Source organism: Urtica dioica, chromosome 4, assembly GCF_054948205.1.
Source record: "Urtica dioica subsp. dioica isolate 48M chromosome 4, U.dioica_male_clone48M_v1_H2, whole genome shotgun sequence".
Taxonomy (NCBI): Eukaryota; Viridiplantae; Streptophyta; class Magnoliopsida; order Rosales; family Urticaceae; genus Urtica; species Urtica dioica.
The window spans coordinates 10,693,491-10,762,970 of NC_142759.1; the positions used below are offsets into that span (position 1 = coordinate 10,693,491).

Below are 69,480 nucleotides of genomic sequence, written 5' to 3' on the forward strand. Positions count from 1 at the left end.
CTTTTTTGTTTAAATTTGTTTTTTTTTTTTTTTAAATAAAAACTGGAAAAATACTTCTCGGGTGTGTTCTTGCTATCCGACGGGCGGCCGAGAGGTAGTCGAATCTTGCGAGAAAGCGGCGATCAGCTTCTCCTTAGTCAGCTGCTCCGACCCGTGATGAGACTTGACCACGAACGTGTGAAACACAGTGTCGTTCATGGCGGCCAGTTTCGACTCGACCACGGTGACCTGCGAGTCTTTGAAGGCTTGGATCGCCCTCGACGCCGGGTGCGACTCGAGCGGGCAGTTCACCCTGACCACCACTTCGTTCTGCGCCGCCTGAACGTCGATCTCGGGCTTAGGCCCGGCCTCCGATTCCGTGGCATTGTTGTTGTTTCCGTCGGAAGAAGGCCCGGCGGCGGGTTGGTCGGGAAGCTTGTCTCTCTCGGACTCCATAGTCTTGAGCTTGGCTTGGAGCTCGTTGATGTAGGCGATGGCGTCGCCGAGGAGAGAGGCCTTGTCCATCTTGGAGATGTTTGGGACGACGGCTCGGAGAGCGTAGAAGCGCTGGTTGAGCTTCTCTCGCCGCTGCCTCTCGGCCTCGACGTGGTTCAGCGGCTCTTCTCGCCCGTTCGCCGGCTTTCGACCCCTCTTCCTCGGCCTCCTATCCGCCGCCGGCCGATCGTCCTTGCAAGAAGCCTCCGCGTCCGAATGCTGCTCCGACGACTCCTTCCGGGGCTGCTGAGCAGGCCGAGAAGTCGCCCCCGAGAAGTCGATCTGCATTTGGACCTGCTGCTTCTGAGGGTAATTGTTGAGCCGGAAATCGTCTCTCGCGCCACCATTGTTGGCGGCCACGGGGCTCGGCCACGCGGGCCCGTTCACGTTCACGTTCACATTCGCGTTCCTGGGGCTCGAGAAAGCGATACGGTTCCCATTGGCGTACAAGTCCCACGGCCTCTGGCTCTGGTGGTCGTCGAGCTTGCGGATCGCTAGCTTCTCCCGGTACTGAGGCCGGAGAACGGCGTTCCCGGCGTGCAAGTCCTGCCCGAAAATCTTCGGCTGCTGACCGACGGTGGCAACGGGCAGGCCCGCGAGCGGATTCGCGGCGGAGAAGAGGGACCGCACGGCCTGCAAAACCTCGAAGCTCTCTCCGACTCGCCGGACGGAGCCGAGCTCGATTACGCCGGCTTCGGTGGGGACGAGGACGATGGTGTGGATCCCGGCGGTCTTGGCGAGGTAGGAGCGGACGCAGTACTCGGCGGAGGAGCTCATGGCGTCGGGGAGCCAGAGGTGCTTTCCCGAGGCGAGGCATTTTCCGGGGCCGCCGTGGCCGCGGGGGAAAGAAAAGTACATGGACGCCAAGAAGAACATCTCGGTGTCGGTAACTCGGTCCAATCCGAGGGCGTAGTTGTCCTCGTCGGAGCCGCCGAACATGTTGTGAAGCTTCTGGAGGACGATCTTCCTCAGCCTCTGCTGAGTCTGATCCTCCAGCCGGAGGTTGAACGCCCTCGCCGCCTCCGACTCCTCGCCCTCCCTTGGCTCGCGGCACGAGCCGTCGCCCCAGCCCAGGACCCACTCGCCGGACTTGGACCGCGAAATCTGCCAGAAGATCGCGTAGTTCCAGCTGAAATTGGCGGCGTTTGGACGGTCCACCAGATCCGAGAGCTTCGTCTGGAGGCTCTCGTCGCTCCCGACCGCCATCAGCAGATTCTCGTTCGCCACCGAGCTCGAGGTCAGGTAATCGAGCGCTCGGCTTCCCAGCACCGCCGTCACCATAGCCCGGTCCTCGTCGTTCCACGGCGTCGGTCCGACGCCTGTCTCCACCTTCATCGCTCGCGAATCCGACGAAATCTCGACGCAGTTCCGGATCGAATCTCGGTCTCGAAAACCTAGGTTGAATCGGACTTTTCTTATTCCGTTCCCATTCCACAGAATGGACCGAGTCGAAACGGAGCTGCGACTTCAGATCTCGGGAGATTCATACACCAACTTACAGAAGAAGAGCCTGAAATCGATAGATACGCACCGGTGAATTGGAAATGGATAAGGTCGAGAATAGAGAGAGAGCTAATTGGTATTTTAGCTCCGAGGTCGAGTGAACATTTCCCGGGAAAGCGACAAACTGACAATTCGGTTCTGAGCCGGAAAATCTTCCTTCCTTTTTTCTTTTTTTCTCTCGTTTTTCTTTCTCAAATTATCCCGGAAAACAAACGAATTTGAGGGTTTCTTTCTACTAAAAACGAAATTTTCGAAACTTAATAATATAAAACTTGGGGAATAAACAATAAAACGAAAAAACCTCTTTGAAGGTTAAAGGTGTGGATGTATTTGTCTCTTTGTTTACTTGTCTTTTTTTTTTTTTTGAGTCTTTGCTCTTTGAAATTCCAACTAAATAAACTAACTGTGGTTAGGTTAACTAAACTTAATCGTGGTTAAAATTATAAAGATGGATTTGTGGAAACAAGTCGGCAAAGATTTGTGTGGGTTTGTTTGTACCCAAAAAACACACCACCTGAGTAGATATTACTTCCACGTAATTACTTCATGGGACTAAAATAATAATTAACACAGTAAAAGTACTGTTTTGTTAAATTATAAAAAAAAATGGGAAATTGGATAAGAGTCATAAGACACACCTTTTTTAATGAAGCGATATTAATTTTGTGAAAATAAAGGTGTGGAAAGAGAAACACGCGTTTATTGTGATTCTCGTGTGAAATAACTCACGCCACACTCAGTTTATCGTCACACGTAGAGCTTGTGACCTTTTCTCAATATTCGTATTTTGAGTATTTAGTTTCTTTGTACTATTTTAATTTGTGTTTGAGAGTTTGTGCATCATGTGATTAGATTTTGTTTTGTTCTGATAATTAAAGCAAAACAGATGCTCCGTCGGATTAAATGGCTGGAAAACGACTGCAATTATGTGCTTAGGAATATTTTACAATATATTAATTATGTATATATAATTATATATATCCAAATATCTTTCTTAATTAGCGTCCACAATTTAATTTATCGGATACATATAGATTTGACGGAATACGTGTTTGCACATTTAATCTATCTATTTATAATTCTATTTTATTTTCTTTTCTTTTTTAAAATAAGCCGGGTCTCTGAATAATCCTCTCCGTCCTCGATATCGGTGCGACGGAAAAATATAGAGACCTCTCATACTTCAATCATTACTCGGCATAAGCCGAAAAACGGTCCCGCACAAGGAGCGAGAGTTCTCTTACGTTGTAAAATCCGAAAAGAAAAAAATTAACATGATTTAAGCTGAAAATTCGGTAAAAAAAATTGTATTTAAATTTTAATCGAAATTAATCAGTTAAAATTAACCGTACGGTTAATTTTATCCGAATAAAAAACAATTAACCGAGGTTAATTGAAAATAATAATAGGTATTTATTAATATCCAATGCGTGTACATTGAAATCGCATGCAAAAAAGTTGCAGAGACTTTTCATTGGTGCATTGAATACCTGATTACTTTTCTACTTCGGGAATCAAAATTTGTGGATATTTGCAATTAATTTTTCTTTTAAATATGGTACAAATAATAGTATTAAATAAGATACGGTCAATTCGGTTAATTGCAATTAATTGGCCTGAATTTATGTTCGGTTAACAATTAATTTTACCCGAAAATTTCGGTTACCAATTAATCACGGTTAATTGGATTTTCAGCTTTACCCATTAACAAACTTCGTGAGCCAAACCATTCTGAACTTTAGGACACCAAATAAAATTACAAATTGGAACCTAACACTTGCCTCCCAAATTCTTTCAACCATTGAAGTCAACCTCCAAATATGGCACAAGGACTTACGCTCAAGACACTCCATGACCTTGAGATTGTCACCTTCAAAACAGACCTTCTAATCGTTACGGAAGATAGCCTCCAGAACAGGCATATGGACTCCGAGAATCTCCGCCTCCATTGCCGACTTCGATTGGATCTTCGTTACCCGAATCCACAACACCTCTCCACTGTGAGCTCTCGCCACAATCATGATCGAAGCGCCTCCTTGATGAAAAAAAGGCATCAATGTTCATTTTGATCGTTCCAAACTCTGACGGTTTCAAGTTAGCCGACACCATGGTGTTCTGAGAAGGATCATCCGATTGAAAAATCTATGAGCCTGCACATAACTCCACCACTCTCTTCCGAACGAACCTCAAAGTCGTTACTTCCTCCTCTTCAGCTTTTTCGTTGAAGATCATCGAATTCCTACTCTTCCAGATCGATTCCATAATAGCCCAAACCCGAATCATGAATTCATTCAGGTTGGAGTTTCAGGAATTTAACTCCGAATTAATCTCAATGATGGTCTTCATAATAACTTTCCCGTCTTTATCACCGGACCACCCCCAATTTCGACCCCATCCTTCCAACAGCCAGAGATGTCTTGCCGCCGCACACTCGCAGAAAAGGTGGACCATCGATGGTCCTTATTATCTAGGAATCGATGGTCCTTATTATCGCCGCACACTCGCAGAAAAGGTGGACCATCGATGGTCCTTATTATCTAGGAATCGATGGTCCACAATATTAAGAGGAGTGGTAAAAACCTTAACTCCTTATTATCTATTTTTAAATATATTTTCATCATTGAATGTAACTTTTAATCACTCTTATTTTTATTTACTTATAGTTTTATAGAAATTTATGTCAATAATTTTTTTAAATTGATAGAATTTATTAATGATTCTATTGTTTATAATTAAATAGTATTAGTAAGCTTTTTTTTTTTAAATTATAATTTAGGATTCAGATTTTGTTATATCTATCTATCATTTTTATATCAATACAGAGTGAATAATATTTTTTTATCGTTTGCCATATCAAAAAAAATTAATATTTGTTTAAATTTTAAATTATTGATTGTGTTTTTATTTTATATAAATGTTATTAATTACACATTAAAATATTTGATTATTTTTCTAAACAATTAATAAAGTCTTTATATCACTCGTGCTTCGCTTGATAGAAACTAGTTTATTGAGAAGAGAAATTTCATTTTATGGATATAAAAGTTAACAAAATATCGAGATTAGACCTCATATTTTAAAAAAATAAAAAAATGGTATTTGTGTTCGAAATTGGGACAAAAATCGACGATCGATTCCGATATAATCTCGATATTTTGTTAAAAAGATCTAAAATATCTCACTTTCACTCTTTATCTTCTCAATCCCTCCTTCGGTCTTTAACGTTCGATTCCGACGAGATATAACTAAATCCGATGAGATACGAGTGAATCCGACGAGCTATGGTTACCTATAATGACAAAGTTTAACGTGAATTTGACTTTTTTCGCTTAAAATGCCCAAAAATATGAATTTATCGTACATTATCGTACACCATGGTATATTATCGTACATTATAATGCAATTTCATTTGTATGCATTTTATCGTACATTATAATTATAATGTATCGTATCTTATCGTACGGTATTGTATATTGTCGTACGGTATAATTATAATGTATCGTATCTCATCTTATTATATCGTACACTATCGTACGGCATCGTATATTATCGTACGTTATAATTATAATTTTGTATTATACCGTACACTATCGTACGACATCGTATATTATCGTAGATTATTTTACTTATGATTATATTCGTTTCTCATTCAAAAATGTCACGACATATCTGTTCGGTATATGGTTGGTTATTCTATAAATTATATTATGAATTCAAGTAGATTATTTCAGCACCAAATCCTGATATGAGTCGGATATGCTGCCTAACACTTTAGCCAAAAAAAAAAAAAAAAAAAAAAAAAAAAAAAAAAAAAAGTGTTCTAATGCTTTATTTTTGTAGTTTTGCCCTGGTTTTGCCTAAGCAAACATGATTTAATTTAAAAGAGCTTGATGTGACGTGCTTGATGTGGCAGGATTAGTTGACTTATATTCGAATACTTTAATTTTGTTTTCTCATTATTACGTCGTTATATTTAGATGGTGAATTTCGGCTCAGCAAATTTCTCTCTTTTCAAATTCGATAGTTATGGAACGCAACCTCACGTTGAAATATTGTGTTGACTTTTTCTTCTCTTAATTTCAAACGTAGCTTGACTTCCTTTGAGGCTAAAAACGGATATGCTAATCGTAACTAGGTTTAAATATTTTAATAAACTTTTACAAAAAATAATTACGTTAAAACCAATCTAATTGGTATTAAAGAAGGGTGAATTAGCCTACTAACCCAATCAACACATCTTTGTTAAGAGAATAGCCCAAATTTGAATTAATTAAGAGAATAGTCCGAATGAAATTTAATTTCAAAATTACCCTCATAACCCAAAACACTCAGAGAAATCGGAACCGAACTAGGGTTGAATTTTTGGGAATAGCTCTCGGGGTTGATTCCTTCTTCGCTGGGTCTCAGTCCTTTTCTTCAGACTCTGGATTTGGGTAGCAATTCTCTCACTGGCTCTATCCCTAACGCTCTGGCTGAGGAAACAAATTGGCGCCGAGGGAGGAGAGGACGAGCAAGGAGGAGAAGCGAATGTAGTTGGTGAGGCAGCCGGTGAAGTTGTAGTAGTAGAGGACGAGGATCAGGAACATCACGGCGGCGTTGAGCAGCGAGCCTTCGAACTTATCGGCGACGGTGTTGGAGGGGTTCTCGGAGTAGATGAGGTTCGCGGTGGTGCGGATCGGGGTCTCCGGCGATGGATTGGTGGCGGAGTAGACGAGGACGACGGTGCTGTGGAATAAGCGTGCGTTCGAGGGATTTGTGGTGTTGGACACATTCGCGCTCTTCTTATCACTCTTTGCAGTTTCGATCAACTTATACATACATCTGCTCGTTCGTGTTTTTGATTTGTTCTACAATTTCTTTTTGTTTGTTGATTCGGTTGATTTTTCCTTTGTTTGTTGATTCAGTGCTAATTCGCGAATTAGTTAATTAATTAATTGACTGAATGAAGTTATGTTAATTAATTAACTGATTGACTGAATTAAGAATTAGCTTAGGTTTTGATTTTTTTGCGAGTAAAGTTAATTTACTAACTGACTGAATTATGAATTAGATTAATTAATTGAATGCTTTGAATATGAATACTTAAGTTATTATTTTTGTAATTTTTTTTGTGAATTTTCAATCCAAATATTCAGTTAATTAATTAAGCTAACTCAATTCAGTCTGTTAATTAATTAACTGATTCGCGAAGGATATAATTGTCTGCTAAGAAAAAATAGGCTATTTCTTTAATTAAATAAAAGTTGGGCTATTCCCATAATAAAAAGTGTAAAATGAGTCAGTGACAACAAATTATATATTAAAAAAATTAAAAAAAGCCAATTCTTTAACCGTAATAGAATGGGTTTTATAGCAAAAATAGGTTTTTAATGGTGATAGCGATATATTTTATATTTCTAAACATGATTTTATTTATATAAAAAAAATAAAATTGAAGTCTTGTTTAACTTTGAGTATATGGGTAGATTCTACAGTCAAGAAATTGAATAAGAGTTTAAAACTTCGTAGGATTTAGGCATGAAGCTATAAGATAAATCAATTAATTAAACTAGGGGCGAGGCAAGTGATTTATTGACGACATTATCATATGGTTACGCATATCCCGTTGATTAAAAAATTTGACAAATACGCTTGCTACGAAGGATGCTTTGCACTATGCTTAAAAGAAAAAAAAAATAGGTCCATGTATATATATATATATATATCAACACACTTTCTTTCTGTTTAGTCTACAAACAATCTCTTATAAATTTTGTGTGGTTAATTAAAACAATCTCTTAGAAAATTTTGTGTGGTTAATTATATTAAAAAGTATTTAATAATAATATAATGATTAATTTGTGATAACTATTCGAGTGGGGTCAACTCATCAAAATTGAAATATTTTGATAGATTCTTATTTCTCGTGTGTGATATAAGATCGGTGATTTATTTTCCAAAATCGAAGCTAAGATAAATGAAAACTTGATACTTAAAGTGTGTTGAAAATCATCAAAATTCTTAAGTAAACTGTATGTGTTATGTTTGATTGTGCGTTTATAAGAGTCCCACACAAAATGAAAATGGACTAGTGTGTGAGTTTATAAAGCTAATTTCTTCAAAAGTGTTTGGGTTCCCAAGAGTGACCCATTTTTTTTTAGGACCAAGGGCTTAGGCAAACCCAAGTCCACCACACGCGAGCGCCGCCGCCTCATTCGGTCGGGCGGGCTGAGCCGAGATGGCTGGTTGGCTTTGCTAAAGTCTAAATTTTTTTGGGTTGTTTTCGTTCATTGATTTTTTATGTTACAAATGGTTATTTTAAGTGCAATAATAGGCTAATTATACCATGCAATTAGGCTGAACGTTTTTAACATTTGTAGCAGCAAAATTAACACACTTTTATGGCCTTGATGTACCTTAAGCCGTCTTCATCTCTTCATCGTGCAACGGTTTTGTGCTGAAATTTTTCCAGAGCCTATATAACCGGACCTTTTTCCTCATTCAGAGGGAGTAATAAGCCAAACCAAGGTCTGAAAGGTAGAAGCAACACTCACAAAATTCTTCTAGCTTTCCTCCCAATTCTCTTAGTCTGATGGTAGTGTTTTGACACAAGTTCAAGTTCGCCGGAGTTGAACAAGTTGGCGCTTTGTCCATCTTGTACGTCGTTGTATCATGTGAGACGGTTGCTCAAGTTATTTCAGCACCCGGTGGAAGAATAATAACGCTTCAAGGAAATCCTCAAACGAATCTCGACGTGTTTTTTCCATTTCCGCTTCTTTACCGGTTTTGCTTATCTGGTTTAATTTTTTTTATTATTATTTTGTATCTCATGTCTACATGTTTATTTTCTTAGTTTTGTATATTATATATTTATTTAATATTATGCAATTTATCTATTATTTTCTCCGTCTATTATTACAATATGGCTAATGCATTAATTTAATTTTTCATTTTTTTTTCCAAATTTGAAGAGAAATCAGTCAAATGAGTTTACATTGAAATCCGTATCCTTATTCGTTTCTTAAGGAATCATGATATGCACCAAAATGGAATCATGATATGCACCGATGTATATTAGTTTTAACTTCTAAAGTTAAAACTAACAAGAATCAAATGAAAAGACAATCCTAAGAAAAAAAAAATGGTATTTGATAAGTCTGAGGTTTTAAAGCATAATGACGACCTAAAACTTTAATCAATTACACGCTCCGAACCTAAATTGAGTAGAATCAAAGGTAATTAAAGCTTAAAGTGATTCAAACTTGTAAAAGATGTATCTAACTCTCTTTTTTTGTCGCAAATAATTTTTTGTGATTCATATGTTTGCTAGCTAATTAATATAGCCTTTAGAATTAAAATGTCTAAAAAATTGTTTGAGTTGGGACATTTGAAACAAAAGGAAGTACACATGCATTCTCCACTTATAGATTACTATAAGTGCGTAAGAAAGTGAAAATAAATTTCATTTAACGCCAAAATAAAGCGTTCAGTTTGAGTTTTTAATAATGAATTAGAACGTATCCATAACGAGAAATAAAACAATGAAAATGAAGGCCTAATATAGCAAACCTAATAACACATGATAAATTCAAATGTGTGGATGCCCAAAAAGCATGTGGTATATTCATGAGTATGCATTGTAGTTAACGCGTGTGTTGAACGCACCACGTAACAACGAGGGAATGCCATGACTGGTTATTCACGCGCTCACGCGCGTGGAAGTCATGCGCGGGCATCTATTTCTTCACGCGTTTTGGGCAGCAAAAATCCAAAACTAACACGTTCAGTCCACCATGCGTGCCACGTGCCAGTTGCATGACAGTTTATCGGTACGTGTCACCATCCTATCACTCCTTTAGTTTTATTTTTATTTTTCTAAAGCTGCACGACATTCCATTAGAAATAGGCAAAATACCGAAATATTAATTAGGATAACATATTAATACAAAGATATACACATGTTTAGATCGGGAGAAAATCTAATACTTAAGTGATCGCTGATTATATGTATATTGTATAGTTCTAACAAGATAAAAAAAAAATATTTGAAATTGAGAACACATAAAACTCTTTCAAAAAACTAACACTAGTTGATGAATAGATCAATCATGATCTAATGACTATGAAAAAATTGATTATTCAACTACCATAGACAAAATCTAATAAAAATTTCACACTCGAGTAATAGAAGGCCGATAAACTGCACTAAAAAAATCATAGCTATTTATTTCTTTCACCGCACCGAGATTATTCAAATTCCAACTCACTATGCTCTTTCTTTCTTTTGGCAGCACACGCAGAATTATAATTCTTTTTTAGAATGATATTTGCTTTATGACTATTTCACGTTTCCACTTCAAAAGAAAGTAACGGGTTTGGCATATTATATTTCTTGTAATTCTTGTGAACAAGGGCCCAATACAACCCTATCCATCGTTGAGCAAGTCCCACAAACTTATTATGAATTTCAAAATATAAAGGGCCCAAATATTAATATCTTAAAATTGAGGGCCCACAAACTTATAATTTTATCCACTTTATGTATCGTAATTTAACATATGTATATTCGACATATATCTTATATATATATATATTCATAATATTATATTTTTATTCATTTTACATGAATTTAAAATTATTTGTAGACTCCATAATAAATATTTACGTATAATATCTTATTTTTGGATAAGCATACGTTATATATGATACATTTGAACAGTGGGAGTACATATTATTTGATACATTTGAACATTGGGAGAGTGATACTAGCCCAATAACCCCACCAATATTAAGAGCATAGCCCAAGTTTGAATAAATTAAGTGAATAGCCCAATTAATATTTCACTACCTAAATTACCCTCATATATAAGAGCAAAACTCAATTTTCCCAAAACCTAAACCTAAACTCGTTCTCATCTTCATCCATTTTACGCCATCGATCCACTATACGCCGCCGATCGCCGCCAATCCATTTCACGCCGCCGCGTCGTCGCCAATCGTCGTCCATCCTCGTTGCTGATCCCTAACGTCGCCGGCGAGATCCGCCATAGACGCCGTCAAGATCCGCCATAGACCACTAGTACAAAAAACAGCATTGGGTGCGACTTTTTTCGCACCTGGAAGTCAATTTTCGCACCCAATGATACCTTTAGGTGCGACTTTTTCGCACCCGAAAGTTCGCACCTAAAGGTCATGGGTGCGAACAGTCGCACCCGATGGTCATGACTTTTAGGTGCGGTTTTTCGCACCCATATTCGCACCCATAAGTCAGAAAAAATGAGCGAAAAAGTCCGCGGGAAGGCCATTGGGTGCGACTTTTCGCACCCAAAGGTCTACCCGCCAAATTATTGGGTGCGACCAGTCGCACCCGTTGGCCTACCCGCCAAATTTTTGGGTGCGACTAGTCGCACCCGTTGGCCTACCCGCCAAATTTTTGGGTGCGACTAGTCGCACCCGTTGGTTTTTTTAAATTTTATTTATTTATTTATTATGCTTATGAATTCTATAATTGTAATCAAATAATATGTACTAATAGTTTATTAATTAGAAAATTCATTAATTAATATTCATAATAATAATAAAAACTAACCATTTGTTGTTCGATTACAATAATTATTATAGTGTACGACAAATAATTAAAAAAAATGTTTATTCTTTTCCCTTTCCTTTTCCTCGGTTTGTAAACCACTCCTTGAACATTTTACTCCCTCTTCCGGCTAATCTTCCTCCAGAACTGCTGCTACCTCCTCGTCCACTGCCGCTCGTACACTCACTGCCGCTCGTACGCTCTCGCTGGTAATCTGCTGAAGCTGGCGGCGTCGTCTGAGCATCTGCCATTGAAACTGATGGTGGCGTTGTCTGATGCATAGTGTGCATCTGAGGCGACGGGTGCATTTGAGGCGACGACGTCGTCTGAGGCATCTGTGGCATCGTGCCAGGCGACATCTGAGGCATCTGTGGCGACATCTGAGGCATCTGTGGCATCGTGCCGGACGACATCTGAGGCAAGGGCAAAAACTGCTGCGTGAACGCGAACAGTTGTCGCTGCACCTCCTCCATCTACTCTTGGTTGGCTCGCCTCATCTCATCCATAGCGAGTTGTTGTGCCGCCACCTGAGCTTGGAGCTCGCCAACCACTGGATCTGGAACGCGGCGCCGCGACGAGCCTGAGCCTGACGACGAGCTTTCGTTCTGAGCCTGAGCAATAGCCCAAGATGATCTCGGGACCGCTGGACCTATTCCAACGTACCAATCTTGACGGTTCCCGAGAATTTCTAGCATCGCGTGCTCCTCTGCGTCGTCCTGGTTAAAGACTACGCATTGCTCTTCTGCTTGTCGCTGAAGATCCGCCAGTAGAGTAACTATCCGCGCCTTTACACATAAAAAAATTATTAAAAATTAATTATTATGTAAGTAACGTAATCTTAATTATCACATATGACTTACATGTGCTCGTCTCGTCCAATCTGTCGTCCATTCACCTTTTCTATTATGGTGTTTTTGCTCCCACGTCGTTAACGCGGAGCCCAAGTCCCATCATCCTTACTCTGCAATTGTTATGAAAATATAAGTATTGAATTTATTTCAAATTAAGTATTTCAAAATTAGAATAACTTACGTTCAAATGAAGATGAGCCAAGAAAGAAAGAGATCCTTGAGTCGACCTCGTCTTCTTCTTCTATGAATTCTCCTTGTTGCGATTAGACTTTTTCTGCAAATAATTATTTTTGTCATTATTCAATCTGATAAAAATATTGTGATTTATTCAATCTGTAAATCGTTGTCTCTGCTCAAGGGTCAAAACGTACGACGCTCGCGGTTTGTAATACCCACCCCCATTCGGTTCCAAGTGCAAAGCGGTCTTGATGCCCAAGTCCATCAAGTCAAGCCTCGCCTTCTTGGTGTCATAGTTCTTCTTTTCCAAGCTGAGCATCGTCCCGAGAAGATTCTCACACACGTTCTTCTCTACGTGCATCACGTCCATGTTGTGTTTCAACTGCGACTCAGACCAGTACGACAACTCGTAAAAGATGCTTTTCTTGGTCCAATTCAGTTCGCACTCAGCTCGCTTTCGTTTTTTGCCTACAGAGGCAGCGTGTTTGCTAGTAGTCGTGCAAGAAACACCAGCCAACTGAGCGAGTATGTCTTGCGAAGTCAACTTCTCGGGTTTATTTCGTTTCTCGTGCTTATCTTTGTAGTGATCGTTGCTTTTCCTCAATCGGTGACGCCTTTTTAAGAACCGACGATGGTCGTAGTAGACGATCCTGTTTCTGACTTTTAGGGACGGCGTGTCAAAGTTGCACGTAGGGCAAGCGAGATACCCCTGGCCGCTCCATCCCGATAAATACGATCTAGCCGGAAAATCGTTTATCGTCCAAAGTAACGCGGCACGCAACCGAAACACTTCATCTCTGGCTCCATCACGAACGCGGACTCCATTCTCCCACAGTTCTTTCAGCTCTTCAACCACAGGCTGCAAAAAAACGTCCATATCTTTTCCTGGTGAATGGGGCCCCGGGATCAGAAGCGTGAGCATCAGGTACTCTTTCTTCATGCACAACCAAGGCGGCAAGTTGTACGCCGTAAATACTACAGGCCACATGCTGTATGATAGGTTCATATCCCCAAACGGGTTGAATCCATCCGCAGCTAGCCCAAGCCGCACGTTCCGAGGCTCTGCAGCAAAACCTGGGTATCTCTCGTCCAAATTCTTCCACGTTGTACCATCAGCAGGATGTCGTAGAACGCCAGCTTCCCTGACGCGATCTCTTTCGTGCCACTGCATATGAAGCGCCGTGTGTCGAGATGCGTATAGTCGCTTCAATTGATCTTTCAAGGGAAAATATCGCAATATCTTCTGCGATATCTTCTTACCAGTTGGCTTCCATCTACTCTCGTTACATATCGGGCACACGTCGACGTTCGCGAGATGTTTTCGGAATAGGACACAATCATTAATGCACGCGTCGATCATCTCGTATCCCATGCCAAATCGCTTCAGCTTTGCTTTTGTCTCGTAGTGCTTCTCCGGTATTCGATTACCGGCTGGATGAAACTTCCTCAAAAGCTGCAGCAGTTCTGTGAACGACTTGTTCGTCCAATGGTTCGTGACTTTAAGGTGCATCAACTGAACCAAGAATGAGAACGAAGAAAACTCCTTGCATCCAGGGTACAATTTCGCTTCCAACTCAGCGAACAAGTATTCCACTTGCTCCTCCGCACGCACATCGCTCGGAGCCGGCTCTGTAACACCATCGAAATCCTCGTGATCTCTTATATCCTCCACATCAGCATGTATTCCTCCTACTCCTCTCTGGGCTGTTTCTCCGATGGGGACTTCTTCAAGATGACCGACGGAACGCACGACCTCGCCATGATGATACCATTCTGTGTAGCTCGGGGTAAACCATTTGTTTAGCAGATGATGCCTTACAACTCCAATGTCGTGCCATCTCACGTTGTTGCAAGGCTTGCATGGACATCGATATTCGTAATTATCGTTCGGAAATCTTCTTGCAGCGCGGATAAATTCATTAACTCCGATTTTATACTGCAAGGACAACCAATTTTTCTCGGTGATCCAATCTCTACTTGGATTGGACATTGATTTCGCTAAACGAAAGAGAAAAAGAACAATTATTAAGAGTTGTTGCTAAATGACGAAGATGAGTGAAGTCGATTACTTATGTTGGCGCTGATGCCGAATAGTGCGGCTTAAGAGTTATTGCTAAGGGACGAAGAACTATAAAGGTGAAATTATGAATTTTATGTTATTTGAAGTCGAATTGAAAAAATTAGGGTTTTGACAATAATTGGTTGGAAACTCTACCGAAATTTCGGCAGAATTTCCCCTATAATTCTAACAAACCAAAAACCTGCAAACTCATTTAAAAATCATATACAAATCATCCAAAACTATCTTAATAATCAACTAAACCCTAAATCGAACCTCCGTGGCTCGATTACAACAAAAATTCAATAATATCAACTCATTTATCAAAAATATGTAAACTAAAACTAAATTATACAATAACTCAACTAAATTCAATTTCATGATTAACAATTGAACAAATAACTTAAATTATATGATATTAACTTAAAAAATTACTAACTAAATTAATTTCAATTACATAAAACATTTTACCAATTTTACTAATTATATCAAATTAATTTCAATTACATGATTAACAATGTTAATAATTATATCAAATTAATTTCAATTACATTAACAATTTTACCAATTTTACTAATTATATCAAATTAATTTCAATTACATAATTAACAATTTTATCAAACTAACTACATTATTAATACATATATACATATAAAAAACTATTTAATTACCTAACTAATTAACAATTAGACTAATTATACTAATTACAATTAATCTAAAGTAATTAAAAACACAATTAAAAGGACTACGAGAGGCTAACCTATAGGCGGGACTTGAGCACGGCGAGGCTGCGAGAGGCACGACGGTGCTGCGACGGGGAGTTGAAGCGCGCGGGTCTCGAGCAGCTTGGCGGGACAGCGGCTGTATGAAGCGCTCACTCAGGTGCTGGGACAGCAGCTTGACGGGGAATTAAAAAAAAAATAAAAAATACACACACTCAGACTTAAACACACATACACACACTGTTGAAGCGCGCGGGTCTAGACGAAGCAAATAAGAACGAAAATCTGAGACTAACCGGCTCTCAATTCGAGGGAAGCGGAGTCACGTAGACACACAGGGACAGCGGCTCGTGGTCGGGGTCGATCGGACAGCGGCTCGTGGTCGGGGTCGATCGGACAGCAGCTCGATCAGGACAGCGACACTGAAAAAAAAAACACTAAATTATACACCAAATACAGTCACAAACACACACACACTCAGTCACATAACAAACTTACAAAATTTGGGTTTAAAGCAAAGGTCGCTCGGGACAGTGGCTCGGGACTGGCTTGGGACTGAAAAACGACAAAAAATTACAAACTAATACACGCACATGGTCAGGCATACACATAAACACACATACACAGGAACACACATAAACACACACCACACACATACACGGAGCCGCCTGAGAGACTGAGACTTCTTGGCTGCAGCTAGAGAGACTCACGGACACACACACCAAGACTCACAGACTTCTTGGTGCAGAGGCTTCGAGGGGTCGCGCGAGGAAGAGCGAGGCCCGTTCAGATCGAGTCTGGCGCGAGGATGGAGCCTGGCTGGTCGTCGGAGGACTGGTCCGAGGCTGAGAGAGAGAGGGTAATGGTGGCGGTTGGAGGCTGAGAGAGAGAGCGTAGTGGTGGCGGTCGGAGGCTGAGAGAGAGTGGTAGTGGTGGCGGTCGGAGTGGTGGCGGCGACGGGGGTGGGAGAAACTGCAGGAGAGAAATCGGAGAGAGAGTTCTTTTTTTTGGGTGTTTGGCTCGGATACAATGAAAACCCGAGCTGCTGCTTAATTTATACAGACTTTTGAATTTGGGTGCGACTTTGTCGCACCCAATGACACCTTTGGGTGCGACAAAGTCGCACCCAATGACCTGTGTCAGTGATTTCAGGTGCGAGAAAGTCGCACCCAATGACATTTGTAAAAAAAAAAGGGGGAAGTTTGGCCGCGGAAAAATTTAAGTAATTTAGGTGCGACTTAGTCGCACCCAAAAGTATTAACACACTTTTGGGTGCGACAAGTCGCACCCAAATTCAAAAAAATTCGCGAAAATTTTCCAGCGCTTAATTGATTTTTGGGTCCGACTATTCGCACCTGAAAGTCTTTTTGGTGCGACTTTTAGGTGCGAAAAATCGCACCCAAAAGTCATCCGCACCGGAAAACTGTATTTGTAGTAGTGGACGGCGTCGATTCCGTCGAGCTCCGGCGGCGGCGATGCTCGGAGAATCGACAGCTCAGATTGACTCGAAAATCGGTGGGGGGAGAGGAATCGGTGGCGGAGATGAAATCGGCGGCGATGGAGGGGATTGAGGAGAGACACTTTGTAAATTCGCGAATCGGTTAATTTAATTAACCTACTGGAGTGAGTTAGGTTAATTAATTAACTCATTCGTGAAGGATTTGAAATTCACAAAAAATTTACAAAAATCATAACTTAAGTCAATTGATATTCAAAGCATTCAATTAATTAACCTAATTCCGAATTCAATCATTTAGTAAATTAACTTTACTCACAAAAAAATAAGAACCTAAGCTAATATTCAACCAATAAGTTAATTAATTAACCTAACTCACTCCAGTAGGTTAATTAAATTAACCTATTCGCGAATTTACCAAGGGCGTTATGGTCTAAGCCGAAAATATGGGCTATTTGCTTAATAAAATGAAACTTGGGCTATTCCCTCAATAAGAATGACAAACTTGGCTAGTTACAACAAATTTCACTTTGAACATTAAGGTATGAAATACTAATTAATATACATTATATATCCCAAAAGAAAATACGAATTACATAAATAAACTAGTTAACAAAGATAAAAAGAGTAATTTTTATACAACAAATTATAATTAAAATTATATAAAATAATTTTAAGCGTATAAGATATATTTTCTTATAAAATAATCTAATTATAGACCAAATGTATAAATTAAAGTAATTTTGAAAATACTTTATCTACAAAAACTGAAATCTTATAATCTATTATAGAACTAGTGAAACTTTTTTCTATTTGAAGTTTCACTATTCACTTGATAATAAATTGAGAAATAGATTTTAATTTGAGACAGCTTTCACAGGAAACTTTATTATAGAATTAGGTTGGAGTACCCCATAAGTTAATTAGAATTTACCTGATCAATGAATCCAAAAGCCACGACCTTCAAAGTTCAATTGCCCGATATTTTTTTTAACGACATCCGAGTCTATTAAAAAAAAGATAATGAACACAATCACAATAATATAATAAAATTAATGGTTCATCAGTTTTTTCAGGCAGCACGTACCGTCATTGGTTGCCGATTGTATTCTAGGAGAATTTGAGGGATTGAGATCCACGTCCAACGAAACAAATCATATCTTCGATCTAAGGTTCAAATAAAATGAATGAAATTTAAATCCACACTGATCTAAGATCTAGTGGTACAAAAATCAGATTCATATATAAATTATTGAAATAATCATCTTCCATGGCAATATTCATTACAATGTGGTGGAGCAATTATTCGAGATTCTTCAAATAGTCTCATGGAAGTCTTGGTTTTTAACTGGTTACAATATACAACAGAGGTGGAGATCTTAGCCATTGAGTGTGATGTGTCTTTGGCAAGTGAAAGAGACTGAAAGAAGGTTATCCTCAATGAAATGTGTTATGTCGTCTTTTTTTGCGAGGTAAAAACGACACCTCAAAAATAAAAAACGACACGTCAAGTCAATTCGTGGGCCCAAGCCCACGAACAGAGCTCTTGAAGTCAAATCTCAAATCAAACTCTCGAAAGAAGTTCAAGCTCATCTATTGATAAAATATTCATGTCAAAGTCACTTAAGATGAGCTCACAAACAAGGGCCCAAAAAACTCCGAATAAGTCACAAAATCTCAATTAAACCATTTTCCTTGTCACCAACCCCCATGTGGCCGCCAACCCTTCTAGCTGCCAAGTCTTTAACACCAACTCCCCCCTGACGCCAACCTAAAGTGCCTCCAAGTCGGGTTGTCGCTACCCTTACCTTGACGCCAACTTGGGTTGTCATCAACCTTCACCTTGACGCCAACCCACAGTGCCTCCAACTTGAGTTGTCACCAACCTCCCCCTTAAAGTCAACCTAAAGTGCCTCCAAGTCGGGTTGTCGCCAACCCTTACCTTGACGCCAACTCGGGTTGTCGTCAACCTTCACCTTGACGCCAATCCACAGTGCCTCCAACTCGGGTTATCACCAACCTCCCCCTTGACATCAACCTAAAGAGCCTCCAAGTCGGGTTGTCGCCAACCTCCCCCTTGACGCCAACTCGGGTTGTCGCCAACTTCCACATGACCCACAAGCCTCCAAGGCTCAAACCAAGTCCCTTATGTACCTCAAAAGCACTATAAATACCCATGTCACTCTCATTCCAAGGGAAGTTTCTCTCAACTTGGAAAAACTCTACAAAAATTACACCACGACTTTCTCTCTCTAGAAAACATAAAGACGAGTATAAATCGTTCACCAAGAACACAATACAACACGACTAATGTTGAGCGTCGGAGTGCGCGCCGAGGGAAAACCCTCCGCGTCCATCTAGATTCATGTTTTCTTATGCTTAGGTGAAGGTACGAGGATTCAAGACCCAGTAAGGAATTCGAAGGATTTGAAGATCCAAGAACAATGAGCAACGTGAAGAACACAATGACGTGAAGACTCGAAGAAAGAGATCAAAGGGTTGAAGGCAAGGTCAAGAGAGATTACGGGTTGAAAGCAAGGCTTTAGAGAGAGATTCAAAGGGTTGAAGACTCAAAGAAACAAAGATTCAAGAGCCCGACGAACACGAGAAGCAAGAAGCAAATTCATTGACGAGACATAAACGACAAGAAGAGAAGAACTTCACCAAACTTAACCTACGTACAATCATTGAATCCGATCCTAGATCGAAACACGGACGGTTCTTAGTGCTAATCCAAAAACGCGATGAACAAAATGTAAAACTTTGGATCCTCAAAAAATTTCACTTTCACTAGAATTATTTTAAAGTTTACCATTTCTGGTGTTTTGAGTTTTGAACAAGTTTTTTTTATTGAAAAATGATGTTCATCACGCGTTGATACACTGATGGTATTAATATGAGTGAGACCCACTTGTATTAGTCTCATACTCCATCACACACTGATACACATCGGCGCTCTTTTTTTTTTTTGTTAGATTCTTTGTCTGTGTAAACTTGTAGTGGATCATTTGAGCTATGGTATTAATATGAGTGGGACCCACTTGTATTAGGAAGCTCAGTGAGTTTTTTTTTGTCATGCAAAAGAATTAGAAAGAATTATCCAGTCTGTAGTTAAAAATTTTAATTAATTTTTACCGTCGATTAAAATTAATCGTTATAAAAGGGTTAAAAACATATGGACAGTTCGTGGAAGCCGTCGAGGTTAGTAATTTGGAATTGTTTCTTGTCTTGGTTTGAGAGATTTGGAATCATAAGAACAACGTCTCGATGGAAAAAGACAAGTGGACCCCGGAGGATCTCGTGGAGTGGACCGGGGGCTTCCTCGACTCGTACCGTATAGCCAACCCATCAAGGTCGCAGCCCTCCGCATCCCACTCGCCACCGGTCTCGGTTTGGCAGCCCCCGCCGCCCGGGGTGGTGAGTGTGTGAGTGGACGCGGCCCTCGATAGTCGTGAAGGGAAGTTTGGAACCGGGTGTGTGCTTCGGGACCATCGGGGGTGGGTTATTGCTTCTGAAATCTTGGTGAAGAACGTCGGATTCACGTCGGTTCTTGCGGAAGCTTTTGTCATTCTTGGGGTTTACGGTTGGCGGCGGAGCTCGGGTGTAATCGGGTTGTGGTTCTTTCGGATTGTCTTGAAGTTGTCCAAGCCGTGAAGAGGGAGTCTATACCAGCTACGGAATTCGGCACTCTCCTTGAGGATATTAAGGTTAGTATGTCTCTTTTTTCTCATTTAGAGTTCTCCTTTCTTTCCCGTTCTTGTAACATCGCAGCCCATAATTTGGTTCGTTTCGCGCTCAAGTTCTCCTCGGCGTCGCGGTGGTTGGGGCTTGTCCCACCATGCGCGATGAGTGAGGTTATTAAAGATATGTCCCGTTGTAACCACGGTATTTTTCCGTCATAAGTGAGACTTTTTAATGAAATCTCGTCGGTGGTGCTGGTCGCGGTCACGTTTAAAAAAAAAAAAAAAAAAAAAAACATATGGACGGTTAAAATGCCCCTAATCCGTTGTCATCATCCATAGACGGAAGACTGCAAAAGAAGCGCGTGTATTGCACCTGCAACTATGCTCTAAAATTAAATTTCAAAACTGTTGCTAACACTATAAAAACGACATCAATGTGCACAGATTTGATTTTGAACTGAAGACAGAAAGAAAAACATTTCCAATTTTTAAACTACAAGACAAAACTGAGTTCTGAGTCTGACTAAAGGTTCCTTTTTTTATATCGCTCAAGTAACGTTCTTCACAGCCATGTCTCACCCAAATCACCAGGTTTCATTTGTCTCTCTACCATATGCAACGCTTAATACGTTTTTATTGTTTCTGTAATTCGTTACTGTTATTGTCATTATAACTATTTTCCCGAGTCATTGAAGGTTTGTTGCTCGTAGAAGTTGAGAAATTCCAATTATTGTGATGAAATAACGTCACATTGATTATTGATTGTCCCCTCTTTTTGGGTGTGAATTGGGAACGATTTGTAAGACCATGCCATTAATAGTAGAAATAGAAGAGGAACAAGTTTTTCTCTTACACATGCAGTGGAAATTCATTTAAAATGCCGAAGATTTAATTATTCATTTGTTATTTATACAAATCTCTGAGTAGAGTATAGAAAATGGACCTCAGTTCTAACTTAGTAATAGCGTGTGCCCACAATTTTATTGACCTTCGTTTATAGTTGTTTTAATAGTGGAAATTGAAGAGTATGAACCTAGATGTGTAAACATTGGCTATAACCCTCGCCTGCCTAAACTTTGCGATTCATCGATCGGTTTGTGTTTCAGCTAAATATGCAGACGAATCCACATGTCTCGGAGGAGACAATAAAAAAACACGAAGATAACCTCAAGTTTCTCATCACTCAGAAGAATCAGTTAGATGAGGCGGTACTTGATCTGCAAGGTGTGCCTCTTTTAGCTTTGTGTTTCGAAATCGATAACATCAAGTGAATAATACCTCTGACAGAGCCGGATCGTATCTATTTGTGTCTCTAGTGAGTCTGGGAAGATACGACTCGACGAGTGTGGGCGGAGCGGCGAGTGGGAACGGGTCGTCTTGCACCGAGGACGAGACGATGAGACAGATAATGAAGCAAGAGAGCACTGCCTCGGGCGTGCTTTGCTGGTTGAATTCTCGCCGAGAGACTGAATTGGGACTCACCGACGATGTATTGGGCTTCGTCGCTGCCCTTGGCAGAGTCGAAGACGAGAATCTCAGCAGGTTTCTATTTCTTATCGGTATTAGTTTTAAAGATTGGTTCTTGAAATAACGGGCTGTGGGAAATTTTGAACACAGGCTTTTGTCGGAGTACTTGGGAATGCAGGCCATGCTGGGCATAGTTTGCAGAAGCTACGAAGGTGCTAAGGCTCTCGAGAAGTACGACGAGCAAGGGAATATAAAAAACGACGCTTCTTCTCTGCACAGTGTCGGACTGGCTTCCGGGAAGAAAATAAGTGGACGCTTTCTCGTCATGTGCCTTGAAGATTTGAGGCAATTAAACAGTCCTCGTTTTTTTTTTCTTTTCCAAATTGTGTTTTCATTTTATTTTATTTTCTTTTTCTGTTGGGCTTCAGACGATATGCGGGTGAGCTTGTGGCCGGCGATCCACAGAGAAAGCTTGCTCTTCCGAAGCCGAAACTTCCGAACGGAGAGTGTCCCGTTGGCTTCGTTGACTACGCGGTGAACTTGATCAATCTGGAAAGCAAGAACTTGTCTTGTGTCACATCCGGTGGAGAAGGTCTCAGAGAGACGCTGTTTTACAGCCTCTTCTCTCGCTTGCAAATCTACAAGACAAGAATGGAAATGCTTCAGGCTCTCCCGTGCATAACCGATGGAGCCTTGTCTTTGGACGGTGGCATTATTAGAAAGTCTGGTATACTATCACTCGGAACTAGGTTAGTACCCAAAAAAAAAAAATGTTTGCTGATTTACAGTCCTTAGCTGAGTGTTTGTTGTAGTCTTGATCTATATACATTCGTGTATCAGGAGAGACATAGAGGTGACATTTCCAGTGGTCTCCGGTGGATCTGAAGTTCCCGCGGATTATTTTAAATCCGAAGAAACGATCAAGATGATGAAATGGGAACGAGCTAATATCGATGGAGACATGCAAAGAGAGCAAGAATTGTTGGGGGAATATGCTAAAGCCAAACTCAAAGGTCAGACATGATTTTTGCAACTTTCTAACAGATGTTGTCTTACTTTGTAGCGTAGCCACGGAACTCTTTTGTTTCAGTTTAACATGAACACATTTTTTCTTCTTGTTATCTTTTTGGCTATTGGGTCGATAATTAGTATGGTGCATGGGTCGATAATTGGTATCTGTTGTACTCTACAAACTGATGATGTATGGTTTCACACTTTTGACATGAAAAATGGAAGTTTTGGCTTGTGCATTTTTTATTCTCTAAAGCCAGTTCACATGTTTTTGGAATAAATCAAGTACATAAAGAATATTCAACATTGCCATTAATTTTTCCAGAACAGAATCGCAGTGCTCTCGATTTTTAAATTGCGTGCTGGTTGGGGTCTTAATAATAATTTCCAATGACCTCCGGCGAATATCAAATTCCTGCAATACTGCTCTCCAAGGCGGCTTTGAATTTCGACCTAGAAATCTGTTCCCGAGCTAGATCTGAGGTCTTCTCCTCTACAGAGCCGCAAATCCTTCCCAGGCTCACTTTTGAAGTGGTTATCAGGTCTCATTTTGCCCTTAGGACACATAAATACGAGTGCCTTCCTAGGATTCACATCATTATCGCAGTGATTGCCCTCAAGATCAAGATCCCAAGTATCAGCTCCTAAAATATATGCAAAGTAGAACAGTCAGTAACTGTTGAAACATATGCGAATGTGAACAAATTGTTACATTATAAAGTATTGGTAACCTGAAATGTTCAAACTCAGAGAGAGATCTTTGTAACAAAAATTCAAGTGAAGCAATGGCCAAAAACTCTCTAATTGATTAAAAGAGCCAATTCTTTGTCCCGACATTATCAAAGTTATACCAGCTATCTGTAGCTCCAGAGACTACGGAGGTGTCCCACGCGAAGATCCGTTACTCCCGTTCCTCTTCTCTGAGAAGTCCTTGTCACGCCTCCAAGTTTTACTGCGGCAATGTGAGGCGACGTGCCCTTTTTTACCGCAAGTGTGGCACACGACTTTATTGTCCATCGGAAAATCTCGCCTCTTCGGGTGAAAAAATCGTGGCTTTTGGTGTCCCGTCTGCGATACATCACCATTGGGGGGTTGATGGTCTTGCGGGTTTGGGTGTCTCCGTTTTCCTTCTTCGACGCCCAACCGATTCATCAACATCCAGAAAGGAAGATAGTCCTCACACATCAACTGTACAGATACGTCCTTCCACGATGGAGGAAGCTTGGCAATTATGGCACTGACATGAAACTTCTCCTCCAAAACCATGCCTCCAGCAACGATCGAGTCGGCGATCTCGGTGAGCTCTTGAACCTGCTCCGGGATCGATCTCTCCTCGGCCATCTGAAACTCAATGTACTTTTTGACTTGGGATCTCTGAGTCCCGAATTCCTCGAAGAGATAGACCAATCTCATCTCTTCCCATAGTTCTTTGGCTGTCATGATCTTCTTTGCATACAAACTGAAGAGATGATCAGATAGAGAGTGTAGGATGTTGCGGCAGCAAATGGAATCGTCGTTCTTCCACTTCTGTTCTGCGTTCTTCAACTCGGTGGTTTCTTGAGTAGTTCCTTCCAGGCCTGGCGTACCGCTTGGGCACGGCTCGTGAAGGACATATGCAACCTTTAACTGCTTCAACAAAATTTCCATCTGCGATTCCCAACGCTTGTAGTTCTTCCCATTGAAGCGATCAACCTCAATCCGAAGTTCATGTGGATGGATATCATCCATCGAACTGGGCACATTCTTGGTTTCTTTGCCATCATTTTCGGGTCTGTAAAACAAAACAAATCAACACAAGATATTCAAGAGAAAGCGTAAAAAAGTAACCAAGTTATGAAACCAAAAATCAACCACACTGACTTTCACCTTAAATTTGACCCCATCTTCTTAATAGCTTCTTCAATGGTGGGGACATTTTCAGTTTCTTTACCATTGTGTTCAGGTCTGTACCACAAAACAAATCCAGGCGGTACAACTATAATCAACTTGAGGCATTCAAGGGATTGCATAAAAGAGTGACCAAGTTTTGAAGCCAAATATCAATCACACTATGACTTCTACCTTAATTTTGACTTCTTCTTCTTAATAGCTTCTTCGATGGCAGGAACATTTCCAGTTTCGTTGCCATCATGTTCGGGGCTGTAGCACAAACAAATTCAGACAGTAAATTATAATAAACTTGAGAACATTCAAGGGGTAGCATAACAAAGTAGCCAAGTATTGAGATTAAATATCAACCACACTATGACTTTCACCTTAATTTTGACTTGATCTTCTTTATAGCTTCTTCGATAACAGGGACATTTTCGGTTTCTTTTACATTGTGTTCGGGTCTGTAGCACAAAACAAATCCAGACAGTACGACAATATTCAACTCAAGGCATCCAAGAAATCCATAAAAGATAACCAAGTTACGAGACCAAATATCAACCACACTATGACTTTCACCTCAATCTTGACTGCATCTTCTTAATAGCTTCTTCAATGGCAGGGACATTTTCCTTGAAGGACGACCATTGCTTGACAGGCATGGTGATTCCTAAAAAAACAAAGCAGAAATTTCATAAACAAACAGACGCATAATCTTCATGAAACAATAAAACAGGTTACAAGCGCATATATAAACCTATGCAAAAAACATAAGCATAAAGACTTGTATCACTAAATATAAATCAAATGAACAGAAAAATATTGACTACTCGCTCACCTTTAGTAGTAGGATGTTGCTTTCCGTCTTTCCAAAAGAAATCCCTAATCGATACCATAGTCTTCCCTCTGTAATCATGAACCAGCGCGTTTGTCTTCTTCGAGAGCTGAAAAACCAATCGAACACAACTCCGTCAGAACAAAATAAAACCTAGGTTTTTTTTCTTCACGGTAATCAAGAAACGGAGCTAGGGTTTATTATGGCGTCTTTTAGATCACCTTGCAAACGTATCGTTCGTTCTTCGAGGTGGTGTCCGTCTTCGCTTCTTGAGCGTTGTTGGACTCCGGCGTCGAGAGCAGAAAGTTCTCCACGGCGATCCTGACGAGATTCCTCGCCTCCGGCCCGGAGAGGTCGATTCCGAGCCGCTCGGAGGCGGCGAGTCGGAGCTTGTACTCAGTAGTCTCTTCCAAGTTCGCGTTGCTCAGAATTTCCGCCACGGTTTCTTCAATCTTCCGGCGAGTTTCGGACTCCATTGAGGTTTCGTTTTTCCCGCGGAAATTGGAAAGCGAATGAAAAATAAAATGAATTTAATCAAGGCAAGTATGGAACTAATGCACTTTGAGAGAAAGAGAGACCCAACTTATTCTATTCTAAATAAATTCTAATTGTGTGTAATGTACTAATTAGACAAAGTTGGGATTTCAATTTTTTTTAATTTAATTATAATGGCATTGTATAAAATGTATCTTTTATTGTAAAATATATTCAAGAGATTTTAACACAGGTATAACCAAATTTTTATCATTTATCAAAATCAATCAATATTTAAAAGTTGACAATTTTATTATTAATATCACAAGAGCCTTTTTTTTCTTTTTTAATTAACGGTATCATTTTGTGACCGTTTTCTTATTTTCTGACCGATCTCTTACGGAAATTTTAAATTTTTCATGAATACAGAATATTATGGCCGATTTGTCACGTAATTATGAAGGGTATTACAATCTTTGCACAACTCGTTTATTAATAAAAATATCAAATTTTGAGTACTAGTTGATTTTGATAAAATGGCACGAGTTTAATAAGATTTGTGTCAAAATTTCTAGATTCAATCTCCTTGAGTCCTAACTTTTGGCAGAAATCGTATCATAAGTTCTTATTTAATTTTTTCTTTTTCAAATGATTCGGATGATACAGCTGATGGTTCGTCATCTCAACTAATTAGAGAGCAAAAAGAAAAACTTAAGAGAAAAATACAAGAGAATGCTTCCGCCAGCGAAAAATTACAAAGAGAATGCGATGAAGAATTAAAAAATATATTGAAGTAGGGCAACCATCAAAGGCAAGCACAAGCACGAATAAATGCTCAACAACAACAAATGGAAATGATATGATTGGAAAACAATTTAGAAAAATATGGAGCTCAAATCATGTTATAAGACCCAAATACTATTACTAATTCAAATCAACATGCTTACATTATTTAGGAACAAGCCCGTATTATACATAAAAAGAAGATATGAGGAGCAACTTTTGCAATACGATTCTTCTAATTCTATGAATGCAATCAAGATAATATTTGATAATATTCGAGAATCTTGAAGTGATCGTATATTGTTTGTGACTTCTATGAACTGTTAATTATATAACTTTCAAATGTCTTGCAATTTTTCTTTTATTATTGTCTTATGATATTGGACTTTTATTGTACTAGTTTTAGTTATATTTTATTTTTCCACATATGAATTATATTTAAATTAATGTTTTTTTTTAGAATACGTTAATTTAAAAATAAATAATGTGTATAAATTGTAACACAAACTAAAAACCATAAAAGATTATAAGAATATACATAGGTTATAAAATTATAACTATAAATTAAATTTGGAGTCAATTTCATGATTTTTTTTACAAATTTTAGATTTTAAAAAAGATATATGCATTAATGAATAATACATCTCCAATAAATTTGGAGAACCGCTATTAATTTGTGACGCAAATAACTCCAAGGGGTTGGTCTAGTGGTAAAGGCGATTCTTGGGATCTTGCACTTCCCCGGGTTGACTCCCCCTGGACCCAACAATTGGGGTCATTGGGGTAGTCTCCCGGTCGATAATGCCAAGGTTTCGTGGATATTAGTCGGGTCTCACCCGGACACCATGGTTATCAAAAAAAAAAAAAAAATTGTGACGCAAATATAGAGAATACATTGGATATAGTCTTTCACATAGTCCGAAGTTCTTGTAATCCAAATTTTTCTGAGAATAAAAATAAATTTAGTATATAGTACATACACACATTTCATCGAGTGATCGATGTACGGATTATATGGCCATGGAATGCAAATTCTATTTCTATAAAGTAGCAGACCTAATCGGACCATTGTAAAATTACATGTCCCAACAACCAAATACCTTACCTGAAAATGTCACACCAAGGAATCACCAACAAAACACATGTCAAGAGTATGTTAAGAACTATGACCTCATTCTCAACATCTGACAAAACTTCATATATTTAATCAGATAAACAAGCCAAAAATGTTATATTCAACTGGGTAAAAAAAAAAAAAAAAATGATGGTACCCAACTCAGCATAATACACAATTCTTTTTAGAGTTCAAATGGACTTGGCGATCTTTTCCGTTTCCTTTTTGTTTGCGGTGTTTTTAGCCCGTTACGCATTCCATGCGCTAAATGGCGCCAACAAGTCTAGGAGGCTCCCCCCGGGCCCACCGAGGTGGCCAGTCGTCGGAAACCTCCTCCAGTTGGGCCAGCTCCCCCACCGGGACCTGGCCTCACTGTGCGACAAGTACGGCCCCCTCGTGTACCTCCGGCTGGGCCGGGTCGACGCGATCACGACAAACGACCCGGACACGATCCGCGAGATCCTCCTTCGACAGGACGAGGTGTTCGCGTCCCGGCCCAGGACGCTCGCGGCGGTGCACTTGGCCTACGGGTGCAACGACGTGGCGTTGGCCCCTCTGGGCCCCCAGTGGAAGCGGATGCGGAGGATATGCATGGAACACTTGCTCACGACGAAGAGGCTCGACTCGTTCTCGGCCCAACGGGCCGACGAGGCCCAACATCTGGTGAGGGACCTGTGGGCCCGGGCGCGGGCCCGGAGCGGGACGGCCGTGGACATGAGGGAGGTGTTGGGGGGGTTCTCGATGAACAACGTGACGAGGATGTTGCTGGGGAAGCAGTTCTTCGGGACGGGGTCGGCGGGCCCGCAAGAGGCCAAGGAGTTCATGCACATTACCCACCAGCTGTTTTGGCTGTTGGGGTTGATCTACTTGGGCGACTACTTGCCCTTTTGGAGGTGGGTCGACCCGTACGGGTGCGAGAAGAAGATGAGGGACGTGGAGAAGCGAGTGGACGATTTCCACGCCAAGATCATCGAAGAGCACCGGAGGAGGAGGAAGGAGAGGCAAGTGGATGGAGATGGAAGAGAGTCTCAACCGGAGGAAATGGACTTTGTGGATGTTTTGCTGTCTTTGCCCGGTGAAGATGGGAAACAACATATGGACGATGTTGAAATTAAGGCACTCATTCAGGTGACACTTTTTTTTTTAATCTACTGCCTTGTTTGCTCTCTTAATTCAAATTGTACATATTTTACAATATTATTAGTGTTTTAAACGGAAAGCATTGGATATAAACTTGAAAATGAATGTCTAGATATGATAATTTTACAAGTCATATGTTTGTGCCAAAGCGTAGGTTTTAAATCTAGAATTTTGAACTTGCATATGCATTTTATTCAAATAGCGTCGCACCAAATTTTATAGTTTTCTATCAAAGCTAAGCCATCCATAAACATGGTTGGTATATTTTTTTTTTTTTTTTTTACAAAAAATTAGGCAAATAAACCACTGAAAGTGTAAGAATAACTAGATAACCAACTTTTTGTAATTTTTTTTTTTGTAAATATCCAACTCAATTTATTTACGGCACTAAAAAAATACAAAAATACCCAAAAACATTCTCGCATATTTTGGATTTTTTTTCTTTTTGAGTGTCGTAAATAAGTTGAGATGACTATTTACAGAAAATTTACAAAATCAAACAAAACATTATAAGTCAAATGACTACATAGCTGAAAAACTTTTTTTTTTCTTTTTTTTTTTAATAATTTGAACTTAAATCCAGGACATGATAGCGGCAGCGACGGACACGTCAGCGGTGACGAACGAGTGGGCGATGGCTGAAGTGATAAGTCACCCGCGCGTGCTTCGGAAGATCCAAGACGAGCTGGACACGGTGGTGGGGCGAGAGCGGATGGTCTCGGAGGCCGACCTGGCCCACCTCAACTACCTCCGTTGCGTGGTCCGCGAGACTTTCCGAATGCACCCGGCGGGGCCCTTCCTCATCCCCCACGAGTCCCTCCGCGACACCACAATCAACGGCTACCACATCCCCGCCAAGACCCGCGTCTTCATCAACACCCACGGCCTCGGCCGCAACGCCAGCGTCTGGGCCCGCGTTGACGAATTCTCCCCCGAGAGGCACTGGCCCGGGGACGGGGCCCGCGTCGAGATCAGCCACGGGGCCGACTTCAAGATTTTGCCCTTCAGTGCCGGCAAGAGGAAGTGCCCCGGAGCGCCACTTGGCGTCACGCTTGTCCTCACGGCCTTGGCTCGGCTTTTCCACTGCTTCGATTGGGCCCCGCCGGAGGGAACCAGGCCCGAAGACGTCGACACCGCCGAAGTCTATGGGATGACCATGCCCAAGGCTAAGCCTTTGATGGCCGTTCCTACGCCGCGTTTGGCTGATCATTTGTACCAATAGAAATAGTTTCATTTTTCGAAATTTCCCGAGTATTAAATAAACCAAGCTTGCATTGAGTTATCTCGTAGACTTGTAGTTATAATTTTTTTTTCCCACCTTACCTTCAGTAGCAATTCGATCGGCATATGCCTTTTTCATGTTTAATTCTAATTTGCAACTCTCAAAGCCTTAATTAAAAATACAAATAAACTTGAGGTAATAGTTATCACTGTATACAAATTTATTGGCTGGTCCTAATGATAAATGTTGGTTCGATGTGGGAGACAAGCGCCGAGCGTCACGCGGTCTTCGGAGAGTATAATTTATTGACACTAGGTTTTAGTTTTCTAGAAAATATAATTTTTAGTTTTAGGCCTTTTTTGGGTTTAGGCGAAAATTTACTAATAGTTAATGAGCTATCTGTTAATCAACATTGCTAAAATCTATGTTAGCATTTTTGTTAATAGAAATCATCTGACATTTACTATTAGGACTATTATTCTCAAATGCATTGCTCTTCCAATTTTACATCTCATCGATGTTAAAACTAGGAATTGAAAAATTCCATAAGGTGAAAAACAGTTCTTAACATAAACAACCCCTTAGAATATTATCACAATGCTGACTTTTTTTTTTTTTTATATAAAATTAGATCCGAACTCTCTAGTTGTTTACTTGTTTTCAAAGATTGCCTACTTAATAAAGAATGACATCATAATTTTGAGCAACTCATAATTTTAACAATTTTAGCTTCTTTTTTTCTCGACAATTAACTTATTTAGTTGGAGAAAATCTCTTCATCAATAGAGTCTGTATTTTTCATTTACATTTGATATAATATAGATTCTATTTCTAAAACAAAAAAAACAAGGAATGGCATCAAACATGATTCGTCTAAGGTACAAGGAGAGAGCTTTTCCGGCTAGCACATGCAATAAGGAATTATAAATTCGGTGAATAAATAAACAAACGAGACAACCAGAGAATTACACAGAGCTTGAATGTCATCGATGATCGTACCTAAGTCATTTGCGTATGCAGGTCATTTTAAGATGTCGATTACAATCTACGCATGACATTAGAGAGGAATAGACCTTTTCTAATGACCATCTCTGCTTATTATACGTATCTGAGCAATTATATTACTTTGATAAATACACATATTCTTATGGAATCTGCACTGCACAGATTCTATTTAATCCAAGTCCATTTTAGAAAAAAGCATTACTATACGAAAAAAAAGGCAATTAAAAAGCTATAAGTTAGGTGAGAAACAAAATAGGAGAAGAAGAGAATCGGCGTGCGATAAGCCGATAACTACCCCGCATAGGCCAGTGAGTAGAAAGATAAGTTTGGGTTTCACCGCTCAGACGTCATTCGATTGCAATCTTTCTTTCCATCGTAATTTCTCATTAAAAAAAAAAAAAAACCTCTCCCATTTAAACATATATTATGTCTATCTTTCTTTCAATTGACTTGATATATCACGATGGTTCTTTTTAAGTCTCGTAGCACATGAAAAATACTTTTTGATTCTCTACTCTATCTTATGTGACTCGTCGATGATCTTGCTTGATCCCGAGCAGTTTTTTCCGCTCTGCATTGGTTCCATTGTCGCCCAAGCGAATTGATTCTTTTTCTAATTCTAGATTGAACGACGCCTTCGAAATTCCGAAAAGTCTCACGGGGAAATCGGAAGGAAACGTAACGATCGAGTCATGGAATCGGCGCGGTGCAAGAGGAACGACGGCGCGAACTGGCGGTGCGGTGAAAAGGCGGCGCGCGGGAAGTCGTACTGCGAGAAGCACATTTTGCAGATGGAGAATCGAAAGAGGAAGTTGGCTGCGGCGTCGGCGGCGAAGGCCACTGCGAAGCTGAGGAAGGTGACGAAAATGGCGGCGAGAGAAGGACCAGACAGCGACGCGAGCGACTCCGGCTCGGAGAAGAAGAAGGATAAGAAGGCCAAGACAGCGAGTGTTGCTTCGGTTCTTGGTAAATCAGAAGCCAATTCTCCAAAATCTGTGAGTGAGAAAGTTGCTCCCCGTAGGCTAATGAGGAAACGCGCTAATGTGGTGGAAGAGAAATCTTCGGAGAAGGTATGTTTCTTTATTCTGAATTGGATTGAGAAAAATAGATTGAAGTTGAGAAAATATCTGTATGATTTTTAGTTCTTTTTAGGTTGTTGGGTCTCAGGAACAACCTATAGGAGACAAAGGTAGTGTGGGCTTGATGTGTCATCAGTGTCAAAGGAGCGATAAGAGCGGAGTTGTACACTGCGAGAAATGCAAAAGGAAGCGGTTTTGTTTTGAGTGCATTGACAGATGGTATGTTCAAAATGAAATTTTCAGTGAAATATTTTTTTTCTTCTCTTTTTCCTGCATAAGATCTTGATGCGTTAGTTATGAATGAGGGTTTAAGAAAGTGATAGGCTAAGCTGTTAAGATATGGACTCAGGTACCCAGGAAAGACCAGAGAAGAAATCGGCGCTGCTTGTCCATTTTGCTGCAAGAACTGCAATTGCAAAGCTTGTTTGCGTGATGTTCGGATGGTGCAGGTGAATGAAGTCTCTACGACGTGTGTGTTTACGTTCAGTTTGTAGTCTTAATATGAGATATCGTTCATCTCTTCACAGGATTGTCCCGAGGAGATAGAACCGAGTGAGAAGTTACAGCGGTTGCAATATTTACTATATAAAGCTTTGCCCATACTAAGGCAAGTCTATAGCGAACAGAGCTCTGAACTAGACATTGAAGCCAAAATTAAAGGTGCGTGGTTGTATGGAGAAAATATAACTTTGCTTTTTTATTCGGGTTTGATCTTGGTATAATTGTAATTGTTCTTTGTATATCAGGTTCTGGGGTTTCATTAGAGGAAGCCGATGTAGTAAGAGTTGAGCTGCACAAAAGTGAGCGTTTGTACTGGTAAGCTCAAGTTCTTCAACAGTTAGATCAAATAGTTAATCTTTTTGATCTGTACATTCTGTGGAATGTCATTTTTTATTAATATTTTTTTTAATGTTTAAACTTGTTATGATCGTGTAAGTTATATACTGTTACAGTGATAATTGTTCCACGTCCATTGTTGGCTTCTTCAGAAGCTGCACCAATCCCAACTGTTCATATGATCTATGCCTCACATGCTGCCGAGAGCTGAGGGAAAATCGTCAACCAGGAAGCAAACAAGACAGGACACCAATAATTGTTAGCAAAGACAAAGATGCTACCAAAAGGAAATTACATGCCTGGGAGAGGCAAATGGAGAACCCCCCTAAAGTTGACACTGATAATGGCTCTGGTGAATTCTCTGACTGGATAGCAAATGCTGATGGCACCATTCCATGCCCTCCGAAAGGCCGTGGAGGTTGTGGGACCTCAAAACTGGAATTGAGACGTCTCTATAAAGCGAACTGGGTTAAGAAATTGTTAGATAGTGCAGAGGAACTTATTAATAACTTCAAGTTACTAGAGGGTGATTCCTTGGAAGGTTGCACTTATTGCAAACTGCATGACTCTGATGGGAATGAAATTAAAGCATCTCATGTGCGACAAACTTCTTTTAGGGAAAATGGTCAGGATAACTTTCTATACTCCCCAAGTGCCATGGACATTGGCAAGAATGAAGTTGAACATTTTCAGAAGCATTGGACAAGGGGCGAACCTGTGATTGTCAGGGATGTTCTTCAAAAAACATCTGGTTTGAGCTGGGAACCTATGGTAATGTGGAGAGCTTTCAGAGAAACAGGTGCAAATGTCAAGTTTAAAGAGGAGACACGAAGTGTAAAGGCCATTGATTGTTTGGACTGGTGTGAGGTTAGCATACTAATCTTATAATTTCCGTTAAGAGATGGAAACTATAAAGTCTGCTTTTATAGTATAGCCATTTATGTACTTGTTTCTAATAATTATTATTCATACTCGGTTTTGTAGGTTGAGATCAATATTCACCAGTTTTTTGTGGGCTATTCAGAGGGTCGTATGCATAAAAACAAATGGCCAGAGATGTTGAAATTGAAGGATTGGCCTTCCTCAACTTTATTCGAGGAACGTTTACCAAGGCATGGTGCAGAATTTATGGCAGCACTTCCCTACAGAGATTACACTCATCCAAAATTTGGTCTCCTCAATCTTGCTACCAGGCTTCCAGATGATTCCTTGAAACCTGATTTAGGTCCTAAGACATATATTGCTTATGGATTTTCTGAGGAGCTAGGTAGAGGGGATTCGGTCACAAAGCTTCACTGTGATATATCTGATGCGGTAATAATATCTTGCCTTTTTAGACTTGGTCCTTGTATGTTGAACTTCCCTATTTTGTGTGACTTGTTACTTCTATTGCTTGTTATAATTGATGTGGGATACAATTGATGTTTGGATAGTATTATTGGTATGCTCATTACATAAAGTCTCTGTTTCTATTAAGAGACCCTATAAAGATTGCGTGGTGGTTTATAATGAGCGATTATTTGTGGGGGGTATTTTTTTTGTGGGTTCATCATGTTTCTTTCTTTGTAAGCATCTTTTACAATCAATAAAATCCTTGTTGTCTCTAATAAAATGTTACTTTATGTAATAACTGTTTAACAATACAAGCCATTTGTCGCCAATTTTTAAGCTATTTCCATTGAATTCATTTTAGTTCTTTTATAAGCAAGGTTGATTTCTGGTTCAGGTAAATGTTCTGACACACACAAATACAGTGAAGATTGCTCCCTGGCAGAGGAAAGTTATCAAGAATTTGCAGAAAAAATATGCAGTTGAAGATCAGCGTGAACTATATGATGAATTTAAGACTGAAGTTGGAGTAGAAAATGGACTTGCTCAGAGTTCCAGTGATGTGTCTGTGGCGCTTGAGTGGAATGATACTTCGGAGATATCTTGCTCAGAAAATGCTGGTCATAATCTGGTAGACTCTGAAACAGGTTTGATTTCAACAGATAACACAGACGTTCAAGGCGGTGCTGTATGGGATATCTTTCGCAGAAAAGATGTTCCGAAGCTAGTTGAATACTTGGAAAAGCATAAACATGAATTTCGCCATGTAGACAACCTTCCTGTTACCTCGGTGAGTAAAATGCTGGTTTTTCGCTGTCTAAAGTGAGTTATGAATGCTAACTTTGCATGTTTTAGGTCATTCATCCCATTCATGATCAGACTCTTTTGTTGAATGAGAGGCATAAGAAACAACTGAAGGAGGAATATAGTAAGAACCTTTTCTTTATCTACTTGGCCTTAAATTTGCAATTTTGTTTGACCTAATTTTGTTAATTTGCAATTGCAATTTTGTTTGATCCAATTTGGTAAATTTGCACATTTGCTTTCAGATGTGGAACCTTGGACATTTGAGCAGCACCTTGGTGATGCTGTTTTTATTCCAGCAGGATGTCCTCACCAAGTTAGAAATACACAGGTAAACACTCACTCGATTAACACAAATCTATCCGTTGTCAAAATTCATTATAGCACTCATTTACTTATGCCTGCTAAATGTATTTTGCCTACTATAGCTATCATGTGGGTCTCAGAAAATACCTCCATTCACTTTACCACTTTTCTAATATACCTTGATGCTGAGCCACTTATGCATTTATAATTATTATTATCGATTTTTTTTTCGTCTTCTTTAAGTTTACCATTAAGAGATAAGCTTATCTAGGTATTTATGTTCAACTCCCTATATTGAGTTGTGATATTCAGCAGCGAATCAGCGGGGTGAAATAAACACGAAAAATTGCTGAGTCCTACCATACACATATCATTCCCTACAAATTTGCCAGATCAGCGACTATGTCCGCTGATCTGCTGTTGATCACCATTTTCCATATTAAGGGAGTAGCCTACTCTATTTATCTAAGGTTTTGTACCAATTGTTATTCGATGAGAATACACAAAAAAATTCACCCTAAGAAAGCTACATGTTACAAAAGCCACCCTGAACCTCGGTCGTCGCTTACACACGAGCGAGTGACTTGTGGGATTGTGGAGTAATTGACTTGCTGACGATGTAGGAATGGCAGGTCTTGTCAGAGTTAAGTAGAGTCAAGTATTGTAGTGCTCTTAAAGTACTCTTGTACAAAGCAATATAATCCATTTCCTATGCCTCCTTGAACATTGTTAATGCAGTTTTATGAATCAACGATGAAGAGGACACATGAAAAAAAAGGACAAACACGAGTTGCCATGCGCACTATTAATTGCTCCCCGTCAATGACGCTCAAGAATACCCGTGGAGATAAAAAAAATAGTCGAGCACCATTAATTATCATCTTTTGATTGATTGACAGCCTCAAGAGCGCATAGTGGCAAAGGAGGGTCTCCGAGATGCCACGAGCATTGTTGAGGGATGAGTTCTCCAAGCTTGTCAATCTCACCGGACAACGGGTGTCCGGTCTTTCGACTCATTCACGACCAACCCAATCTTGTCAGGCGTTGCCTTCTCTTTGTCTGCCTTGACTTTCTCAAGGCCCACGATCCCCATTCAACAGCTCATCGACATTAATTACCTTTTTAATTGTCGGAAGAAGCTATTCATCTCACATCTTCAGCTGCTCGGCCAATGTCGATTGTGAATGAATTTTAACAGTGGCGATCTATAAAGTGTAATTATGCCACGACTGAATTCATGACATGATTGCTGATGTCAGCGATAATTTTCTTGCACTTTTTATTGTGCAGAGTGTTGAGGTGTGGAGCTTAATCGATCAGCATGATGACTGAAGACTTTATGGCGAAAATTATATTGTAAGAGTTATTAGTCGAGGGTATTTTTGGAAATTTCAAGCCTGTCTGTTAACCCTAGCGTTTGCCTATAAATACTATATGCGCCCTTGTAGAGCGCAAGAGAGATTGTAAATACATTTTCTCCCGATTTTGGGTATTAGTATGAATCTGCAGTGGCAAGAGTGGATGTAACTTTCATATTGAAAGTGAACCACCATAAATCTGTGTGTTATTATTCTTCGTATTTTGTGTGATTCGTTTTCTGATTTTAAGTTGGATTCGGGGCCCAAATCCTAACACATGGAACTTGGGAAGCTGTTACTAGATATGTTGTGGATGATCTCTTCTAGGATTTCCGATGTTGGTGATAGTTTTCTTCAATTTCTACTGTGCATCCTTCGCCTAGATGATGAATCTATATCTTATCACTTTCGCCTCTCGTTATTAGGGCTGGATTTATTTTCCGCATAGGATTGGAAGGATTTAGTTGATACGTGTCTCTTCCAACTCATGCATGAAAGGAGCGGACCCCTTACATGTCTCACTCCTACTTTTGATGAGGTTTGTATCGCATACCAAGTGTGAAGCCTCTGTCTTCTCTTAACATAATTTTTGATGAGATGTGTCACGAACAACATAACGATACCGATAAGAATACTTTGATTTGATTGAGATACTGGTTATCAGTAGATACCAACAAGTTAATGTTATTTAAAATAGGGTCCAACGGCTATATAGCCCAATAGAACTTAAGCTTTTGTAAAATAGCCATAGTTTGCCAATTATAAGCAAACTAGTCCAAGTAAGATTGATCTAGGCTGGATTAAATTTAATACCAACGAATTATAAAGACAGAATGTAAGCTTTATGAAGGCTGGATTAAAATTAATCAAGGCATGATTAAAAGTCATAGTACTCTCAATTGGCTATTTTGCTATACCTAATGAAACTATGACTATTTTGCAAAAGTCATAGTTTGAATTGGCTATTTCATACAATTTTTCCTTTAAAATATTGCTACCAACTTACAAAACATAATTTACTGAGATATCGATTACAGACGGAGATACCAATGGATATTCTAAAAAATACACTTTAAACAATCCAAAGGGGTTGGGTCTAGTTGTAAGAGCGATTCTTGGGACTTTATCAATCCCCGATTTGATTCCCAGTTTGATTCCCTATGGACGCAATAACTGGGGCCACTGGGGTTGGCTCCTGGTCGCTAGTGCCAGAGCCTTGTGAATTTCAGTCGGGTCCCTGGTCACCAGTTTATAAAATGGAACACTATAAACTCAAAAGTCTGAATCATATTCAGTATAGTACTCAACATACCACAAAGTTGACACTTAATTTGAACAATGGTACCAACAAAAAGCGTTGTGCGATGAAAAAAAAAGATATTGTCATTGATGATTTATTTTCACCGAGACGTGAATTTTAGCTAGATATCGACTATATTTTAGACCTTGGTTATGAAGAACACTGCAAAGTTGTGATGCTTGATATATAACAGCAAACTGAGAACTTTGTGAAGTCACACCCAAAATAAATGAAAAAGATTAGAGAAACCTAACTAATAAATCAAAACGACGATATCACTTAGTCCCGTTGCACCTTTTGGTTAAGGTGACAGTTGAGGCACGAGAAGGGCAATAAATCGATGATTTTTTGGATACTCCAATGGGTGTAAAAACGAGAAGCTGGAATGAAGTATTAAATCGGGTAACATTGGTCGCTATTGTGTAGGTCGCTGGATTACTGTTGTACATTAACAAACATGTCACCTACCGAGCGACTATGATCAAGCTAGGGCTGTGATACGTCTGAGTAAATATCACCTCTTCAGTTACTTACTTTGGAAATCATGCTTTTATCTCATAAATCAATTTGAGGTACTTTGAGGGGAATTATCAAGACTTATATGGAGGCTCTCTTTGGAATTCTCGGGTATTTGAAAGGAAATCTCGGTAGAGGTCCACCAAAGATGTAGAGCTCCTTGCCGTATGCACATCGGCTGGTGATGGGACATTAGGAAAGGAAAGTATCATTAAGGGTTGCTAGTCTACAAATAAAAGTTGGATTTAATTAGTTAGGGAGAATTCTTTTAGCATTGTTTGGAGAGTTCCGGCTCTCTCGACTATCTGAGTTTATCGTGTAATTTATATCGTTTGTAATTTAAATTCGAAGGTTCTTATCATCAGGGCAGAGGATCCTCGGGCGCATTTAGCCGATTCCAACCTTTGATGGCCGTGATCCAATCATGTGGATTACAACAATGGAATGATCTTCTCATACGTAAAGTACTCTCTGATAGCATGGAGATCGGATAAGTAGACATGAGAGGATTGACATTGCCCATTCGGATCCTACGTGAAATAACGGACAAATAGAACACTTTCTGCAGAGCAACAAGATGTCTTATATTGCCGCTCCGATATACTGTACGAAAGAGAGAGAATAAACGAGTCGCTTATAACTTTTCGGTGAAGAGGATGCTAGCAGCAGCGACAATCGAAGAATCGTCTATCAGCTTCGAAGTCGACAATGATAGACGTTGTTTCTCAATTCAGTAGGATGTTGGATCTGACTCGAGGCCGGTCTTGAGCACCTCAGATCTAGATCTGGCAATTCAGAGCGGATTGGAGCCGAGGAAGTTGACTTTTAAGTCAAAGAAGCGTTGACCAAGATCAAGGGAAGAAAACCCCGAACGAAAGAATCAGAGGATTCTGTAGGATGAGAAGCCGTATCTCAGTTCATCATTTTCAAGGCCTTAACATTGGTATAAGACGAACCATATGTCGACCAAGACAGATGTGAAATGCTAGAAAGAAAAAGATGAAATAGAAGAAGGAAATGAGAATAAAGACGGGGATGCGTACAAAATGGCCTGTAAATTGAGTGTAATATATCAGAGTTCCAATACACTCCTCAGGGTAGTATTCACTGCATTATACCCTTTTAAAAAAATCTTTCACTTTATGTTCTGTATAATCTGTAATTTTGTTATCTTTGTAGTACTACCAGTTCATAAACGTTTTTAGTGTAAGATATTTATAACAAAATATTTGGCTCTGAGTGTGATAAACCTTTGGCTTTCCAGTCTTGTATTAAGGTGGCGCTTGATTTTGTATCTCCTGAGAATTTAGAAGAATGCCTACGATTAACAGACGACATCCGTTGGCTACCAAAGAACCACAGAGCTAAGGAAGACAAATTAGAGGTATGTTATAGCAGAAAAAAAAAGGAAAATCTTGTGGATTCTCATTGAAAATAAAATCATGTATTAAATAATATTCCACATTTGGATATCAGTTAGTTGCTTAAATATCTTTAATGGAGATCTGTATAATAAATTTTTTAGAAAAATATTTAATACCAATTCTATCCTAAAAGAGTTAATTCAACCTTTGTCTGCTTAGACCACGGGAGATGAAAAATTACAACATACTTGCAGGTTAAAAAGATTGTACTATACGCTGTGAGTTCAGCTGTGAGAGAAGCCAAGCAATTGATGACAGAGCTCAAGTAGGATTATATATATTATGCTGTTTCTTATTGTGGGTATTATATGTATAGCAACTGTCATTATAATTCATACTAGAGCGTATTTAGAGAAAATTCCATGTATTTGAGAATGCCATGATAAATTAGGGATATGCAAATAAAACATGGAATGATGGACATATTGAACTATGATGCAAATAACCTTTGTAGTCAAAATAAAATAACCTTTGTAGACATATTCAAGTTCCTGTATTTTTTTTATAATTCTTTTACCATGTTGTTTAGAATCTTATTATGTAAACGTGTATACACAAATTCAAGTTACCCAATGAACATCTATACCTTTCAAGAGCATTGCCAAATGGCGCAAAAATAGCTCTCCTGTTCTTATTTTTGTGCTATGGAATAATTTTAAAGAAGATCTTCTTTTATCCTCATTTTCTACTTTAATTCGTCTTATAATTTTCTTAGTGTTCCACAAATGCTTAAAAGTTCATTTGGACGGGAGCTATTTTTAGAATTCTTTGCCAGAAGATCTAAAAGTATATTAATTGATTGATTCATGTGTTAAGATTTCACAGTAAACCTAAGGCGGAAATAAAATGCCAAGTAGTTATTGTGCTCATATATCCACTATATTTTTTCTATACTAATAGCTATTCTTATGGTAAAGTTGACAGCAACGTTACAAGAATTTACAACCGAATCAAACGGGTCCAAAATGCTGATGATATCGCTGCATTTTCGGAGCCTTGATTGTCCGAAGTATTTTTCAACAATGCAGTCTCCAACAAATGTCATATATTGATTGTTATTCGTGAAGCCTAATTGGTTGCTTAGGTAACGAAGACCTTACAAAGAGACTTTATGTGTAATCCATCAATTACCCTATTTCTTTTTTAGCAAACAAAAAAATATATATATCTCCCTAATTCTTTGCCATTGCTTCTCGGCTTTTAACGGCAGAGTTAGTGTGAAGATTTGTAACTTGATTTATATTGTCCCAAATTTGATGGCATGTCATAGGTAGAAAAAGATGCAACTGGAGTGAATCACTATATATATATATATATATATATATATATATATATGACTTCTAGTTATTTTGGCATGCATAAGGGTGATAGGCCGGATTAGAGCGTCTGATTTGTACCACCGTTTATAATGCGGTGTATTGCAAATACTATGCCACGAGTAGCTAGAAAACGCTATTTGCATTATTCAAAATATTCGTGGTGGGTCACGGTGGATATCAAATATGAGGATAAAATGATGAATTTATGCCCACTTTTAGGCTTTATTCGGTAGGAACGAGGGGAAAATTGATATATGGATTTAAAACAGTGAAAGTGAAAGAGGAATAGAAGTGATGAATCATAAATCGTTAAAAAGTTGATTGGTGTAATGTGATAAAAAAAATATATAATCCACTATTTCGCCTTTGTTTACAATAAATAAAAGATAGAGATGAATGATTGATGTTATTGTACTAAAATTATTATATTACCAATATATTTACATAATTATTATATTAGAAAAGGGTATATTGGTTATTTAATAAACTTTTCTTGTTTCAATCATTGCAAATCCATTTAAATTGTGGAATTTGCTGTTGAAGTCACAACAACAACACATTATTTTATTTGTAGCACAAATGAGTCTAAATTGCATCTGTGTCTTTTTTTTTTTTTTTTTTTTTTTTTTTTTTTTTTTTGCATATTTGTCACCTATACAATGTCTTAATTACCCTTCTATTTTATATCCAACAAGAATCTATATTCACACCCAAACCCTGATCTCTCATCAAATCCCTTCCAAACCCTAATCTTTCTAGCTCAAGCTCCGACCACCGCGCCGATCGCCGCTCCGACGAGGCCACCGCCGCCGCAACCCTCGTCGGAGTTGAGGCGCTTCAGATTATCGATTTCTTCTTCTAGTCTACTTTTGTTTTATAAATATTTTAACTGTGGTTCTACTTTCTTCTTCTAGTCTACTTTTGTTTTGTAAATACTTAACTCTGGTTCTATTTTAATGGTATTTTGGTTTAATAATAAATAAAAGTGACTTACTTGCAACACGTTTTTTTGGTGGTGACATAGATGCAATTTTGTTCATAAGAAGTGACTTTGGTGCAAATCTCTCATTCAAATTAAAATGGATAGATTTTGGTGGGCTTCATGAAGAATCAATCCCTCCAAATTCTTTCATCTTACTTTTCATCCTCTTCACCAAACATCACAATAGTTTAATTTCCTAGTTTAATCACTCCATCTTAATCCATCTATCCTAAAACTGATTCGTGGTCCATTTGCTCGAGTGGAGTTGCCAAAAAGGCTAAGCACGCCCCAATTTTCTAGATACTTAAATTGGGATTGAAAGCTTTGGTGTTTGGAGACTTGCCAATTTCATAGGTGACTTTTATATAAACTTGCAACAATCTTGTACATATTTTTACCGTACGAATGGCGCTACAAAGTACAGATATGGAAAATACAAATATTAAAATTTCAGGGAGTGCATAGCCATCAATAATAATAGTATTTTGCTAAAAGTTTATTTCGTTTCAAAAATATCTTAATTAAATCAGTAATTTTCTTTGGTAGTCTTTCGTAGTTATAAATTTTATATTCTGAATTTTTTTAATACATATATTAAACTATAAAATTTTCCTTAGTAAAATTAAAGGTCAAACTTTATTATAAGAATAAAAATCTACAAGTAATGCTGAAAAACTAAAAAAAAAAAAAGTCACACAATATGGCCAATGACTATATATTGACAAAAAGTAAGGGGATTATTACCCGTATCTTGAATTGAGAACCTTTGCTATGTGCTTTCCATTTACATTATGGATTGTTAGGACTTAAGGCACATTACATCGTGTTGATAACACATTCGCACATTAATCACACCTCCATTGTTGTCGTTTTTGTCAAATTTTACGAGGTAATCTTTCTTACGTTGTTGATTTGTCGTTGTTTCCTTTCCTCCGATATAACTTCAGAATAATTTAAAGATCTTCACCAATTATAGACATCGTTAAAAGCTCTGTTTTCTCCGCTAAGCTATAGTGCCCCCGATATGCTCGTCAAAATGCCTCAACGAGAATCCCATACATATCTTAAAATCTTCAGACATCACACATGCAGGTTTGAGAAAAAATGAGTAGTTTAAACTTTTGGACAAGCCTCGACACGGAGTAAACAAAGCCAATCGATATACAACACAAATTTTGAACTGATAACAGGAAAAACATTTTTTTTTCTTCTCCAAATTTTCTTTGCAGTTAAAAAGAAGATGAAACCGGCAATGTTTCTCCGGCGGCTTTCAGCTTCCTTTCCTCAGCCGAGAAGATTATTTAGTAGCAGCCCCACCAACGATTTCACCTCAGGAATAATGGAGCTCAATAAGGTTGATACACACATATATATATACACATAAGAACAAACTTTACATAAAAACAAACTAAGACCAGAGGGACTAGCTTAGTTGGTAAAAGCACTCTCACCCTTCCAATGAGGAGATGAGTTTGAGTAAAAACAATATATTTGACTTATTTTTTCTCTCTTTCAACCCGGGCTGTATAGGAAATGGAATCGATCTTCGGCGAGCCTTTATCTTCAAGCCACCCAACCGATCCCCCAACTCAAAAAGAGCACGAGGAAGCCCCGAGGCTGACCCACGTGGGCGCTTCGGGGACGGCCCAAATGGTGGACGTGTCGGAGAAAGGGGTGACGAAGAGGAAAGCGGTGGCGAGGTGCAAAGTGGTGCTCGGCGAGAGCGTGTACGGGCTGGTCTCGGCCAACCAGATGGGCAAGGGAGACGTGCTCGGCGTGGCCCGCCTCGCTGGCATCAGCGGGGCCAAGCGCACGAGCGAGCTCGTCCCTCTGTGCCACAACATCCCGCTGGCCCACGTGAGGGTCGACCTCGAGCTCAGCCGCGACGACTGGAGCGTCGACGTCGAGTCCGAGGCCACGTCGGCCGGCCAGACCGGGGTCGAGATGGAGGCTCTCACCGCCGCCGCCGTGGCCGGCCTCACCGTCTACGACATGTGCAAAGCCGCCTCTAAGGGGATTCGCATCACCGAGCTTCGGTTGGAGAGCAAGTCCGGTGGGAAGAGCGGTGATTGGTCTAGAGATGACTAGCCGAGAGAGCTCCGGTGGTGGTTTGGTTGTGTTTGTTTGTGGTAATGAGGGTAATGAACTTCGAAAATTCGAGAAAGAAAAAAAAAAAAAAAAGTTCGAAAATTTGGAGATATTTCGTAAAGGGTAATTTTGTCTTTTTTTTTTTCTTGTGATTTACAAACTTGGACTTTTAAGAACTAGTGGGGTTTCTCAAGTTTAGCTTTTTATATTTTGCTTGTTGGAATAAGCTTCAAACTAGACTAGTCTGAGTTGGAAATTATTGCATAAAACAATTGTTGGAACATTTATTGGCGAATTAATGTTGACAAAATAATATAGAATCGTGGAATATATTATCGGATAGCGTTGGGCCTTGTTACAATGTTTGGTCACAAGTGTCGCAGTTTGTGTTGTAACAGTCCCGTGTAACAGTTTCGGCCCATTGACTTTTGGGCTTTGCCACTCCGACTTGAAGAAGGATTCCAGCGTGGCTTAATGAGATAATGGGCTGGGACTCTCAATCCGACTTCAAGATTTATGTTGACCTAGTTTTCTCATATAAATAGGTCATCGCCTCACCTTCTACACTCACGCCTTTTGAGAGATTTATTTGAGTGTTTTAGCTGAGCTTAGAACGGCCTGTGTTCAAGCTCTTAAGGTGTTTTGTTACCTCTGCTTGGCTGCCTATATACGGGTGGTTGTATTAGGAGCAAGAGGTTAGGTTTTCCGTTTGTTCTTTGTTGGGAAACACTTTAGGAAGTCTCGGGAGAGATTTTCAGTGGGAATCGAGGGGATCTCGTACTTAGGGGGAGCCTAAGTTGCCGTTGAAGAAGATAGACGTAGGTTGGGTAGCTAGCGAGGGAGTCGTGAAGTGTAAATCTTTATTGTACCACGTCGTTATAGTCAACTGCTTTCCACCGGGCCAAGGCCCCCCAGACGTAGGCACGACTTGCCGAACTGGGTTACCAACTCTGGTGTCTCTTTATTATTCCACACTCATATCATTTATCTCGTGTGTCTCTAAATTTCAGTAACTGTTGCATTATCTGTTACAACCCTTTTTGCAACAGTTGCGTAGGTTCAGTAATTTCAACAATGATATAATATTTCACTTTGTGGTCTGAGATTTTTTTTTTCCATTGCACTCAACTTGATGACCGTGTTGACTAACGCAAGACTGAGAGAGATTTGTGATGAAATGAGCGTACTTGAGCTAGAGATCCAACGAAACGAAAGAATATTCTCTTCTGAACAGTTGTTTCACACTTTCTCATTGAATCATTAGTACAAGGATTGATTGTATACATCAGTGTTCGAATTAGTAATTGAAGTCTTGACGAAATCCTTAACTGTCAGAATTGATCCTTGACCGGCCAACAGACTCTGAATCTTGATTAGTTAATATCCACATATAGAAATCGTTGGATAAACTTTCTGAAAAGCCAATCTTTTTATATTTTGAAGACTTCATTTACTGGTTATACAAAATATATGACTAATGAGCATATATATACCAAGATTTTTAGTAAAACTTGAGCCATGTGTTACCAGTGTTGGTTTTTCTTTAATTAATAATGTGGGAAAAAGAGTGGTGTAAGTCAAAGTCTTTGCTAGCACTAAACGACCAGGGAATTGTTCTAGGGTGAAACGGTGTTACTTGTATAGGAAGGAACAAAGAGATCTCCTTATTCTAGAGTCTGGACCCTAACCAAATTAGTGACCTTTGCTTTGTTCCTTTTTCTTTTGAAATTCCGAAAGTGCTGGTTTTAGTGCACATGCCAGTTGGGCCATAAAATCCCGTGTTTTTTCCAACACCATTCGTCTCCTTTTTGCATGACACAGAATCTCCACCGCAATCAAAGATCTATAAATCTATACTAATAAGTAATAATAATAATAATAACAACAATGAAAAATTTCCGAGATTAGACGGGACCGGTTTTGTTATGGCGATTACCTATTAGGCGTATCTCAATTAAAAAAAAAAAAAAAAAAAAAAAACAGAGACTATTTTTCTATATCTCAGTTTATGGTGGAGACAGTGTAAAAATAACAATCTAAGGTTTGTGAAAATATTTTTCTTTTTCAAACGACGGAGTCATTCGATAATTGTTCCAATGTCATTCCCGATTTATCACTACTAGTGTAAGATTAACAATCCAAGCGAAAAAAATTATTTTTTAAAGGGCTGATCATTCAATTATTGTTCCAACGTCATTCCTGATTTTCGAATAGAGTAAGATCAACGAAGAAAATAAATTTTTAATGGAAAGGTAATTAATGTCAAATGACTAAATGAGTGCTCAAATAACACGCACGCATGTGAAGTCATTAGTTCGAGTCACATTTGTGACAAACAATGTTTCACTTGATTTTTTTACGCCAATTACCAACAGTACAGGGTACATGCATGCTTGCATTTTGTTTTATTCTGTCCCAAATTAAATGCCATTTGTTGGTAAAAAAAAAAAATAACTAATACTGTTTTACCTTTGTAACATATTGGTGTTGGAAAAAAAAAAGCTTACATTCATTGCCGCGCAGCTCAACCTCCTCTATAAATATACGCTTGTATATGTCAAATTAATAACAGGCGGTGCATGAAGTTGAAACTACTTTACCCACTTATAATTAAATAAATAAATAAATAAAAACTAGCATTGCTATAGATTTAGAGGAGCATAGGAAAGGTTGATGATATTGCTTCATTATTTTCGTCTCCCTCAAATTAATGTGCTACCAACTAACCCATACACAGTTTGTAAATACAGTTGAGATTAAAAAAAAATATTGCTTTCAATATTTTATTTTTGGTATTACTGTTTTTTTTACTTTTGTCATGTCACACGGTACAAGAGTGCGTTGTGTTTTAATGTATAAACTAGATGTTTGCACCTGTATACTCTATTCTTTATTAAATTTAACTAATCATCTTCTTCATATTATAATGTATTTGTAAATGTGGCTCGAATTTTACAATTTAAGGACAGATTGACCCATGTTTTTTTTTCATTAGTTGTCCTTGATCTCTATGAATTAGCATTTTTTTTTGCTTAATGTCCTTCAATTTTATAAAAAGAATCTCAATTGTGTTTACTAAGCTAACTAAGATATAAGATGATCATTTCATTTAAAATTAGCACTAATTCAACTGTATTCGTGATAAAAACAAAATTTATGAGTGATCAACACTTGAAATTTTCATTTAAACTTTCATTCTTCCGCTTTATTCTCTTTCGCTGTAGTAATTTTTTTAAAAATATACTCGTACAATTAAACTTTCATCAATTGGCCGCCAAAATGGTTATTTAGTAGTTTTCACAATGTTGTTTTTAAGGTTCTCTAAGAAAATAATTATGGTTGTTGGTGATGATTTAGTAGTTCATTAATCTGCTGATTAATTTGATGGCTTAAAAACAAAAAACAAAAATGCTGATCTTTTACTTAGAAGGACCTACAAGCATGTGATTTCTTTGAAAATTAAATTTGCACTTGATTAGTTATACATAGATGTATATGTATCATGACATCTGATGTATCACTTTGTAGGGAAGTTCGTGGTTGTTTGCCTTGTTATGCTACAAACAAATCAAGAAAGTCACGTATATATATAGTTTTTTCCCCTTTTTTATACATTATTATTTCGAACGTACATGTGAATGTGAGCACATTGCCAATAATTTATGTACTTTTCGTTCACATAAGAATACAGATAAGTTATCTTCATTAGATTTTATTTAATCCTTTTTCTTTTGGCTTTGTTTAATATCAGGATAACAGATGTAAAACATTCATGAATGATCCACCATGTTATAAGTTATTGTTTAGCATGAAAAATTAAGAAAAGTAATTCATCAACACATTCTTGTTCTTGGTTAGGTATAACTTCAGGGTTATATATCATTTGAGTACGTACAGGACAGATTAGATGAATCTGTATCATTTTACAACATTGGTGAAAACGGTGACAATATAGTACAAGGAACGATGATGATGACGACGGGTAATAAGTAATATAATTAATTGGATAAAAAAGAGACAAAGTGTCACGAGGGAACACCAATGTTATTTGTAAATTGCCAAGAAAGAATCAAGCTCTTCACAGTTCACACGTATGAAATGCATGGATTTTTTTTTCTTCCCTTCTTTCTTTCTTTCTTTCTTGGAAAGTGAGCCTAGGAAAGTAATCAATAAGAAAATGGGAATTTCATGAACACCAAAGCAAAAGTCAAAACTATGGGATGAGTTAGGTGTAAATTGTAGAATAAAGAAACAAAGTAATTGTTGGGTATATGCATTATTAGATGAGTCATTTGGGTCATCGTAGCAAAGCATCGCCGAGATTGTTGGAATTTGCCCAAACGAAATGAAGCTGGAAAGCACAAAGCTTGAGTGTGGATTTTGTTTAGCCTTTAATTTAATCCGAAGCAAGAGCAATGTTTTGTTTTGTCTCGGGCATTTATGAAATTGAATCAAAGGAAAGCATAATTTTGACTATTAGTAACAAAAAAATAAAAGGAAAAAGAAAATTTTAGTTCAATAACTTTTTTATGCAAGCAAGAATAGTTTATTTTTATTTTTATTTTTTTTATAGCAAGAATGCACGTTTTAACTTCTAATTAACGAATGCTTTATATACTTGGAAAACAAATTATGAAAATGTGTGAGGTACTATATATCGAAGAAAATGAAGGGAAAAAAAACTCACATTCATTTTGTGGGGTAAACACGAAAATATAATTAAATTTTAACATGTGGAATTTTCAAGTTTTTAGGGCTATTGATAAAATATAAGATTTAACATTGAGGATATTCTTATACATAAAACAAAAGAAAAAAAAAAGAGAGATACAAGTTTTGATAATTTAACAAGAACTCAATCTTTTTTTTTTTTCATTTTACTAATTTTTTAACCACTAAAGTGTATTATTTATGTCACGATTGGTTAAAAAAATATCGCGCATGAAAGTAGGTTTTCACTGTTCATTGGTGTCAAAATAATCATTTTTTCGAGAGCTTCATGTAATTCTTAGAATATCTCACACTTTTAACAAAGATTTTTCTTTAGATAAAATCGTTCCAACAAAACAAAATATTCAGTCATGCCCATAAATAACACGTATGGTTAAATAAACTAATAAATATTTTATCTTACTATTGATAAAATAAAATAAAAATAGTCATTGGTTAAATTATAATTACCAAAAATATCACATGTACAAATGTTAGAAAGAAATGCCGCAATAATTTTTTAATTGATTTTATTTGATAATACAGGTTAAACACAAAACATAAGGCGTCTATTTCAGATATTTCACAGCTTGAACCTCACCGAGAGTTTAGATATAAATAAACAAAAGACACGCGAGTTGGAATTAATACAATGAAAAACAGAAATGTGATATGTGATTGTAACACATGTGATATTTTCTGCTTTTAAGATAAGAACACAAATGCTCGAAAGAGAAAGAAAAATAATATGAGAGAGAGAATTATAACACAAACAAACAAAGAAATAAACTTCATGTGCAACTAGAGCTTGTCTCTCATAATTAACGCCTACAAGTAGATTAGAGAGATATAGCAAGTACTTAAATTTTTTTTTTTTTAAACGTGGGATATTTCCTTAATTTTTTTTGTTAAACACTTAAAATAGATATGCAACTTTCTGTGCTGATGTTGCCGTGACAAAACCCATCTATTTTGGAAAAGGAAAACTAGAAAACAAAACTTATGCATTCCACTCCATGTGCATTCTAAGTATGACAGCACAGCGTGTCTTATTTTTAGCACAAACATCATATCAAATATCCTCGTCAATCTTTGTAAATTTACGACAAAACAAAATTGCTCCGCCTGAAATAGAGGACGCCAAAGTTGAGCTGGCGAGATTAGCTTCCGTAAACGAAGTCCAACTACCAGCAAGCATTGATTTACCGCAATGAATACAAACCCAACTTTCACCAGCAAAAAGCAGGTTAAATTCTTGATATTTTTCCACCCACTTGACTTAAAGAAATATATACTTGACTTAAAGAAATATATATATATATATATATATATATATATATATATATATATATATATCTGACTAATAAAACGGTTTCATTTGGTTTTATTTAAGAGAAGCTAAAACCATTTCATTTGGTTTTATTTGTTTTCTTAAATGATCTGGTCTTAGAGATCGATTTTATGGCTGAATCGGCCTATCAAGTGATCCATTCTCTTTTATAATGGAATTCGTAACAAATACCAATCCGATATAAGATAGGAAGTGGTGATGAGTTTGATGAAATTAATTAGAAATACAAAGATCAATATTTCATATTTAAAAATAAATAAAGTTATTGATATTAAATTTGGATTATTAATACTAAAATTTTAGTTGCGTTTGGTGTCTATAGTCATTAGAATCCAATTAACTTGAATATGATTTTCAACACGATGATAATTACTTCAAACAAATTATGTAATTAGGTATAATTATATGATATATAAAAAGGGCTAAGATACGACATGATAAGTACAAAATTCCCACCCCTGCATGTGAAGTGAACACACATTCTTGTCATGAAGATATTTTTATAAACAAATTATTTTGTCGACTATAGAAGTAGACTAGTAAAACTAAAGACCCAATAGTTCAGCATGTGAATTGTGAAGTAAACCCATTTAATTCCACCTTAACTTTTATACTCTTAATTTCAATTTTGCCCCTCTTCTACTTCTTCTAGCCATGTAACTTTAAAAAGATTTATTGTAAACCCTCTGCAAATTATTCTTTCAAGCTGTATCTGTCAATAATAATGCTTTATTTTTTGAAAGACACGATAATGCTTTACGCCTTTACCTTTACATTAAGATCCAATTAACGTCATATAAAACAAGGATTTCACTCATGTAAGTTCTAAACTCAGACATGGAATACTTTCTCATTAATGAAACCCACTTTCGAACATAAACTGATAAACACATACCAGTAAGTAATAATAATAATAATAATAATAAAGTGCATAAAACTGCAAGCTATCTCCCACCGAAAATGCTCTGATAATAACACCTCTCTCTCTCTCATCACATTTCTTTATATACTGACAGAGTTTTATCACCGCCTGTGTCCCCAAACCCCTTGTCTCTCTCTCTCTCTCTAAACAATGGAAAAAGGAAGAGCGAGAAGACAAAATGCACTCATTGTCCTGTTCCTCGTCTCCTTCACCGGTGCCGTCTCTGCCGCCGTGGAGCTCCAGAGCCTAACGATAACCTCCCTCCCATCACCTGCCCAGACAGTCTCATGGCCGGAATCCGAGCTCGCCGACTCGGAGGAGACGACCACCGCCGACCTCTCGCTGGACCTCCACCACGTCGACGCGCTCCTCGCCGACTCCGCCCACTCGCCGGACCACGTCTTCACGCTCCGGCTCTCCCGCGACGCGCGGCGCGTGGAGAGCATCCTGGCGAAGGCGAACGGCAGCGCGGCGGCGGGAGGGTTCAGCAGCTCGGTGATATCGGGGCTGGCGCAGGGCAGCGGAGAGTACTTCACTCGGATCGGGATCGGGACTCCGGCGAGGTACTCGTACATGGTGCTCGACACCGGAAGCGACGTCGTTTGGGTCCAGTGCGCGCCGTGCCGGAAGTGCTATTCTCAGGCCGACCCCGTCTTCGACCCCAAGAAGTCTCGCTCCTTCGCTGCCGTCTCTTGCTCATCCCCTCTCTGCCGCACCCTCGACTCCCCCGGCTGCAACCGCCGCAAATCCTGCCTCTACCAGGTAACTTTCCATTTTTACCCTTCCCATTCTTTTCTTTTTCCAATTTCGCCTGGAATTTTTTTATTTTGCTAAGTAGGTAATGAATTTGTAAAATAGCATGTATGTCTAAATAACAGCTAAAATGTGCGCCATAATCAGCTTTCACGAAAAAAAAAAAATTTGACTGAAATTTTTTTTTTTTTTTAAGTAATAATTTGCTTATAATAATCGGAAAAAAAAACGCAAAAATTAATCGGTGTATAAAAAATATTTATGGAGGTTGAACCACGACCTCCACCTAATTATCAACTAGGTATAAAAAAATAAAAAAATTAAACAGCGTAATTTTCGCTGCTCTGCCAAAAAAATTTGAAATTCGACTATTTTGTTAATTTTTCCGAGGTCTGTTTTTTATAATTATTTCCTAATTTTTTGGGGTGTTAGGTTTCGTACGGGGACGGGTCGTTCACAACCGGTGAATTCTCGACGGAGACGCTGACGTTCCGGCGGACGCGAGTGGAACGCGTGGCGTTGGGGTGCGGGCACGACAACGAGGGCTTGTTCGTGGGCGCGGCGGGGCTTCTGGGCCTCGGCCGGGGGAAGCTCTCTTTCCCGACCCAAGCGGGCCGCCGCTTCGCCAAGAAGTTCTCGTACTGCCTCGTGGACCGCTCGGCCTCGTCGCGCCCCAGCTCCATGGTGTTCGGATCCTCCGCGGCGTCCCGCACCGCCCTCTACACGCCGCTCCTCGCCAACCCCAAGCTCGACACCTTCTACTACCTCGACCTCGTCGGGATCAGCGTCGGCGGGGCCCGCGTCCGCGGCATCTCCGCCGCGCTCTTCAGGCTCGACAACGCCGGCAACGGCGGCGTCATCATCGACTCGGGGACGTCCGTGACCCGGCTCACCCGCCCCGCCTACGTGGCGATGAGGGACGCGTTCCGCGCCGGAGCCAGGGCGCTGAAGCGCGCGCCGGATTTTTCCCTCTTCGACACCTGCTTCGACCTCTCCGGGAAGACCGAGGTGAAGGTCCCCACCGTGGTCATGCACTTCCGCGGCGCTGACGTGTCGCTCCCGGCCGCGAATTATCTGATCCCCGTCGACTCCGACGGGACGTTCTGCTTCGCCTTCGCCGGGACCATGGGCGGGCTCTCCATCTTGGGCAACATTCAGCAGCAGGGCTTCCGGGTCGTGTATGACCTGGCCGGGTCGCGGGTCGGGTTCGCGCCACGTGGCTGCTCTTAAATTACATTTAAACCTTGCCGTGAAGGTGGGTTTTGGTTGAATTGATGGGTTTGAATGTTTCAACTCTGTATGTTTGTTGTTTGTCTGTTTATCCTGCTTGTTGTATTCTTCTAATTATGTGGTGCTATAAAAAAGAAGAGAATAGAGATACAAGAGCCTTTGAATTTGATGTGATGTGATGTGGTGTGGGGTGAGAGAGGGTAATTTGGTAATCCTTCAACTCCTCGTATCTTATTGCTCTCACCGCTCGTGTATAACTATAATGTAATGTAGTTCGACTGATGATGGAAATTAAGCCAAAAGTGGCGAAAGAAATGAAGAGAATGAAATATGAGATTATATACCTCTGTTTTTTTTTTTTTTCTTACTTTTATTACATGACCCACTGTAATTTTCTCTCTGAAGTACAACATTTGTCTTTTAGCACCTAAAATCTGGATATTACAATATTGGGTGTCTAGATTCCTACTCATTGACTCGTGTGGTTCATTGAGAGTGCTGTAGATTGTAGTGTAGGCATTGACAAGAGTCAAGACAACACGTTTGAGATCTATTTCTTTATATAATTTATTCGTAACATGAAATTCATTTTTCGCAAGTTATATTCATGATCTACTAGTATTAATTTATTATCTACTAGTTTTTGGGCAAATTTTGAGTAAATAATAAATAGAGTTTGGGCAGCAGGGAAAATGACATTACAACTACAAACCACTAGAGCAGAGCAGTACCTTTACTTTTTGTCCTTTCGCACTTGTTTACGGTACGCCCACATGGACCAGGATTGTACGGTCCAATATGTAATAAAGTTTCAGAATTTTCTTAGAGGAATTTTATACGTAGATCTCATAATAAATAAAATATCAAAATTGGACTTTGTTCTTTGGAAAATATCTAAAATTGGAATTCATCACATTTTCCTGATAAAAAAAATGTCCTGAAAGTATATAAACCATCAGAAATTTCTTTGTAAATTAAGGCTTAAATACTTTCAGTGTTATTTTTGTCCAAAAATATATCAAAAAGTCTTGTTTCAAATATTTTCTAAATAACAAGTCAAATCTTAATATTTTGTTAAATATTATGTCTATTTTACTAATTTAACTATTTTATTACGTAAAAATATAGGAACGGAATAGTTTTAACTTTTAAGGATATATTTATCATTCACCATATTTTTAATTATAGTATCAGTTTAGAACAAAAAGTAACATAACCTATCTCGTCTTCTTCCTATTCTTCTCCTGTTATGTATATTTCCTTATTTAATTAAACTCCTCTCCCGTGATTACGTATTCTTTCAAATCCCGTTAGGTTTACTTTCTAGGCTTCACTTTAATTTCTGAAGATGAACGCACTTCAATGCTTTTTTAGCAACAAAAGTCTCCAATAAGTTGTTAAAAAGATATGTTTGTGAAAAAAAGAAAGGAGAAAAAAAGTGGCCGCTGGCTGTGAAGATGAGTTACTTTTCTTGAGATCTCAGTCTTACTTTTTGATTAATTATAATAGTAAGAAATAATCTTCAAATTTTCATTTTTAATTTGTCATCCGGGATGGGTTTAGTCAGAGAGATATTTTTATATTTAAATATATTTAACTTTGCGGATCCCATACAGGCAATAAAATTCCCATAAAAAAAGATGCAGGCAAAAATACTTGCTTTGGGACAAATCCGAGTGGCCAAAGAAAATAGCATGGAAAATGTTCAAAGATCTTGGACAAGAGTTTGTATTATAGTTCTCAAACGCTGAACCAAAAGATAACAAGTCTCGTGAAGATTAGGACGGTACTTAACTAATACAATTAACTAATTTCTTGTTCATTTTGTTATTCCTCGTTAAAGACAAATACCTACATACTTTCCTATTCCATGTGCACAAAGATCATGACCCTAGATCTTATTAATTTATTATATGTTTAGTGACGAGCCATCAAATGTGATCATGGGTCAAAAATAAAAATTTAAACCTTTGATTTTTTTTTTTTTTCATTTGAAATTGAGACACAAGTCATTCGTGATTAAACTCGGGCTTACAGATGGAACACATGGTGCATCCTATTTTTTGGCAGATTTTGATAAAAACATAACTGGAATTCTGTGACCAAATTTAGTTTCTAAAAAAATGAAAAAGGAATAATAAATTTCATGTTTTCAAATCACGCCGAGATTCTAAAAGAACAGAGACAGAACAGGCAAAATCCATAAATTTCGTTTCATTCGATATATTATTATATATTTTGGGGAAGGGAAAAATTTGATCCCTTATTCTTCAATTTTCCATCTATTTATAGCCCATTTTGGGCATGAATCAATACCACATTCAATTACTAACTTACCCATTAATGCTACTAGTACTACTTCCCCGAATTGTGTCTGCCCAAGACTTTCGCTCTGATACGGCATTGCCGTTGTATTGTGCTATTTTCTCTTCATTGGGCTCATTGAGCCTTATATGGGCTTATAGTTTTATACACATGGTAAATCGGCCGGTTTTAATTAATATCACTCTGGTAATTCTAATTAGTTTGGTTGAGATCAAACAATATGCAATGTAACTTCAATCAATTCTCAATGTCTTATTCCTTTGTTAGTATTGTAGCCACGTTTCATTGGATATGAAAGAAACCGAGAAAAAAGCATCCGTGAACTATGTGTAACTTTAGCATTGATCGAATGTAAAACAAACACGAAAAGCATCAATAGTAGATCAAGCCCAAGCTCTTGAGCCATGGTAAGATCTCCTCTAGTCCCTCTTTCAAGCTTCTGGGGTTATAACCAATCTCTGATTTCGCCTTCTCGCAGGAATACGCCCACTCGTGTCTCAGCACATTACCCAGCTGCTCCAACAAAACAAGACACACATAAACTATCTTCAATGCAATCTTAGAGCTTAGACATTGCAAGAAACGAAATATGAAATAAATAATTAAATAAAGAGAAATTGTCCAATTTGTCACCAATTTTATAACATTTTCTCAATTTCCACTAAAAGACTTATTTGGCCCAAAATGCCACCATTTATATCAACAATGTTGACATCTATTTTTGCCCTTTACTATTAGATGTCAACATTATTGACATATCGGTGGCATTTTGGGCCAAATTGATTTTTTAGTGGAAAATGGGAAAATGTTATGAAATTGGTGACAAATGGGATAATTTCTCTTAAATAAATTTTATTTTCATATATACATGGGGGCTGAAAAGAGGAAGCTTTCCGGTGATCCGACTGAAGAGAAGGGAAGCCCAGCCCAGCCATGGGCCTCGATGAGCCACAAGGGAATGTTGAACCGAGGCCTACTTGTTCCCGTTATGTCGGCGGCTAAATCCATAAGTTGTTTCAGCGATGCATTACCTCCGGTCAGGAGATATCTCTCGGCGGGCCGGCCCTTGCTCATCGCTGCCATGTGGCCTTGTACCACGTCGTCCACGTGGCTGAGCGGGTACTTGTTGATTCCGGGCCCTATGTAGCCCTGTAGTCGACCGTTGAAACGCTCCACGAGCTGGCACCAAAAAAGACAAATCCTTTATAATGATATAGACCAACACAAAACAAATATAACAGAAGCCAAAATGCTACATAATGCACCAACAAGTAACGTATTTGAACTTTCTACAAATAACATCACTACGAAACACCTATAAACATTTTTATATGATATTATTTGATTTTTATATTTATGTGTTTTTTTATGGATTTTGTGGCTAACTTGCTAAGTACAAATTTAAATTTTGATAAATAATTAACGTTCTGTTAATTTTGCAAAGTATCCATTAATAGAATTCAACGGTATACATCCAAAATATAATTAAAAATTAACTGAATTTAACACATATTTGAAACGTTGAAAGTCCATTATACTTTTCTTTTTTATTATTTATCATCGGTCGCCCTCAATTTCCATTCCGCGCCTTTGCTCAAGGCATGTATTCAAATTCCTATGAGCTTTGTTTTGTAAACCAAAGGATTTACAAAAGGAGAGAGAAAAAGAAAGAGATATAGATAGGTTTATAAGAACCATCATACCAGCTTCGCTATAAAATTGCCGGCGGTGATTTTTTCGGGACCGTAGATAAACCCGGGATACACCATCACCAGAGGCAAACCCTCAGCCGCGGCTCTTATCGCGATCTTATCGGCCTCGACCTTCGACCTCTCTTGATGAACCTGACCATTAATTGAACTACGATTCGTCATCACACCAAAAAAAAGAAAAAAAAGAAAAGAAAAAGAAAGGTCACTTATTATTGTAGTCTCGTCGGCTACGAAGCCATCGGTGGGGCCGAAAGCGAAAATGGAAGACGTGTACACGAGCTTCTCTACGGTCTTGGTCTCCCTAACGGCTCGGAGGACATTGTTGAGGCCTTGTACGTTGACGTGAAATAACTTGGAGGGGTCGGGAAGCCAAGGGTCGACGAGTCTTGAATTCTTGAATATGAAAAAGGAATGAAAGAGAGAGAATATCTGACTCGAGAATCAGAGTGGAATGAAAATGAATGTATTGATTAATTGATCTGATTCTAGGTTCAGTCAAACCTTTTATACAAGCTAAGAAATAAAGAAACGCCATAAACAAACTTGCAATAAGGAAACGACATAACTCTCTCTTAATTACAGATATTAAAACCCAAAACACCCCCTCAAGATGAGCTGAATATATTCAACAAGTTCATCTTGGACAACAGCGTAAGAAGAGCTGGTGAGGTTAAAGGTTTTGTAAAAATATCAGCAATCTGAAGATGAGTTCTTATAGGAAGTAATTTAACTAAACCACGTTGGAGACGTTCTTTGACAAAATGAAGGTCAATCTCTATGTGTTTAGTTCTCTCGTGATACGTTGGATTCGAGGCAATGTGAATAGCTGCCTGATTATCACAGTAAATCACCGGAGATACTTCAGAATTGATCTGGAAATCCTTTGCTAACTGCTGCAACCATATGACCTCGCTCATCACAGCAGCAAGCGCTCGATATTCTGACTCTGCAGAACTCCTAGACACAGTCGATTGCTTCTTTGACTTCCATGAAACCAAAGCATCACCAACAAAGACACAATATCATGTAACAGACCGACGTGAATCAGTGCACGTACCCCAGTCAGCATCAGAAAAAGCACGTATATTTGTAGAAGAGTTAGAGGGATAGAATAATCCTAAGCCAGGATTTGACTTCAAATATCTCAATAAATGATGACCTGCTTGTTGGTGCTGAGAAGTTGGAGCTTTAACAAATTGACTTAAGCAATTGACTGCAAAAGTAATATCAGGTCGTGTAATTGTGAGATACAATAGACGCCCTATAAGTCTCCTGTAACCTGTAGGATCATCTAACAAAAAACCATCAGTTAAATTCATAGTCAGTCTAGGATTCATGGGAGTTTTGACTGGCTTAGAGTCAAGAAACCCTGCATCCTCTAATATCTGTAGAGCATACTGCCTTTGACACAAGACAATCCCTGCATCCGACCTAGCAACTTCTAATCCCAAAAAATATTTTAGAGTGCCTAAATCTTTCAATCTAAAAACAGAGCTAAGAAAACTCTTAACATCAGAAATAACAGACTGATTAGGACCAGAAATGATAATGTCATCAACATATAATAAAATGATCACAAAAGTAGAACCATGTCCTTTTGTATAAACTGAGTAATCTGATTTGGATTGGACAAACCCATTGTTCTGAACTGCCTCTGTGAACTTCAAGTTCCATTGCCTTGAAGCTTGTTTCAATCCATAAATGGATTTGTGTAATCTACAGACCAACTTTCCATTTGAATTGCTTTGCACCCCCTGCACATTATAACCCAAAGGCAACTCCATGTACACTTCCTCAAATAAATCTCCATTTAAGAAAGCATTACTTATGTCTAATTGTGATAAAAACCACTTTTGAGAAGAAGCAATACTTAACAACAATTTAACTGAGGCAAGTCTTGCAACAGGAGAAAAGGTATGTAAAAAATCAACTCCCTCTTTTTGTGTGAACCCCTTGGCAACCAATCTTGCTTTTCTTCTAGCTAGTGTACCATCAGAGTTTAACTTATTCGTGTAAATCCAACGACATCCTATAGCTGTCTTGTCCGGTGGCAAAGTGACTATAGACCATGTATTATTCTTATGCATAGCCTCCAATTCCTCTGTCATTGCATCTCTCCATTCCCTTGACTTGACTGCCAAATGATAGAATTCAGGAGCTGGATTTGCTGTGACAGAGAGAACAAAATTTCTGAAGGACATAGATAATTTTCCATAATCAAGAACAGTATCAATAGAATGCTTGGAAGAATAACTTGAACCTGTTTTTAGAAGATTGCAGTGATAGTCTCTGAGATATGCGGGTGGAATATGAGCTCTTGATGACTTCCTTAATCCTGTCTCTGATTGTACTAATTGATGTTCCATCGCATCACTTTGCACAATTTCTGGACTAGAGGTTTGTGGATTGAGAGACTCATTATAAATAATAGTAACATTCTCAGTATCATTGTCAACAGAGTTCTCAATAGTAGTATGAGGAATACTAGAAGAATTTATGATAGGCAAGGGTATAGTATCAAAAGGATCTTTGATTGTAATCTTAGTGTTGCTTTCATGAAAAGGGAAAACTTTTTCATGGAAAACAACATCTCGTGAAATAAAAACCTCATGTGAATTGAGGTCAAGTAACTTATAACCTTTAATACCTGCAGGATACCCAATCATAACACATTTACGAGCTCTAAGTTGAAATTTAGTTCTGTGTCCTTTCAAAGTCGAAGCAAAACACAAAGAACCAAAAACCCTTAAATGCTCATATTCAACCTGTTTCTGGAACAAAATTTCATAAGGAGACTTTTGAGACAAAATAACAGATGGAGTTCTGTTAATAAGATAAGTTGCAGTAAGGACGCAATCAGTCCAAAATTGAACAGGAATTTTGGACTGGAAGTAAAGGGCTCTAGCAACATTGAGCAAGTGCTGATGCTTCCTTTCAACCACTGAATTTTGTTGTGGTGTTTCCACACAGGAATACTGATGTAAAATACCATGCTTAGAAAAATACTCAGAAAAAGTAAGTTCTTTTGCATTATTAGATCGAAACTGCTTCACATTAACAGCAAAATGATTAGAAACAAATGCACAAAAATTAGGAATGATAGTATGAACTTCAGATTTGTATTTCATGAGAAAAATCCAACAAAATCTAGACTTGTCATCAACAAGAGTTAAGAAAAACCGATGACCAGTCATAGAGGGAACACTGTATGGACCCCACACATCACAGTGAATGAGGTCAAAGCAAGAGTCAGCAAAATGATGTGAAGAGTGAAAAGGCAACCTATGTTGTTTTGCTAATGGACAAATACAGCATGGTGAATGATTATCAACATCATTAGCATGATAAGCTAAACGGTTTTTCAAAACATCTAAACATTTAAAAGAAAGATGACCTAAACGTTGATGCCATATCTCTACAGAGACTTTATTCAGGTAGGTAGTAGGACTTTTGATGCAGTTTTTGGTGAAGATATAAAGCTCATTACTCGTTTCACCCCTGCCAATCATCCTCGAATCCTTGACATCCTGAATCTCAAAATAATCATGAAAGAAAACAATTTTAATGTCAGATCGTTTAGTTAGTGCCCTTACTGATATCAAGTTGAACTTGAAGCAAGGCACATAAAGAACATTGTATAGAACAAGATTATCACTTAGCACAATATCACCAAAATAATGCACTGGAATCACTACATGGTTAGGCAAGGTAACAGTGGAATTCTGCAAGGGTTTAAAACTACTGAAAAGAGATCTATCAGCACTAATATGACTTGATGCCCCTGAATCAAGAATCCAAGAGGCACAAGTAGAATTAGTATTATTGATAAAATTAACCCAACCATGTAAACCTGTGTTGAAAGTCGTTAGGTTGACTTCATTGGATGTGGTCTGACCAGAGGAGGTTGATGCTGTGAGTTGATTAGACAGATGATTGATGAGCTGGTGGATCTGTTCATATGACAAATTTGATGATGAGCCATCAACACTTCCACCATTGCTTTGTCCTTCCACAGTATTTGCTTGTCCTTTGGTCTTGAACTTGAAACCCGGTGGATATCCATGTAGTTTGTAACATTTATCCACTGTATGTCCAAGAAGCTTACAGTGCGTGCAAAGAGGACGTTCCTTGGGCTTGAATTTCTTTTGTTCTTCATGGATGGCCATAGCATGAGAGCTGGTAAGATCATTGGATGCCTGATTATCCAAAGATGCGGATCTTTGAGTTTCTTCTTGACTCAACATGGCATAAACCTTGTTTATTGGTGGAATATGCTCCATCAACAACACTTGGCCGCGAGCATGCTTGTATGTATCATTCAGGCCCATAAGAAATTGCATAACATACTCTGACTCCGCGAATTCATTCAACTTCGCTTTACCACCGCACGAGCAAGCGCAAGTACATTCCGGCTTGAATCCACAGAGATCTTGATGTACTGCCTTCAGCTTGGTGAAATAGACACCAATCGTCTGTTGATCTTGTGAAAGATTGGTGAATTCACGCCGGAGCTGAAAAATCCTTGGACCGTTACTCTGTTGGAACCGATCTCTCAGATCATTCCATATCTCTTTCGCAGTACCTCCAAAAAGGATGCTCGCAGCAATTTCTTTGGAGACTGAATTCAAAATCCAGGCGATGATAGTACTGTTGTTGCGACTCCATAGGCGAAGCATATCAGATTCTTCAGGAGAAGGCTTGGTTATGGATCCATCAATGAAGCCTAATTTGTTCTTGGATTCAAGAACAATCAGCATCGACCGGCTCCATGAAAGGTAATTTGTGCCAATCAAGACATTGGAGACGAGACTTCCTCCATTGGAATCGGAGTGATGTAGAAAATACGGCGAGAACGGATCTTCAAGAACTGACCTAGATCTCGAAGATCCAGTAGCACGAGTCGCTTGATTCTCCATCGATGAAACTTCTGAATCCACCATGATTGCGATGAGAAGAAGCTTGATGTTCGAGAGACGAGAATCAAAGGCGATCTACGATCTTCAGATAGCGCGGAAGAGCTCTGATACCATCTTGAATTCTTGAATATGAAAAAGGAATGAAAGAGAGCGAGAATATCTGACTCGAGAATCAGAGTGGAATGAAAATGAATGTATTGATTAATTGATCTGATTCTAGGTTCAGTCAAACCTTTTATACAAGCTAAGAAATAAGGAAATGACATAAACAAACTTGCAATAAGGAAACGACATAACTCTCTCTTAATTACAGATATTAAAACCCAAAAACGAGGAGGCCACGTGGAAGATGACTTGGCAGCCGGAGCAGGCGGAGAGTAAGGAGACGAGCTCGACAGAGGCGCCGCCGGAAGTGGGCGGAGGCACGAAGGAGAGATCGGTGGTGGGATGGACAAGCGCGCGAATTGAGTGGCCCTCTCGCACCAGAGCACGGCATAGCTTTCCGCCCAAGTAACCCGACGCGCCGGTCACCACAATCTTCTTCTTTTCCATTCTCTCTCTCTCTCTCTCTCTCTCTTGGATGATCAAGTTGATGGATTTCACAGCATAGCCTTCGACATATTCCAGGGATATCTTTCTATATATTATCTATCTCGATTAATGAATATATTAATAGTATTAGTAGTAATGATATCTTTCTGTTACATGATTCATATTTTAAAATTAGTTTTCCCTTAACTGTGTCTGAGAGAGAGAGAGGACTCGAAAGAAAGCTCGAGTATACCTATACTGATCAACTGGATAATAAAGATCAGACTTCCAAGGAAGGACCGCAGCAGATGATCTCCAGCTTTATTAACCTATGAATTGCCAAACAGTTAATCAACAAGACTTGGAGCCATTGAAACAAAAAGAGTTTACAAGTAACAAGTGCAATTAGAGGTATGATATAATAACAAATAGATATCCAAAAACCTTCCAAGATGGACAATTAAAAGCAGAAAGGATGGCTTCTTTGAGTTAGTCTTTGAAAAGTAAATTTCAATTGATTTTTGGAAAATTTTAATTTTTATTCAGATATCAAGAGATCGTTCTACAAGAATCGTATTGTGGAAATAATTGTATAAAATAAGTTACGATTTAGTAAATACCTTTTTTTTAAGTTCCATCCTTGCTTGAAGGGTTAGCCTTTAAAATGTAGAACTTTATCTGATTTTCGGATAATTATAAATTTTATTTACATATAAAGAGATCGCTCTACAAGTATCGTATGCTGGAAAGATTTAATAAATATGATTTTTTGAAGTTTCATTACTTTTTGGAAGAGATTGTCGTTTAAAAAGTAAAATTTAAACTTATTTTTGAAAATATGAAGCTTCTATTCACATATCTAAATATCATTCTATACGGATCATATGGTGAAAATAATTGTATAAAATAAGTTACGATTAAGCAAATATGGTTTTTTGAAGTTTCATTAATTTTTGGAGGGATTTGTCTTTGATTCAAACTGATTTTCGAATAATTATTATTATTATTATTATTATTATTATTATTATTATTCATTTATCAAAGATCATTATGCAAGTATTATATAGTGTCAAGAATGTATAAAAATGAGTTAAGATTTTGTAAACATGGTTTTTTGAAAGATGTTAGGCTTTAAAAAGTAAAATTTCATTCAGTTTTTGGGAAGAAAAAAAATTCACACATCAAGAGATCAATATACAAGCCTCGTATAATGGAAATAATTGTATAAAAATGAGTTCCAAATTAAGTAAACATGATTTTTTGAACAGTCAATATTTTATATAAAAAAAAAGGTTAGCCTTGGCAAAGTAAATTTTAGTTTTTTTTTTTTTTTTTCACATTTCAAGAGATCATTATATAAGTCTCGTATATGGGAAAGAATTTTATTAAAATGAGTTACGAACAAGTAAATATGATTTTTTAAGTTTCATTATTTTTTTAATGGAATTGGCCTTTGAAATAAAAAAATTCACCCATAATTACAAAATTTTACTTTTTACTCACATATCAAGTGATTTTTTTTTTTCCAAAAATTGTATATTGATCTCTTGATGTGTGAATTATTTTTTTTCTTTTCCAAAAAATTGAATGACATTTTACTTTTTAAAGCCTAACATCTTTCAAAAAATCATGTTTACTAAATCTTGACTCGTTTTTATACATTCTTGACACCATATCATACTTGCATACCGATCTTTGATAAATGCCCATTTTCGAGCTCATATGGAGCATTCTTAGTAGGAAAACATTAAAGGAGTATAGAAATCTACTATTATTAAAGTTAGGGGCATATAATGCCATTTTTATTGTAAAATCTACCACTATTGAAAAGAGAGAACTAGTTAAACACGATTATCCTGTTTTTGAGCGGTAGACATTTGTGTCTCATTTCAAGTTTGTTTTCAAATAACTGTTATTTTTAGTGTAATAAAAATATAAATAAATCTGAGACATTTTTTAGATCAAATATGAGAGGGGTAAATTAAGGATAATTAATGTCATTTTTACTTTTTATTCGAAAAAAACAGACACTTGTATCTTTAGATAGGATTTGGCAACGCAAAACATAGAACGACAAGCGAGGTGAGTAACATGAAAAACGACGTCCCCTTTGAAATGCAAGTAAAGTTGTAATTATTCACACACACACACACACACACACAAATAAAAAAATAAAATAAAAAAACTAGTCGGGGATGTAATACTGCCCCTCGTAAACCTCTGCAAAATCTCTGGGGAGTCTCTCTCTCTCTCTCATCGCAATTGAGCCTCAAGATGCTCTCTTTAAACTCCCCTTTCACTTGCCAATTCCCAACCAAAGATTCGAGGAAGCGGAACCAAATAAGATGCAACAACAACAAAAAAAGCTTACCTTTTCCAAACTATTCACGCTTACCTAACAAGAGCAGAGTTATAGTTTGCGCTCATTTCGGCCGTACGACGAGTCGTAGAAACTCACTGAGAAAGAAGCTGATCGAAAGCCAAGAAAACCTGGTACGTCACGTTCCTCCTGATACTCAACAACACTCGAGTCCGAATTTAGATGACACTGACATTGCTAGTGTTGAGAAAATTGGTTCTAGTTTAGAGGAACCGAACTCGAAGCCCATTGGTGGGTCGGTTTTGTTCAGTAAACTGGAGACTTGGGTTGATCAGTACAAGAGGGATACTGAGTTTTGGGGACTTGGGTCGGGACCCATTTTCACTGTTTATGAGAGTTCTGATGGGAATGTTGAAAAGATTTCTATCGACAAAGAAGAAATCTTGCGGCGGAGCCTGGCTCAGAAGGGCAATCCGGAGAATTCGGCAGAGGCTAATTCGAAGATTTTGAAGGCTGAGAGCTTGGCTAAAGAGATGGAGAGTGGGAGGAGCGTGATTCCAAGAAATAGTTCGGTGGCGAAGTTTGTTGTTCAGGGAAACGAGGCTAGCTTTTGGGATGCGATTCGAAGCATTAATGTTAGTCCTAATATAGTAAAGGAGTTTCCCAAGGTTGGGCTTATGTTGTTGTATGGCCTCGTGGCGGCATGGGCATTGAAGAAGTTGTTCGATTTCGGGGAAAAAAAGGAAGTTTCGTTGACGGGGTCGGAGAAGGAAATGATGAGGAGGAAGATAAAATCGAGAAAGGAGAGAGAGGTTTTGGAGAAAGACGGTGTGGAAGTTGTTCAAGAACCTTCGAAACCACAGGTTTTTACGGGTAAAAAGCCGAGGCTAGACAAGCAAGAGCTCATGAAGGACATCGCGAGAGCAACCAAAAAGGCCGGGAATTTGGCTTTGTCAGCTAAATCTTCTTCAGAGGTCGTCGATGTTAAGATTCAGGAGATTCAAAAAATGGCTAGAGAAGTGAGGGAAATCGAGAGAGCGAACAAAGGCTTTGTCAAGAGTGACGAATCGGAGAGTTCTGGCGAGGTCGAAAGTGAGAAAGAAGAGGCCACGAACTCTCAAGCTCTCCTTGTAAATGGAGGAGGAGAAGAACAAAGAAGTAATGTTCTCGAGAATGAAACCAGATTTTCACTTGATAATGAGTCTTTTGGAGTGAATGGGAATGTAGCTTCACCTGTGGAGATTTCAGACGTTGATCAAGCTGTTTCACATTTGACTGAAGATGATGCCACTTTTGATGATTCGCTTATTCCTGTACAACAAAGTCATATTCGAGCTAAACCACGGATCATTCGGTCAGTGAAAGAAGCTAGAGAGTATCTTTCCAACAAAAGACACGGTCAAGAAGAGCACCGGTCCGAAGCTGTTTCAGAAAGCGACTCAAATTGGCTTTCTGAAAAACAATATGATGACGATAAACAGCAAGAGAAAGTGTACGCGTCTTCCATTTCAGACGCGGCATTGGATTATGTACCTGAAACACGTGTTTCTGAAGATTCTACTCCAGAAGATGACGAGTTGGTCCCGATAACAAGCGGAAAACCCGAGTCTGATCAGGAACAAGATGATGAAAGCGACAGCGAAAGTTCAGAGACAGGGCTGGCTGTAAAAGAGAAGTGGAACGAGGAAAACGTCAGCGAGCAGATTGCAAAGACAATTAGCACCGGCTTTAGAGAAAATTACATGGCTGCGAGGGAGAAGAAGAGCTCACCGGCTGCGATATCTTCATTGGAGGAACTCAAGTCCGTTTTGGATATGAACGAGCTTGATTGGATGGAGGACGATCGCCTTGCGGAAATCGTCTTCCGAGTTCGAGAGAATGAGCTGGCGGGACGGGGCCCGTTTCATGACATGGATGTCAAAGACAAAGATGCTTTTTTCGAGGGTCTCGAAAAGAAAGTTGAGAGGGAGAGCGAGAAGCTTTCGGTTCTGCACGACTGGCTCCATTCAAACATTGAAAATCTCGATTATGGAGCAGGTGGGGTTTTTTTTTTTTTTTTTTGGGGTAACTTTTTCACCTGCAGTTGGTTATAACTTAGATTACCAAATTTCAGTAAACAGATTTTTATGCTAAAAAATATTCATGTTTTCATTTTATGATGGTAAGCAATATTGTTTAATTATTTCAGATGGTATCAGCGTATACGATCCACCGGAGAAAATAATACCCCGATGGAAGGGTGCGATCCTGGAGAAAAGTCCCGAGTTCTTGAATAACTTCGAAGAGCAAAGGAAGGCGATTTTTGCCGAAAATGCTAATATTTTAAGTAGCGAAATTAACGAAGACCAAAAAAACTTGCTTCGGAACGCCGCCGCTTCCTCATCGGTAAATAATCCAAAGAGGAAGCCGCGTCCAAGTACCGGTCAAGCAAGTACAAAGACGGTCATAGAAAGCAGCGATGGCTCTGTTAAACCTGGCAAAAAGTCAGGAAAGGAGTTTTGGCAACACACCAAAAAGTGGTCGCGTGGTTTTGTGGAGTCCTATAACGCAGAGGCAGACCCAGAAATTAAGTCGACTATGCGAGATATTGGGAAGGATCTGGATCGATGGATCACGGAGAAAGAAATTCAGGAAGCTGCTGATTTGATGGATAAACTACCCGAGCCGAGTAAGGAGTTCATAGATAAGAAACTCAGCAAGCTTAAAAGAGAAATGGAGCTTTATGGGCCACAAGCTGTTGTGAGCAAATATCGCGAATACGCTGATGATGATCAACAAGATCACCTCTGGTGGTTGGATCTTCCACATGTTCTCGTAAGCCACACCTTTTATTTTTATAGCACTTCTGTTAACATGAAAAACTGTTTTAACTTTTCTGTAGTGTTTTTGCCTTTTTGGTTATAGTTTAGTTTACTTACCTTCTTTAATAGAATAAACATATTCAAGTTTGAAATATAAGTTTTCAATCTCTTAGGTTGTTGATTTTATATAAATATATTTATACTAGATAGAAAGTGTTTATTTTCCTTTCATATCCTGAAAATGAGTATGTTTCTTTTTGTAAAAAATCTTGGTTTCAAGTCGTTAAAATGATTTGGTATATATATATATATATATATATATATATATATATATATATATTTTCAGTGCATCGAGTTGTACACAGTTGAGGGAGACGAACAGAGAATAGGGTTTTATTCTTTAGAGATGGCGACAGACCTCGAGTTGGAACCGAAACCACATCACGTGATCGCTTTCGAAGACGCGAACGATTGCAAAAACTTGTGCTACATTATTCAAGCTCAGTTGGAGATGAACGGGACCGGCCACGCTTTTGTCGTTGCTCAACCACCAAAGGTTAGCAGGGACCAGAACCGAGGGCGAGTTCGAAGGAGTGTTGTTTTCTTTCTCTGTATCTTTTGACCCTTGCTTGTTTGTTTCCTCAACAGGATGCTTTTAGAGACGCGAAACAGAATGGCTTCAACGTGACAGTGATAAGGAAAGGAGAGCTTAAGCTCGACGTGGACCAGCCGTTGGAAGAGGCCGAGGAACAGATCTGTGAGATCGGTAGCAAAATGTACCATGATGCGATTATGCGTGAACGAAATCTTGATATGAGCACGTTGACCAAAGGTGTTTTCGGTTTCAAAGGAAGACCCACCAGGGCTAAGAGGTGCACTTCTGTTTTCTATTTTTAAAGCTTTTAGCACATATATAGGGCAAAGTATTTAACTTTATAGTGAAATCTTCATACTGTTGATTTCGTAGCGTTTTAGTTTCTTAAAAGTATTTAACTTTATAGTGAAATCTGACGCCCAAACAATTAAAACCATATTTGAAAAGTGTCGTTGAAAGTTGAAACAGAATCCTTGCTCAAACCAGCCAAAATTATTTTAGTGTTTTTAGAGTTAGCTAATAATTTGATCAGTTCCTTTCTATAAGATGAACAAGTTATTTT

At 38.6% G+C, this 69,480-nt stretch overlaps 8 protein-coding genes across 15 annotated transcripts in view; 6 read left to right on the top strand and 2 right to left on the bottom strand.

Moving 5' to 3' along the window:
• Positions 1-2,353, bottom strand: part of LOC149400330 (basic helix-loop-helix (bHLH) DNA-binding superfamily protein) — a 2,776-nt gene extending 423 nt beyond the window's left edge. Inside the window, exon 1 of the mRNA XM_089611623.1 lies at positions 1-2,353. This exon is cut by the window's left edge and continues 423 nt beyond it. Within this exon, the coding sequence (XP_089467749.1) occupies positions 73-1,809 (1,737 nt within the window). The 5' untranslated portion in view covers positions 1,810-2,353 and the 3' untranslated portion in view covers positions 1-72.
• An 18,591-nt stretch (positions 2,354-20,944) lies between these two features.
• Positions 20,945-23,218, top strand: LOC149400331 (protein DEFECTIVE IN MERISTEM SILENCING 3-like). Of its 2 annotated transcripts, none has more exons than XM_089613054.1 (6): positions 20,945-21,081; positions 21,597-21,714; positions 21,807-22,032; positions 22,108-22,302; positions 22,386-22,706; positions 22,798-23,218. In XM_089613054.1, exons 1-6 carry the CDS (start codon positions 21,061-21,063, stop codon positions 22,979-22,981), a joined length of 1,065 nt encoding a protein of 354 aa, XP_089469180.1. In that variant the 5' UTR covers positions 20,945-21,060; the 3' UTR covers positions 22,982-23,218. The 2 variants fall into 2 exon arrangements, with proteins under 2 accessions (XP_089469180.1, XP_089469182.1); XM_089613056.1 differs by having other exon boundaries at positions 20,951-21,081; positions 21,609-21,714.
• Positions 23,219-23,254: 36 nt separating this feature from the next.
• On the bottom strand, positions 23,255-26,261 carry LOC149400332 (uncharacterized). Of its 2 annotated transcripts, none has more exons than XR_016296660.1 (8): positions 25,894-26,261; positions 25,676-25,781; positions 25,417-25,507; positions 25,224-25,301; positions 25,030-25,107; positions 24,835-24,912; positions 23,700-24,739; positions 23,255-23,612 (listed from the first exon to the last, which is right to left on the bottom strand). XR_016296660.1 is itself a non-coding variant. In XM_089613053.1 (8 exons), the coding sequence occupies exons 1-7, from the start codon at positions 26,146-26,148 to the stop codon at positions 23,842-23,844; spliced, it is 1,584 nt and encodes a 527-aa protein (XP_089469179.1). In that variant the 5' UTR covers positions 26,149-26,261; the 3' UTR covers positions 23,255-23,612; positions 23,820-23,841. The 2 variants fall into 2 exon arrangements, 1 of the variants encoding a protein (XP_089469179.1); XM_089613053.1 differs by having other exon boundaries at positions 23,820-24,739.
• Positions 26,262-28,238: 1,977 nt separating this feature from the next.
• Positions 28,239-30,405, top strand: CYP703A2 (cytochrome P450, family 703, subfamily A, polypeptide 2). The gene is made up of 2 exons (XM_089610412.1): positions 28,239-29,171; positions 29,767-30,405. Exons 1-2 carry the CDS (start codon positions 28,239-28,241, stop codon positions 30,403-30,405), a joined length of 1,572 nt encoding a protein of 523 aa, XP_089466538.1.
• A 1,335-nt stretch (positions 30,406-31,740) lies between these two features.
• Positions 31,741-40,823, top strand: LOC149400334 (Transcription factor jumonji (jmjC) domain-containing protein). Of its 4 annotated transcripts, XM_089611530.1 has the most exons (13): positions 31,741-31,785; positions 32,034-32,480; positions 32,563-32,708; positions 32,839-32,938; positions 33,017-33,149; positions 33,236-33,305; positions 33,443-34,193; positions 34,311-34,640; positions 35,053-35,445; positions 35,511-35,583; positions 35,705-35,790; positions 40,204-40,323; positions 40,558-40,823. In XM_089611530.1, the coding sequence occupies exons 2-13, from the start codon at positions 32,103-32,105 to the stop codon at positions 40,630-40,632; spliced, it is 2,655 nt and encodes an 884-aa protein (XP_089467656.1). In that variant the 5' UTR covers positions 31,741-31,785; positions 32,034-32,102; the 3' UTR covers positions 40,633-40,823. The 4 variants fall into 4 exon arrangements, with proteins under 4 accessions (XP_089467656.1, XP_089467659.1, XP_089467658.1 ...); XM_089611533.1 differs by lacking the exons at positions 31,741-31,785; positions 40,204-40,323; positions 40,558-40,823 and adding an exon at positions 37,056-37,306 and having other exon boundaries at positions 31,812-32,480; XM_089611532.1 differs by lacking the exons at positions 31,741-31,785; positions 40,204-40,323; positions 40,558-40,823 and adding an exon at positions 36,665-37,047 and having other exon boundaries at positions 31,812-32,480.
• A 2,079-nt stretch (positions 40,824-42,902) lies between these two features.
• CNX3 (cofactor of nitrate reductase and xanthine dehydrogenase 3) lies at positions 42,903-44,991 on the top strand. 3 transcript variants are annotated; one of them, XM_089612606.1, is made up of 3 exons: positions 42,903-43,018; positions 43,894-44,018; positions 44,195-44,991. In XM_089612606.1, exons 2-3 carry the CDS (start codon positions 43,905-43,907, stop codon positions 44,750-44,752), a joined length of 672 nt encoding a protein of 223 aa, XP_089468732.1. In that variant the 5' UTR covers positions 42,903-43,018; positions 43,894-43,904; the 3' UTR covers positions 44,753-44,991. The 3 variants fall into 3 exon arrangements, with proteins under 3 accessions (XP_089468732.1, XP_089468730.1, XP_089468731.1); XM_089612604.1 differs by lacking the exon at positions 42,903-43,018 and adding an exon at positions 43,341-43,553; XM_089612605.1 differs by lacking the exon at positions 42,903-43,018 and adding an exon at positions 43,607-43,756.
• Positions 44,992-51,671: 6,680 nt separating this feature from the next.
• On the top strand, positions 51,672-54,061 carry LOC149400336 (aspartyl protease family protein 2-like). Its single transcript, XM_089611646.1, has 2 exons — positions 51,672-52,497; positions 52,921-54,061. Exons 1-2 carry the CDS (start codon positions 51,886-51,888, stop codon positions 53,716-53,718), a joined length of 1,410 nt encoding a protein of 469 aa, XP_089467772.1. The 5' UTR covers positions 51,672-51,885; the 3' UTR covers positions 53,719-54,061.
• Positions 54,062-65,354: 11,293 nt separating this feature from the next.
• The window catches only part of LOC149400337 (uncharacterized), a 4,460-nt gene continuing 334 nt past the window's right edge, over positions 65,355-69,480 (top strand). The window contains exons 1-4 of the mRNA XM_089612330.1: positions 65,355-67,559; positions 67,711-68,336; positions 68,670-68,879; positions 68,972-69,195. Coding sequence (XP_089468456.1) covers positions 65,477-67,559; positions 67,711-68,336; positions 68,670-68,879; positions 68,972-69,195 — 3,143 coding nt within the window. The 5' untranslated portion in view covers positions 65,355-65,476. The remainder of the gene's footprint in view (positions 67,560-67,710; positions 68,337-68,669; positions 68,880-68,971; positions 69,196-69,480) is intronic.

What these genes read in the sequence shown, in the direction of transcription:
- LOC149400331 (XM_089613054.1), top strand. Translation starts at nt 21,061, where the DNA reads ATGTCTCACCCAAATCACCAG. An exon ending in TGTCTCACCCAAATCACCAG is followed by an intron (nt 21,082 to 21,596) that starts GTTTCATTTGTC and finishes TTTGTGTTTCAG; the next exon opens with CTAAATATGCAGACGAATCC. An exon ending in ATGTGCCTTGAAGATTTGAG is followed by an intron (nt 22,303 to 22,385) that starts GCAATTAAACAG and finishes GTTGGGCTTCAG; the next exon opens with ACGATATGCGGGTGAGCTTG.
- LOC149400332 (XM_089613053.1), bottom strand. Translation starts at nt 26,148, where the DNA reads ATGGAGTCCGAAACTCGCCGGAAGATTGAAGAAACCGTGGCGGAAATT. An exon ending in ACGAACGATACGTTTGCAAG is followed by an intron (nt 25,782 to 25,893) that starts GTGATCTAAAAG and finishes TTGGTTTTTCAG; the next exon opens with CTCTCGAAGAAGACAAACGC. An exon ending in AAGATGCAGTCAAGATTGAG is followed by an intron (nt 25,302 to 25,416) that starts GTGAAAGTCATA and finishes TTTGTGCTACAG; the next exon opens with ACCCGAACACAATGTAAAAG.
- CYP703A2 (XM_089610412.1), top strand. Translation starts at nt 28,239, where the DNA reads ATGGACTTGGCGATCTTTTCCGTTTCCTTTTTGTTTGCGGTGTTTTTA. An exon ending in AAATTAAGGCACTCATTCAG is followed by an intron (nt 29,172 to 29,766) that starts GTGACACTTTTT and finishes ACTTAAATCCAG; the next exon opens with GACATGATAGCGGCAGCGAC.
- LOC149400334 (XM_089611530.1), top strand. Translation starts at nt 32,103, where the DNA reads ATGGAATCGGCGCGGTGCAAGAGGAACGACGGCGCGAACTGGCGGTGC. An exon ending in CATTGAAGCCAAAATTAAAG is followed by an intron (nt 33,150 to 33,235) that starts GTGCGTGGTTGT and finishes TTTGTATATCAG; the next exon opens with GTTCTGGGGTTTCATTAGAG. An exon ending in ACCAAGTTAGAAATACACAG is followed by an intron (nt 35,791 to 40,203) that starts GTAAACACTCAC and finishes TTGGCTTTCCAG; the next exon opens with TCTTGTATTAAGGTGGCGCT.
- CNX3 (XM_089612606.1), top strand. Translation starts at nt 43,905, where the DNA reads ATGAAACCGGCAATGTTTCTCCGGCGGCTTTCAGCTTCCTTTCCTCAG. An exon ending in GAATAATGGAGCTCAATAAG is followed by an intron (nt 44,019 to 44,194) that starts GTTGATACACAC and finishes CGGGCTGTATAG; the next exon opens with GAAATGGAATCGATCTTCGG.
- LOC149400336 (XM_089611646.1), top strand. Translation starts at nt 51,886, where the DNA reads ATGGAAAAAGGAAGAGCGAGAAGACAAAATGCACTCATTGTCCTGTTC. An exon ending in GCAAATCCTGCCTCTACCAG is followed by an intron (nt 52,498 to 52,920) that starts GTAACTTTCCAT and finishes TTGGGGTGTTAG; the next exon opens with GTTTCGTACGGGGACGGGTC.